Raw genomic sequence first — 60,948 nt, 5'->3', positions numbered from 1 at the left:
AATAATTTATGGAACATCATTAGTAATTTTTTCCTGATTAAGATTCATTTTAGAATTTTGATGACATGTTTTAAATAGGTTAAAATCCAATCTGCACTTTGTTAGAATATATAACAAATTGGACAAAGCTATATTTCTAACAAAGACAAATCATTATTTCTTCTAGATTTTCCAGAACAAACTTTTTAAAAGAAATTCAAAAAACTTTGAAATAAGATTTTAATTTGAGTCTAGAGATTTTCTAGATATGCCAGAATATTTTTTTGAAGTTTAATCATAGTAAGTTTGAAGAAACATTTCACAACCATTCTTCGTCGAAAAAACAGAAGCTAAAATGAAGAATTAAATTAAAATGTATTTATTTTTCTTTACAATAAAAAAAATAAATTACTTGAACATTGATTTAAATTGTCAGGAAAGAAGAGGAAGGAATTTAAAAGTTAAAAAGGTATATGTGTTTAAAAATCCTAAAAACATTTTTAAGGTTGTATTTTTTCTCTAAAATTGTCTTTCTGAAAGTTATAAGAAGCAAAGTAAAAAAATGAATGCATTTATTTAAACAAGTGAAGACCAAGTCTTTAAAATATTTTCTTGGATTTTCACATTTTATTTGAGTTTTGTCTCTCTTAGAATTAAAAATGTCGAACAAAGCGAGACCAGCTTGCAAGTAAATAAATACAATTTAAAAAATAGAGGCAGCTCACTGGTAAGTGCTGCTATTTGAGCTATTTTTAGAACAGGCCAGCGGGCGACTCATCTGGTCCTTACGGGCGACCTGGTGCCCGCGGGCACCGTGTTGGTGACCCCTGGGTTAGAGCATTTATCAGTAGCCAGAGAGAAGTATTTATTTGACGTGACGGACGTAAACAGAGGTCAAAACAACGGAGGTCAATTCCCCGAGGGGGCGTGGCTACAGGATAGAGTTGCCAAAAGTTATTTAATGCGTGATTATTGAATTTTACATTACATTTTAGATGATAATAATGTTAGTAAAATATTTGCAATGCTGCGTCTATTTATAAGATGTCTACAGGTGTTCCTAATACCGCCGCAACCGGAAGTAGGACAGGAAGTGGTAATGTTTAGCTTCATGTGTCACACTTAGCACAGCCCCGGAAAGGGCGGAACATAAAAATAAAAACAGAATCAAGATGGCAACTGGTCCAGAGAACGGACTAAAAAGAATAGTTTGGAAAAGTAAGTTCGCCGTCTCCGCCGCGGTTTATTTTCATTAAACACAACGCATTGTGTTCTTGTCGTTGAGATTCGAGTACATTTAAAAAAAAATACCAGTTGCTTCCGTTGAGACGTCGAAGAAATGACAGTTACGTCAACTTTCACTATTCTATTAAAACATCACCAAGAAGTATGGCGTTAAAGAAGCGGGAAAGTTGGCGGCGAACATATTATTTGTGTCTGTTTCCGCCCAGAACCACTGTCAGTCCGAACTGGGTCAACGATGATTTGAAGCCACACCTCGTACAAGCTGACTAATCATTTCCATGACAACTTGGTCATGTCGGACCTTTTTAAAAGTGTTTCCCACGAACTTCTACCATGAATTGATTAACGTGGACCCCGACTTAAACAAGTTGAAAAACTTATTGGGGTGTTACCATTTAGTGGTCAATTGTACGGAATATGTACTGTAGTGTGAAATCTACTAATACAAGTTTCAATCAATCAATCAAAAAAGTGGTTTACCAAGATTACCAAGAAATGAGATAGGCTTCAGCAACCCAGAAAGGGACAAGCGGTATGAAATGGACGGATGATTAACGTGGACCCCCGATTAAAGTCCTACTGAAATGAGATTTTCTTATTTAAACGGGGATAGCAGGTCCATTCTATGTGTCATACTTGATCATTGCGCGATATTGCCATATTTTGTCTGAAAGGATTTAGTAGAGAACATCGACGATAAAGTTCGCAACTTTTGGTGCTGATAAAAAAAGCCTTGCCTGTACCGGAAGTAGCAGACGATGTGCGCGTGACGTCACGGGTTTGAGGAGCTCCTCACATCTTAAAATTGTTTACAATCATGGCCATCAGCAGTGAGAGCGATTCGGACCGAAAAAGCGACGATTTCCCCATTCATTTGAGCGAAGATGAAAGATTCGTGGATGAGGAAAGTGAGAGTGAAGGACTACAAAAAAAAAAAAGACTAGAGGGCAGTGTGAGCGTTTCAGATCAATCAATCCATCAATGTTTATTTATATAGCCCCAAATCACAAATGTCTCAAAGGACTGCACAAATCATTACGACTACAACATCCTCGGAAGAATCCCACAAAAGGGCAAGGAAAACTCACACCCAGTGGGCAGGGAGAATTCACATCCAGTGGGACGCCAGTGACAATGCTGACTATGAGAAACCTTGGAGAGGACCTCAGATGTGGGCAACCCCCCCCCCCCCCTCTAGGGGACCGAAAGCAATGGATGTCGAGCGGGTCTAACATGATACTGTGAAAGTTTAATCCATAGTGGCTCCAACACAGCCGCGAGAGTCCCTTCCACAGGAAACCATCTCAAGCGGAGTCGGATCAGCAGCGTAGAGATGTCCCCAACCAACACACAGGCGAGCGGTCCATCCTGGGTCCCGACGAGCGGTCCATCCCGGGTCTCGACTCTGGACAGCCAGTATTTCATCCATGGTCATCGGACCGGACCCCTCCACAAGGGAGGGGGGGGGGGGGGGGGACATAGGAGGAAAAAGAAAAGAAGCGGCAGATCAACTGGTCTAACATGACATCTGACATGACATGGACAAAGATAAGACCTTCTTGAGGAAAGTTCTGTGGTCAGATGAAACAAAAATTGAGCTGTTTGGCCACAATACCCAGCAATATGTTTAAAAGAGAAAAGGTGGGGCTTTTAATTCCAGGAACACTATATCTGGCTTCCTGTGCACTTAAGATGTGACTTTAAGGTTTTACTACTTACGTATAAAATACTACACGGTCTAGCTCCATCCTATCTTGCCGATTGTATTGTACCATATGTCCCGGCAAGAAATCTGCGTTCAAAGGACTCCGGCTTATTACTGATTCCTAAAGCCCAAAAAAAGTCTGCGGGCTATAAAGCTTTTTCATTTCGGGCTCCAGTACTCTGGAATGCCCTCCCGGTAACAGTTCGAGATGCTACCTCAGTAGAAGCATTTAAGTCTCACCTTAAAACTCATTTGTATACTCTAGCCTTTAAATAGACTCCCTTTTTAGACCAGTTGATCTGCCGTTTCTTTTCTTTTTCTTCTATGTCCCACTCTCCTTTGTGGAGGGAGTCCGGTCCGATCCGGTGGCCATGTACTGCTCGTCTGTGTATCGGCTGGGGACATCTCTGCGCTGCTGATCCGCCTCCGCTTGGGATGGTTTCCTGCTGGCTCTGCTGTGAACGGGACTCTCGCTGCTGTGTTGGATCCGCTTCGGACTGGACTCTCGCGACTGTGTTGGATCCATTATGGATTGAACTTTCACAGTATCATGTTAGACCCGCTCGACATCCATTGCTTTCCTCCTCTCCAAGGTTCTCATAGTCATCATTGTCACCGACGTCCCACTGGGTCATTATTGTCACTGATGTCCCACTGGGTGTGAGTTTTCTTTGCCCTTATGTGGGCCTACCGAGGATGTCGTAGTGGTTTGTGCAGCCCTTTGAGACACTAGTGATTTAGGGCTATATAAGTAAACATTGATTGATTGATTGATTGATCTACTGTCAAGCATGATAAAGGAGGATTACCTCCAAATTCTTCAGGAAAACATAGTCATCAGCCCAAAGGTTGGGTCTTGGACACAGTTCCGTGTTCCAACAGGTCAATGACCCCAAACACACCTCAAAAGTAGTAAAGGAATGGCTAAATCAGGCTAGAATGAAGGTTTTAGAATGGCCTTCCCAAAGTGGACAATGCTGAAGAAACAAGTCCATGTCAGAAAATCAACAAATTTAGCTGAACTGCTCCATTTTCGTCGAAGAGTGGTCAAAAATTGTATGGCTACCAAAAGCGCCTTATTGCAGTGAAACTTGCCAAGGGACATGTAAGCAAATATTAACATTGCTGTACGTATACTTTTGACTCAGCACATTTGCTCACATTTTCAGTAGACCCATAGAAAATTCATAAAAGAACCAAACTTCATGAATGTTTTTTGTGACCAACAAGTATGTGCTCCAGTCACTCTATCACAAAAAAACAAGAGTTGTAGAAATGATTGGAAACTCAAGACAGCCATGACATGATGTTCTTTACAAGTGTATGTAAACTTTTGACCGTGACTGTTAGTTCACAACAACTGTGTGTTACCAAACCCAATCCCAATGAATTAGGGTTGTACTGTTTATTAGTATGATGAGTGTGGTGTAGGTCAGGTTTACATTTTATTTTAGAATATAACCAATGCCTTGAATTACCTGTCCAAAATTGTGCATTTTTGTCCCTGCCATGATTCCTGACCTTATAATCATCATCTTTATAGGAATTAAAGAAACAATTATTGAAGACTGCAGGAAATCTGAAGTATGGAAGGTAAGCCACATGCATGTCACAAGGTCTATTCAAGGCTGCTTTGAACCCCCATAAAGAAAGTCCCTAAGTCCAATAATAAACATAGTTTTCAGTGTTAAAAAATTAGTCCAGAAAGTGCGACAGTATCTAACTCTACACCTTGTCTCGTTCCACTGCATTAACACCCAGTGACTTCCCATTCAGTGCAAAGTAAGCTTCAAAATAAAAGCATGGTCATATTAACCTGAATTCTACTACAAGTTGCAAACGCATGTCCTAACTTCTATATTAAAGAGGAACTAGAATCATTATGTAAGACAAAGAACAGACATGTTTTTTTTAATGCATTCTAACTCGTAAAGAAACGCTAGCAAAAGTCAGCTAAGAATTTAGCCAAAAGGAGTCGCTCTACTTATCATATACAGCGCTCCAAAAGCCTCCATCATCGTTTTATATACACATAGTAAGTATACAGGTATATGTAATGTAGTAACAGGCACATACCCAGTAACATGTATTATTACCGTATTTTACTCATTTTAAGCATACAGTGGTGTATTCATTTCACAGATGCATCACAACGTTCGCTTTGCCCTTCAACAACAAACACTAAGCATCTACAGCATTATTTGTAGGTGCTAAACTAGAAACACAAATTTCGACCATAATAAAACAATTACTTACTGTACAATATCTACTCTCATTAGGATGCCGACTGATGGAATGATCATATCTTCCCATTTCGATTAAGAATTAATCATACTACTCACTAAGGGTTAAAAAGAAGTGCCGCTGACAAGCATTTTTTTCGGGGGTTTTTGGTCGCCATATCCGGGTATAAAGTGACTGTGACAGTCGCTTGCCGTCGTCGTGCGGGTTCGATGGACCACCCAGGAAGGACATGCTTTTGACCAGGTTTGACTTCTTTATTTTGCAATAAAGGTTGGTTGCAGCTCGGATCGCTTTTCAGCTCCTTCTTCCCCTGCTCGTCCCCGGTCTGCTTTTCAGCCGACGTCGTCTTCGTGCTCGTCTTGCGCTCTATGTTGCTCTCGCTTTTCATGCGCTGTGGACTCTCCTCCTTCCTTCCCGATCTCTCCTCCTTCTCCGCTCTTATACAGTGTCAGGAGAAATGTTAACCGTATCCCGATGTGTGAGCCACGCACCTGAATTCCATTGCGGCGGCGTCGCTCCCAGCACGCTCCGTCTCTCCGCCCCGCCGCATTCTCCGCCTGCTTGCCGCCATCTTGGGCAGGGCTGCAGCGTGCCCTGCCCCGCCGTCGACCCGTCTGCTGCGCCTCTGCACAGTGACTTTCAAAACTGACTAACTTCTCGGTTAATGGCCATAAACTTCTACAATCCGGGTGAGAGACATGATTTATAATCTAGAATGAACTTTCACCAGCACACAGGTGATGCAGCAGCTTACTGGATCAATACGTCAATTGAGCAGCAAAATGTTGCTAAAAATAGTTTGTGGGCTTTAGTGCGTATAATAACAATGTGCTAGTACTTGGTTGATATTAGGGCTGGGCGATACATGGAATATACTCGATATATCGCGGGTTTGTCTCGGTGCGATACAGAAAATGACTATATCGTGATATTTGAGTATACGTTCTCATGCAGTTGCGGGAATTACACTTCAGGCGTCTCTCACTATTTCTTGTCTCTCGTCACAGAGACGTATAACAATCGCACCTTCTTACACACGACACATACTGTCGCGCGTGCAACGTCACACGCTCTCGCCCAGCAGAGAGGTAGCGGCACGGGTAACAATAGCTGTGGTGCTAGCGGAGCGGTGCGAGTGGTAATACGAGAGAGAGAAGGTGCTAATGTGGTAACAAATGAAGGAAGAATAATTAATTCCTAAGAAAAAACCGCAGGGGGTCCATTGTCTGGTGGTGGTTTGACTTCAAGCGGGAAGATGTTGAACAGACAACAGTAATATGTCAAGTATGCGGCAAAAGCGCTGCTACAAAAAGTAGCTTTACTGCTAATTTGTAGCATAATTTGAAAAATCACCTGCGAAAGAATGAAGAGTACTTGAAACTCCGCATGTCAACATCTCTAACCGGTGCCACACCAACAAAATGCCCAAGCAACCATTTCTAGATCAACACCGTATGAAAAAATAGTCAACAACAGAAGAAGATAACGTCTGCAGGAACCTACCACATAGTGAAGGACATACACTATTTGATTTCCTATTATGCAGCTCACTTTTATTTGACAGTTATTGACATCATGCACAAAAGTGCACTTTATTTGTTTTAAACTATTGTAGTGGCGTTCTGTACAAAAAGTGCACTCTAATTTAGTGTTGTTTTGATATGTCATCTTAGTGACATCATGCACAAAAGTGCTCTCATAGATTGTTTTAAAATGTCTCTGACAACCTTGCACTTTCTGTTTTGGAAATGACATGAATGTTTGTACCACTGCTTAATAACTGTTCAATAAATACACTTTTTGTTGTGATTTCCCTCTGCATGAAAGTTTAAAATTAGCATATATTCATACAGTATGAAGAAGAATGTTTTAATGTAGACACATAGAATCATTATACTGCTGTGATTATATGCATTAAGTGTTCATTCAAGGTTAAGACAAAATATCCAGATATATATGGTGCATCGTGACATGGCCTAAAAATATCGCGATATTGATAAAAAGCCATATATTTTGATGTCTTATAATGCTTTACAGGCTGTGTTATTGCAGCTGCCCACAGTACAATATGACATGTTCAAATCCAAGGAAACAAAAAAGGGAAGTCAAAATCTGAAATAGGCAAAAATATGTTGGCAATGTTGTGCAATCAACATACTGTATAGCAGGGGCGCCCACACTTTTTCTGCAGGCGAGCTACTTTTCAATTGACCAAGTCGAGGGGATCTACCTCATTATATATATCATTTATATTTATTTATTTATGAAAGAGATGTTTCTGTTAACAAGTTAAATGAATTTAATGATAATACAAGTATGTGTAACACATATAGATGTCTTTCTTTCACGAAGACAAGAATATAAGTTGGTGTATTACCTGATTCTGATGACTTGCATTGATTGGAATCAGACAGTAGTGATGATAACGTCCACATTTTTGAACGGAGGACAAAAAAAGTCCTCCTTTGTGTACAATACCACATGAAAGTGGTTGGTTTTGGCATCTTATTTATCCAGCTTCCATACACTTTACAAGAAAAACATTGGCGGCAAATTCCGTAGCTTGCTCGTTTGTGCACGCCAGCTTTCCGAGACTCTTATTTTGTTAGCGCAGGCAGCATGAAGCAGCGCTTTTATTGTGAAGTTAGGAAATGTGCAGTCAGTCTTTAGAGTTTTGACGGAAGCTACGGTGCGAGAGTCTGTTGAAATAAAAAGTGTTCCTCACCTTCCAGTCGGTCATTTTTTCTTAATAATAATCTCACAGCAGCCAGAGTCATCTCACAAGACCCTCGGGTGCCGTGAATGTCAATCAAGTGACGTCTTGGTGAAGATTGATGATCGCTAATTTTTAGGTCTATTTTTTTAAAAGCCTGGCTGGCGGTCGACTGACACACTCTCCGCGGTCAACGTAATGGGCACCCCTGCTGTTTAGAGTGTTAATGAATATTTCCGCTTTTTCTCCATTCTCTACAATAGTTGATTTTAATTTGCAATTAGTTAGAACATAGTGCCTCGTCTCAAACATCCACCTTACTAAACCTAAACCTCTTTTCTGCAGGTATTGATTTTGGACACTTTCACCACAAGACTCCTTTCAGCATGCTGCAAAATGTCTGATCTGATGTCCGAGAAAATAACAAGTAGGTTATCTGCAGCCAGGTCCTGGAGTGTTGGGAGAATAACCAGGCCTGTGAAATGTCCGCAAAAACGCGGGAATCCGTGTTTCATGTCAAAATATCACTTCTGCTTTTTTCTTGAAATATTGTGGCGTGTAAGGACGGGGGTCAAAGGTGGGGTGTCAATAGATAGAGCTAATTGTTGTAATGACATTCAGACTTTGTTTTCCTATCAGCAATTAAGCAGCATCTATCTCAGCGCAACAACAATAAAAAACGCAGGGAAACACGTCCCATGAAAACTTGTTTGACCAGAACTCTTAAAGGCTTACTGAAATGCGATTTTCTTATTTAAACGGGGATAGCTGCTCCATTATATGTGTCATACTTGATCATTTCGCGATATTGCCATATTTTTGCTGAAAGGATTTAGTAGAGAACATCGACGATAAAGTTTGCAACTTTTGGTGCTGATAAAAAAGCCTTGCCTGTACCGGAAGTAGCAGACGATATGCGCGTGACGTCACGGGTTGTGGAGCTCCTCACATTGTTTACAATCATGGCCACCAGCAGCGAGCGCGATTCAGACCGAGAAAGCGACGATTTCCTCATTAATTTGAGCGAGGATGAAAGATTCGTGGATGAGGAAAGCGAGAGTGAAGGACGAGGAAAAGAAAAAGACTAGAGGGCAGTAGGATCGATTCAGACAGGGAAGATGCTGTGAGAGGCGCCATGGTAGCCGTGGGGGTGGCAGGACCACTCGGCCAGGCCCAACCGCAACAATGGATAGAGCTATACCGCTTTGAACCCGACGCTGACGGTGACGGTCAGGAGGACGCAGCTGATATTGATGCTGGAGTAGCACACAACATAGATCGCTTACAGAATGGTAAAATGTTATTAATTTTTCGAAATGATCGCTGCATAATACACTGTACTTTGTGTGAGTGTTCGCTTGACATCTCTGTTCCATTGTGAAGCTTTACTGTCATCTTTCGGGAATGTAAACAATGAAACACCGGCTGTGTTTGTGTTGCTAAAGCCGGCCGCAATACACCGCTTCCCACCTACAGCTTTCTTCTTTGATGTCTCCATTGTTCATTGAACAAATTGCAAAAGATTAACCAACACAGATGTCCAGAATACTGTGGAATTTTGCGTTGAAAATAGACGATTTAATAGCTGGGCACAATATGTCCTCTACAATCCGTGACGTCACGCGTTTTCAGCAGGATTTTCCGGCGCGAAATTTAAAATAGCACTTTATAAGTTAACCCCGCCGTATTGGCATGTGTTGCAATGTTAATATTTCATCATTGATATATAAACTATCAGACTGCGTGGTCGGTAGTAGTGGCTTTCAGAAGGCCTTTAACAATAACAAAAGCTCTGTGGGTGAATTATGTAAACCCACTACAATATCAAAGAAAATAGGAACCAAACCCAATTCCTAGAATGCTCGGCTCAGCCGCAAGCCCTCGCTGTTCCTCTTGCCTGAACGCCGCACTGAATTGCAGAACAGGGAGACCATCAGGTACGCCGAAACAAGCTCGCAAGTTTGCATAGTTAGCATCATCTAGCTATCTTACCTGCTTTCAACCATAGACTTCTTGTAAGGGTACCTAGCATGGAGCGCTACTACCTATTGGCGCTGACGAGACGCGGGCCCGCCATCTTGGAGTGGTGATCCGCTCCACTCAGTGCAATTCACTTGTCAGGAGCAATGAACTGTCAGCGCATTTAATTCATCTCACCTCACTGAATACCACAGATTTTCACACTTTATTTTTTGGTCATACATGTAACTATGATAAAGGATACATGTTTTGGAGTGTTTTATTATTCATAGTTTGCTTAACAGTAATAGAATATTCCTATATGCTGTAAGTGACCAGACGTCCGAGATCAAAACTGGGAATATAATCCCAGAGAAGCGGGAAAAAACGGTCAGCTATTTTTTAATTGAAGAAACAATATGAGTAGGTTATATATACATGCATATATCTTACATAAACAATGTATGAATACATTATATATCTATATTTCTTACAGACTGTATCTCTGTAGCTGCAGCAGTAGACAGTTTATTCTGTCTTGACACTTTGTAATGATAGTTTATATTATTCCTTTAATGTGTACAGTAATTGTTTTATATGTATTTTTAATGTATGTCGCTTTGAATTAAAGCGTCTGCCAAATACTTATACATAAACATATATAAACACCTGAAAGTCTTTATATCAGCTAAAACCAACAACCTGTTTTACTGGATTCGGAATAAAACCAAATTCTGTCTCACCCAACAATGTTAGTGTTTGAATATTGTTACTTGAAGACTTATTCCTGGTTACAATTATGCTGTTAAGAAATTATTGTCTTATACTTTGCCTAAAATGAGAATGCATCATAATCAGTACTATTGAAGATCTTTGCTCCTTCTGAACTCCATGGTAATATTCTTTTCACAAAATACAACCAATAGTACGTTAATGTTAAATATTACTTGTGAAAAGTAATCCCCCGATTCCTATTCCGCTCATTTGACCAGGAAAATGCTGAACACCAGCTCGGCATCTTTGTTTTCTACCTGTCAACTGTCAGTTTAGGCTGCTCACCGGCTCCTCATCACCACTTCAAGATGGCGGCCCAATTTCTCGCGTCACAGCAGCCAACGCTGCGTCTACTTATAAGATGTCTATGTTTTCAACGTTGACAGCTTTCTACTTTGCTGCTAATCATATTTGGAGGATTACAATCCGAACACTGTTAGTTCTGAACCAGCTGTAGTCCTAGAGCATTTATTAGTAGCCAGAGAGAAGGTATTTATTTGACGTGACGGACGTAAACAGAGGTCAAAACAACGGAAGTCAATTACCCAAGGGGGCGTGGCTACAGGATAGCGTTGCCAAAAGTTCTTTGCATGCGTGATTATAGAATTTTACATTACATTTTTGATGATAATATATTAGTAAAATATCTACCTATCTTAAAAAAACAAAAACACTCTGTGGTAATAATAATAATAGATTTTATTTGTAAAAAGCACTTTCCATTGAGCAAACAACCTCATAGTGCTACAGTGTATTAAAAAAAATATATATATATATAATAAAAATAAATACAAATACAATTTAGAACTAGCACGCATATATCAAAAAAAGGCTTTTAAAAAAGAAGGGTTAAATTGAATTTAAGCTGGAAAATAATATAGTACAAATAATATAATTATATTATTTTGCGGAAAATAAGGCAAGTTTTCTCTCATCAAAATGCCAGAAAGAAAAACATTTGGAGAACTAAAGTAACTGGTCGTTATACAATATTTTTGTAAAACCACTTAAATTAAGGCTGAAATTCTTCCCATATTTCAAAATGAAACATAGTTTTTAAAAATCACTAAAGATGTATGTCAGGGGTCTCAAATTCACTTCCCACATTTCTGCCCTGTAGTTTACAGTAATTGTGGATATTATTTAAATATATTATGGCTACTAAAATAACCCCACCCAGACTCTTATCACCAATGTACTCCAGGCAAATTGCGTTGGCCCCTGATGTACATTGTATGTATAGTGTGTAATGATTCCAAATATGTATTTCATAAATAAATCATTAAAATACCATGATTATGTTGCAGGGTTTCCCACACATTCATTTATTTGTTGCGGGCCGCCACGAAAGAATTACGGCCGCCACAAATAATATAAAAAAATTCAAATAAAAAAAATAATTTTTTATATATATATATATATATGTATATATTTTTTTCGGCTTTTGACTCGCTCGACCGCTCATAAAAGCAATGGGACTCTGCCTGTGAATGGAGCTTGTAGTTACATATTATATAAATATGTGAATATTATATAAATATGTATATAAATATGTACATAAAGTGTTGGAATTATATTCCAACTCCGCGTTCTTCTTGGTCATCGACCCCCGACCCACCACCACGCCCCCCCCCCCACCCCCCGCCCGACCACACCACGGCAAATAGATGCCTGACCTGTGGTAAACACTGTGTTGACATTCATGTCCATGATGGATGGATGTAAACTTCCAACAGCTTTATCTTGGGGGGGGGGGTTTCCTATTCATCATTTTTAAATTAGTACAATGGAGAAATTCATTGCGGTAGCCAACATTTGATAACCTTTTCCTTGTTGTCATTGTAAACCTGTCTGTATACAAGATAATTAACATAATTCATGATCATTTAAGTATATATATGTGGGCATCTGCAGCTGATGACTTAACCAAATTCTTGTTCTGTAGTTGTGGAGGACCTGTACAAAAACAGAGAACCTGTTCCAGAAATGAAGGCTGTCTACTTTATCACACCCACAACTAAGGTCTACTATTACTGCTCTTATTGTGTTATATTTACATTGCATGGCATTGTAACACTGTGTTGTTTTTTGTTTGTTTTTTAGTCCGTGGATGCCTTTATTGCCGATTTCAAGTCCAAACCAAAGTACAAATCAGCATATGTTTATTTCACTGATTGTAAGTAACTACTTCAATTTGTTCTGTTAATAACGAGAATCACAACATGCAACAAATCTGTTCCTCAGACTGCCCTGATGACCTATTCCACAATATGAAGCTGAACTGTGCAAAGTACATCCGGATATGTAAAGAAATTAACATATCCTTCATGCCTCAAGAAGCACAAGTATGTTTTTATATCTTTATATTAAGAGATGTGTGTACTTTGTGTCAGGTTCAAACACTGATGACATCCATTAAACAAGACAAGAAGCAAGGAATTAAACAGAGACAGAATTAAATCTGGTTAAATGAGGAGAAATGCATAGATATGGGCCTCTTCTTTTATTTGGACTTTCGCTGATTACATGGCAACGGCTGTTTCTAAGGGAGGGGGGTCGTAAACAGCCATCGCCTTTGGTTACAAAACAGTTAAAAGAAAAGGTCGTAAAACAGATCAAAGAAAAGGTGCGTGGAGAGAGGTCAGGCCCTGCCTCCTCTCCGCTTTGTAGATCTCGGGTAAAGACAAAATCTTCCTGTGGATTACAATACATCAAAGAAACCGACACCCTCATGTCGCTCCCCATCCTACACAGTGGAGTTTAACAAGCCTTTTACTTGGTAGGATCAAAGACAGCTTTTGTCCCCTCGCAGGGCGAGCTGAACTCCATGTAACACAAAGTTGTGTGATAACTTGGACGAAAATTATTCTGACATTTTTTTTTTTTTTTTATGACATGCACGATTTAACGCTATGTCCTATGGTAAATGAAGTGAAGTGAAGTGAATTATATTTATATAGCGCTTTTCTCTAGTGACTCAAAGCGCTTTACATAGTGAAACACAATATCTAAGTTACATTTAAACCAGTGTGGGTGGCACTGGGAGCAGGTGGGTAAAGTGTCTTGCCCAAGGACACAACGGCAGTGACTAGGATGGCGGAAGTGGGAAACGAACCTGCAACCCTCAAGTTGCTGGCACGGCCACTCTACCAACCGAGCTATACCGCCCCAAATTTTCAAATTATACATTCTGATACTTTTGGCAAGAGTGGCGCCTGGAGGGTTTTCAACTGCAATAAAGGAACACCTTTACAAGCAAACAACTTGCAGCAAAAAGGAGGTTATAAATGTAGATTAAAACCATCAAAGCTCTTCTTGTGGCAAACAACTTGCAACAAAAAGGAGGTTATAAATGTAGATTAAAACCATCACAAGTCCCCTTCAAGGCTATTCTTGTCTTTACAACATTGACATTTTTGGGAAAATAAATAAACAAACAGGACAGCCTGCTAGCACTTGGCACTCCAAAGGATGGAAGAGTATGCATTATGCAACATACTCTTCCATCAGTGAACTGGTGGGAGGAGATGGGGGAAGGACGAAAAATTAAACGGTCACCTTTTCACTGTGTAATCATATTTTCATTTTAAAAAAAGCAAGTGTAGATTACGATACATATGGGTTATACTTGCATAGCACTTTCACATTATTTCCGCAAATGACGAGAGCTGCCATGCAAGGCCCTAACCACGACCCATCAGGGCGAAGTGTCTTGCTCAAGGACACAGTGGACGTGACTAGGATGGCAGAGGCTGGGGATCAAACCAGAAACCCCCAAGTTGCTGGCACGGCCGCCCTACCAACCGAGGCACTCCATCTGTAGCTTATGTTTTATTTTGGAGAAAGATAAAATACTGTTTGTGTAATGTATGAAAGGATGAACATTTGCGAATCTCTCATACTTAATCATATAATAGAAATGAGCTATTTTCATAATAATGCCAGGTGTAAAGACAATATATCACTTTATTTTAACTAGTGATTGTGATGGTTCAGCCTGGTGTTAACCCTCATTTACACAGCAAGTTTTGAATGCTTTTCAGGTGTTCACCTGTGATAATCCGGGAGCCTTTCAGAGCATCTACAGTCCCAACAGCCAGGACAGAAAGAAGACGCTGGAGACGCTCGCAGACCAGCTCGTCACGCTCTGCGCCACGTTAGACGAATACCCGGGGGTCCGATACAAAAAGTAAGCCAGGGACAATGTCTTTTACTCTGATTACACACCTCTTGCCTGAAGGAGACACTGGGTGTCGATGGGAAAAGCTTGTTCTGTAAAAACAGGATTTGTTTATAGAGACAGAGCGCTTTAGAAGTTTGTATCAAATGTTGAAAAGTAGATCTTCACTGAAACCAATACTTGTATCAAAGACCAGGACTAATTTGATACTGATTCACCGCACCTTGTTTTTAGTGATAAAGGGGCCGTTCCCATTGCTAGTTGACAGTCATCTGCCACTAAGACCCTTACATTTTTTTGGCACGATGCGTTCAATGTCCAAGTTCATAACTAACAACACTCGTATGTCAAAGCAACCCAGCCCGTTCAAATGAAATGAAAACAATTTGTCTGGCCCTCGCAAAACACAATTTTAACATGTAACATGCCTTTTAAAAGGAAAAACAAATATTTACACAATAAATAATTGTTTGAAAAACATTACAATAGCTAATTAGGTTACTTATTCGCTGGAGTGAGTGAGTTAGGAGCGGATTTTTATAAAAGTTTGAGAAAATGTTCAAAAGAAATAAGGAACAAGTGAACATTTTACGGATCCCCGTCTGGATTCAGGATTTGTTTAAATGTTTTTTGTGTTGTTTTTTTTTTACTGTTGAGAGATAGAGGTCTGTGCTCTCTGAGTGCTTTTCTAGTTTGTCTGTCTGTCTTTTAGTTAACAACATAGCTCATAACGTTAGGTGTGAATTTTCATGAACATTTCAGAAAGGAACAAGTGATTAGATTTTGGGGGTGGCCCTGATCATCATTTTTTGAAACGGGACCTATAACGATTTACCGTATTTTTCGGAGTATAAGTCGCAGTTTTTTTCATACCTTGGCCAGGGGTGCGACTTATACTCAGGAGCGACTTATGTGTGAAATTATTAACACATTACCGTAAAATATCAAATAATATTATTTGGCTCATTCACGTAAGAGACTAGACGTATAAGATTTCATGGGATTTATGGATTAGGAGTGAGAGATTGTTTGGTAAAGGTATAGCATGTTCTATATGTTATAGTTATTTGAATGACTCTTACCATAATATGTTAGGTTAACATACCAGGCACCTTCTCAGTTGGTTATTTATCAATCAATCAATCAATCAATGTTTACTTATATAGCCCTAAATCACCAGTGTCTCAAAGGGCTTCACAAACCACTACGACATCCTCGGTAGGCCCACATAAGGGCAAGGAAAAACTCACACCCAGTGGGACGTCGGTGACAATGATGACTATGAGAACCTTGGAGAGGAGGAAAGCAATGGATGTCGAGCTGGTCTAACAAAATACTTTGAAAGTTCAATCCATAATGGATCCAACACAGTCGCGAGAGTCCAGTTCAAAGCGGATCCAACACAGCAGCAAGAGTCCCGTTCACAGCAGAGCCAGCAGGAAACCATCCCAAGCGGAGGCAGATCAGCAGCGCAGAGATGTTCCTCAGCCAATACACAGGCAAGCAGTACATGGCCACCGGATCGGACTGGACCCGCTCCACAAGGGAGAGTGGGACATAGGAGAAAAAGAAAAGAAACGGCAGATCAACTGGTCTAAAAAGGGAGTCTATTTAAAGGCTAGAGTATACAAATGAGTTTTATTTATGCCTCATATAACGTACACTTATTCAGCCTGTTGTTCACTATTCTTTATCTATTTTAAATTGCCTTTCAAATGTCTAATCTTGGTGTTGGGTTTTATCAAATACATTTCCCCCAAAAATGCGACTTATACTCCAGTGCGACTTATATATGTTTTTTCCTTCTTTATTATGCATTTTCGGCAGGTGCGACTTATACTCCGGAGCGATTTATACCACGAAAAAAACGGTAATCTACATTTAAAACACTTACTTGTGGTCTATAAAATATGTATTGGATATAGTTTGGTGTAAATGTTGTGTAAATTTGACTCCACAGTCATTTAAATTAGCATAAAAAATATATATTTTTCTTGGGGATCAATAAAGTTCATCTAAGTCTAAGTTTAAAGATATGTCCTGAAGTCCTCACTCCTATTACACAGTCGAAAATAAACTCAATAATGTCTTTTTCCACGGTTTGCCAATATACTTGAGCTGGTGTGGGCGTGGCTAGTGGCGTGTTGGGGGCAGGATTAATATGACATCATCATATATATTTGCATAATCAGCAATGATGTACAGTCGCAAACGTTTGCATACACTTGTAAAGAACATGGCTGTCTTGAGTTTCTAATCATTTCTATAATTTATTCTTTTGTGATGTAGTGATTGGAGCACATACTTGTTGGGGACAAAAAACATTCATGAAGTTTGCTTCTTTTATGAATTTGTTATGGTTTTACTGAAAATGTGAGCAAATCTGCTGGGTCAAAAGTATACGTACAGCAATGTTAATATTTGCTTACATGTCCCTTGGCAAGTTTCACTGCAATAAGTCGCTTTTGGTAGCCATCCACAAGCTTCTGCTAGAATTTTTGACCACTCCTCTTGACAAAATTGGTGCAGTTCAGCTAAATTTGTTGCTTTTCTGACATTGACTTGTTTCTTCAGCATTGTCCACATGTTTAAGTCAGGACTTTGGGAAGGCCATTCTAAAACCTTCATTCTAGCCTGATTTAGTCATTCCTTTACCACTTTTGACCTGTGTTTGGGGTCATTGTCCTGTTGGAACACCCAACTGCGCCCAAGACCCTGATGATTTTATTTTTTTCTGAATAATTTGGAGGTAGTCCTCCTTTTTCACTATCCCATTTAAAGCACCAGTTCCATTGGCAGCAAAACAGGCCCACAGTATAATACTACCACCACCATGCTTGACGGTAGGAATGGTGACCCTGGGATTAAAGGCCTCACTTTTTCTCCTCCAAACATATTGCTGGGTATTGTGGCCAAACAACTCAAGTTTTGCTTCATCTGACATCTCGTGGACAAAGATAAGACCTTCTGGAGGAAAGTTCTGTGGTCAGAGGAAACTAAAATTGAGCTGTTTGTCCATAATACCCAGCAATATGTTTGGAACTCTCTAGAAATGTCAAATCTTGGCAAATGGCAAATATTTTGCAGTCCAGTAGCTCATGTTGACTCCTATTTTGCCAACTAGAGACGCCAACATGGAAAATGCCAAGATCCTTGCAGAGTTGGTAGACAACAAACTGTCCAGACACTACACGCTGGACGACCGCACCAAGAAAAAGGTGAGACATCCGCTTTGTTGACAGAGAAAACAAAGCCTTCGCTTTGGAAATACATTTAGCGTGTGACAAAACAGAACAAAAAAATCTGCCCATGTCTCCTGTTATTTATGACCTCTCCTGTATTTACCCTCTCTACTAGGAAAAAACTCAGGCCCAGCTGTTGATAGTCGAAAGAGGGTTTGACCCGGTCAGCCCTATCCTGCATGAGCTAACCTACCAGGCCATGGCTTACGACCTTGTTGATATCCAGAATGACACATACAAGTAATTCACACTTCTAATTAGGTTTTAAGTCACCAATATTGCGCAAACATTGTTTGATATACATTTGAAAAAGAGATAGAAATTGTTTACACATACGTACAGTATTTAAATGGCTGGGACTTGGTCTTGTTGGCAGGTACAAGTCCAAAGACGGCACAGAGAAGCAGGCCCTGCTGAATGAGGACGACATGCTCTGGGTCAAGTTGAGGCACAAACACATTGCTGAGGTGTCCGAGTAAGTGTGAGACATTATGGTGGGGCAGGAGGAGGTAAAGGGGCATGTAAACAACTCCAATCATTAACATTCTCACTGTACACTTTAAATATCTTTCTAAACCAGACAAATCCCTAAGATGGTAAAGGAAATATCCGCCAGCAAAAAACAGCCGGATGGAAAGGTATGTTTTAAATCACTTGACACTCACTGTTCGCCACCAAAATACGATTGGTATTATTATTAGTTTACAAACCACGTTTCCATATCCATCCATCCATTTTCTACCACTTATTCCCTTTTGGGGTCGCGAGGGGCGCTGGCGCCTATCTCAGCTACAATCGGGCGGAAGGCGGGGTACACCCTGGACAAGTCGCCACCTCATGGCAGGGCCAACACAGATAGACAGACAACATTCACACTCACATTCACACACGAGGGACCATTTAGTGTTGCCAATCAACCTATCCCCAGGTGCATGTCTTTGGAGGTGGCTTCACGGTGGCAGAGGGGTTAGTGCGTCTGCCTCACAATAAGAAGTTCCTGCAGTCCTGGGTTCAAATCCAGGCCTCGGGATCTTTCTGTGTGGAGTTTGCATGTTCTCCCCGTGAATGCGTGGGTTCCCTCCGGGTACTCCGGCTTCCTCCCGTTTCCATATGAGTTGGGAAATTGTGTTAGATGTAAATATAAACGGAATACAATGATTCGCAAATAATTTTCAACCCATATTCAGTTGAATATGCTACAGAGACAACATATTTGATGTTGATACTGACAAATATGATTTTTGTTGCAAATAATCATTCACTTTAGAATTTGATGCCAGCAAAACGTGACAAAGATGCTACCACATAGCAATTTGATTTTCTATTATGCAGCTCATTTTTATTTGACACTTATTGAAATATATTGTGTGACATCATGCACAAAAGTGCACTTTATTAGTTTTAAACTATTGTAGTGGCGTTCTGTACAAAAAGTGCACTCTAATTTAGTGTTGTTTTGATATGTCTCCTTAGTGACATCATGCACAAAAGTGCACTCATAGCTTGTTTTAAAATGTCTCTGACAATCTTGATCTTTCTATTTTGAAAATGACATGAATGTTTGTGCCACTGCTCAATAACTGTTTAATAAATACACTTTTAGTTGTGATTTCCTTCTCTGCAGGAAAGTATAAAAGTAGCATATATTAATGCAGTATGAAGAAGAATGTTTTAATGTAGACACATAGAATCATCAAACTGCTGTGATTATATGTGTTCATTCAAGGTTAAGGCAAAATATCTAGATAAATATGGTGTATCGTGACATGGCCTAAAAATATCGAGATATTAAAAAAGGCCAGCCCTGGTTTGATCGTTCTCTATAGCCAACATTATATATTATCCTACCTGGCCTTTTTTGTAACTTGGTTAGTGAATTAAAAATACTTTTGTAGTTATTTCCATATTTCCACAACAACTTAGAAATGGTAAAACTCGAGAGCAGTACAAAACATGGAGTGATTTTTTGTCGGTAACATATTTTTTTTTATTCATTATAAAAACTTTTCTCACCACCTTATGTTGTATATTTTATAGGAGATTTCCAGTTCATTTTATCATCTATAAATACACTTAATTTGTATTTTTTTCCCTGTCAATGTCTATTTGTGTTTAACTTTCTCCTCTACTGTTACCAAATAGAATTACCTTATTTTTATTGGGGTTTAAGGATAGACTGTTTTTGTCAAACCATCCCTTCAATTTTTGAATTTTTTCTATTATTGTGTTATTAGCTTCTCTGTGTTGGAGGGTTATTAGTTTCGCAATACCATAATTTCTGTTGTTTGTCATAGTTGAGAAGTGCATTGCACCTCCTGTTTCAATGTTCAATAACAGGAACCATTTTTTTTGTTTGCAAAACATAACTGATTTATGTATTTATTTTTTTTGTGCTAATGTTTAAGTGTTTGTGTTTTTCAGATCACCATCAGCAATTTAGCCCAAATGATGAAAAAGATGCCATCTTTTCGTAAACAACTGACAGCGGTATGTTCCATTATTGAGTGAATCTTTAGGAGCCAGCAACCTTTCCCATTTTCTTAATGGAACTCTATTGTGACATTTGCTTTTTTAATCAATCAATCTATCAATCAATCAATGTATTTATTGTCATTGTCATAATAATACTTAAGTCATACATGTCAACGAGATTTTGTTTTAGCTTAGTCTAGTCCACGGGTGTCCAAACTTTTTCCACTGAGGGCCGCTCACAGATAAATTAAAGCATGCAGGGGCCATTTTGATATTTTTCATTTTCAAACCATAACAAAATATATGGATTTTTAAAATGTTTTTTACCTTTAGGGATTCCGCAGACCATAAAGGTTCTCGGTTATTAAAAAGTTATAAATAAGTCACATTTTTATTATTTTTTTTTAATTTAACGCTTACAGTAAATCTCTATATCAACTTAAAAATAAAAAATAAAGGTTTTATGGCTTTTCTGTCAAAAACATCTTAATTTTTTTAATATTAAAACTGAAATATGCAGTATTTAGTAATTAGAGCCCTTAAAGATCAATAATACAGGACACCATTGATTTTAATTCTTTATTATTTTTGAGTAATCACAGTGAAAAGATAAATAAAATACCACTAAATATATTTGAGATCCAAAGGGTGCCCCATCAGAAAGTGATACATTTTTATTAGGTTTTTTTAAAACTTTCAACACTTAAGTTATGAGATCAACTTCAGATATATCTGTCGATTTTACGTTTTAACTATTATTTTGTTTGTTTTATGCTCTTTTGTCAAAAAAACTTTGTTTTTATATGGCAACTGCACAATATGTGCAATATTTACCACATAAAAAATTTTAAAGTAAAATATTTGAACTAATTGGAGCTTTGAAAATAATTCATTATAGCATGGATCTTTTTTTTGTCATTATTTTTTGTTTTGAGCAATGGCTAAAAAATAAATAATTGATTGATTGAAACTTGTAATTATTAGATTGCACAGTACAGTACATATTCTGTACAATTGACCACTAAATGGTAACACCCCAATAAGTTTTTCAACTTGTTTAAGTCGGGTCCAGGTTAATCAATTCATGGTAAAGATGGTTTTTACATAGAAAAATAAAGACAAAAGAAAAAAAAAAACAGCCTGCATGGCAGCTTTGTGTCAACATTGCAACTTTTTCTCGATAGATTTCACATCATTTCAATATTTGTAATGTTATTTTTTATTTTTGCAATAACATTTCCAGAATGTGTGGCGGGCCGGTAAACAATTAGCTTCGGGCCGCACTTTGGACATCCCTGGTCTGGTCTCTTTATAGAGACTCGATTGAAAGCTTTTGGTACTAAATACTATTTTAGTAATTTTTTAGGCATGAATATTGTATTATTCATTGTAAACGTATCTGTTGCAAAGATGATAACATGTTGAATTAACTCCGTCTGTGATGATATATTGGTAATATATGCCAAGATGTGTGATACTTTATTGTGAGAGATTATGAAATATAAATTAATGAAGTAATCATCCTAAACTCAAGCCTAATCTTGCAACTTTCCCACCATGTGGATTATTATGTTTTATGTTGAGTATTCGCGCAGTGCATTGAATTAATTCTGCCTTTTTTTTTCTCCTCACCGAAAGAAATCTGTTCATCTTCAGTTGGCCGAAGATTGCATGAAACATTTTTCAAACAATGTGGAGAAGCTGTGCAAGGCTGAGCAGGTCTGTCTTGTATTGTTATTTTGTTAAGTTGAAATTGCATGTGACACAATTTTGAATATATGGAGTTATTTAATTTATATGGATTGCTTCATGGATGTGATTCGTCACTGTGTAGGACCTAGCTGTGGGCTTGGACGCAGACGGGGGCAAAGTGAAGGATCCTATGCGGACTCTGCTGCCAGTGCTACTGCACCCATACAGCACCTATGACAGGATCCGAGCTGTGCTGCTTTACATCTTCAGCCTCAATGGTACATTTATATTATTCTTCAGCATAAATCTCATCTTTTTAAGTCTGTTAGGGCCCTATTCTCCCGTTTGAGCTCAAGTGTTTTTTAGAGATGTCCGATAATGTCTTTTTTGCCGATATTCCGATAATGTCCAACTCTTAATTACCGATTCCTTATATCAACTGATATATACAGTCGTGGAATTAAGACATTACTCTGCCTAATTTTGTTGTGATGCCCCGCTGGATGCATAAAAAAATGTAACAAAGTTTTCCAAAATAAATCAACTCAAGTTATGGAAAAAACTGCCAACATGGCGCTGCCATATTTATTATTGAAGTCACAAAGTGCATTATTTTCTATAACATGCCTCAAAACAGAAGCTTGGAATTTGGGGCATGCTCCCCTTGAGAGAGCATGAGGAGGTTGAGGTGGCGGGGGTGTATATTGTAGCGTCCTGGAAGAATTAGTGCTGCAAGAGGTTCTGGGTATTTGTTCTGTTGTGTTAGGGTAACAGTGTTCAAGATGTTTATACGGCCACCCTCAGTGTGACCTGTATGGCTGTTGACCAAGTACGTCTTGCATTCACTAGTGTGTGTGTGAAAAGCAGTGGATATTATGTGATTGGGCCGGCACGCAAAGGCAGTGCCTGTAAGGTTTATTGGCGCTCTGTACTTCTCCCTACATCCGTGTACGACTCCGTTTTAAAAAGTCATACATTTTACTTTATGAAACCGATACTTTCCGATATATACATATTCAAATACATACACATACATACATACATACATACATATATATATATATATATACATACATACATACATACATATATATATATATATATACATACATACATACATACATACATATGTAAACATAAAAAATAAAATAAAAATATCTGAATGGGAATATATGCACATCCCAGCAGTCGGCATCCTCATGACAGCAGACATTGTGTAGTAAGTGATGTTTTATTATTTGTATTGGCTCGCATGAGGTCTGCAGTGAGTAGTAATCAGTGATGAAGGAGCATCCATCCATCCATTTCTACCGCTCGTCCCTTTCGTGGTCGCGGGGGGTCGCTGGAGCCTATCGCAGCTGCATTTATTTAATATTAAGAATGCGCATAATGATTGTGAACAATAGGCAAAATTCCTAATAAAGTGCCGTTCCACTTCTAAATCGAGGGGGTAAAATGCTGCGCACCCTTTTTACGCGCAATTGCACACCTCTTTTCACATAACCTTTTAAGGCCCAAGCTGTTTGTTTACATGATTTTTGTATTTCTCTTTGCTATTTGGGCTTATTGGACCCTAATTCGAATTAAAAACTAAGAATTCTCTTTTTATATGATGTACTTTAATCCATAAGTACACACACGTGTACTTCATGTTTAGTGATATGCAAATTTTTTTTTTTTTACACTTTTTTTTCCCAAATTGTATTGTATGTTATAATCTTCTGACACCACCAGATGGCAGTATAAGTGTCCACATAAGTGGCCATAAGACCCCAATTCAGTAGTGTACACAATTTTGGAAATACGAGCTAAAAGGTGCTGTCCACGCATGTGGCCAACTAAGCCTTACTAAGTTCATTGTAGAATAAGACCCATAAAGAAAGATAAATTTTGAACCAATTAATGTGCAAACCTGGTTTTGCTGATTCCCCCCGGCTGGCTGGTTGCAGTGTTGGTAACGCATTCTGGTGGTCAGCAGCACAACTGTACCTTCACATCTTTGTGAGAAAAATAAAAGAGAAACCATTGCAATCAGTTGTAAGTATAAACTGTACGTTTTTGTTTCACACGCATTGATAGGAACAACAGATGAGAACTTGAGCAAACTCATCCAACATGTGAAGATCGAAGCCGAGAGAGAGTTTATCCTAAACTGGAAAGAACTGGGAGTTCCCATCATCACGTCTGTAAGTGCAGAATCCTAGTTGCTGAAAATAACTGTTGCAAATGTTTCATTTGAAGTAAAAGCATTTTTTTATCATTCTAATTCATGCCTGGGCAATTATTTTGACTCGGGGGGCCAGATTTAGAGGAAAAAAATGTGTCTGGGGGGCCGGTATATCTATGTTTAGGAAAACTAATACAAAACCTCAAGATAAAGTCTGATTGAATTATAAAAATGTTATGTTAGACAGTCTTAAAAACGGAATGGAATTGTATTTTTTTTCTACAAGCGATAAAACCCTGAATATTGAGAAGGTTTGAACGTCACACCCCCTCTCAAGCCACATATTTTACAATCAAGCAAAATGCAACGGACAGCGAAATATGAACGTGAATGGTAAAAAAACAAAAAACATCTACACTCTGATATATCTGATATATCACTAAGCTTTATAACTTTGTTGTAAAAATCTCCTTCTACGTCTGTCCCTGACACTCGCATTTCAGGCTGGCCGCTCTGGAAACACTCTGTGGAAATGCTCCCTACCCACACTGCTCGGTACCTCGTCTGACTTGTTGTTACGTAGATTACCATATTAACTAGTCGGGTTGTACGGTGTACGGGTATTATTATACCCAATTTCCTTGAATTTCCGCTGGGGCGCTCATTAATTTAAAACCTCTTCTCACTCCGGCGTTTACCAAAAGCATGCGGTAAAGGCAAGCATGCGCTAATTATTTTAAAACCTCTTCTCAGTCCGGCGCTTACCAGAGGCATGCGGTAAATTTAGGCCTGCTCTTATAAATTGAGTGTGATGTAAGGATACCATCATGAAAAGCACATTTAATAAAAAAAACTTTATTATGGTCTTACCTTCACTTATAAATGTAGTCCATGCGCAGCTCCTTCTGATCAAAAGCATCGATAACTTGTTTGTAGAAGTCTTCCTTATCTTTCTTCAGTTTTAAAAGTCTCTCTGTCTCGATGGAGATCTTCCTTTTTTACCTTCTGCTTCGATTGAAAGTCCAGTTTAGAGAACTGTTTTATTTTAGATATGTAATCCTCCATGTTAAAAGTGCAAGCGAGAGGAAAAAATAAACGATGGCTGCTCACTCTTGCTGCTTGTTGTCACTTCTTCTGCAGCCGAATTGTCGCAAGAAGGATCACTAGCGCCCTCTACCAGCAGGAGGAAGGAGACATTAAAGACTCATATTTGACACACGCAGCTACGGTATATTAATCAAACATAGCTGCTTACTGTTCTTTTTAGCATATTCAATAGCTTGGACCTTAAATCCTACTGAATAGCTCTTAATCTTCTTCCCTTTACGCGATTTCAAATGATTGAAATCAACCTCCTCCATTTTGAATATGATGCAAGGTGAAGTGTCAGTCATGACGTGACGAGTTTGACCCGGTGGAAATTTTAGGCATATGCTAATTATTTGGCGAAACGAGTTTGACCCGGTGGAAATTCTAGACATGCGCTAATAAAAATAATATATTGCGAAACGAGTTTGAGCCAGCGGTAATGCTAAGCATGCGCTAATTATTTTGCGATACGAGTTTGACCCGGCAGTAATTCTAGGCAGGCGCATACTATATACTTGGCGGCAATTCAAGGAAATACAGTAGTACCATGATACTAATGAATCATATTCGGTACCATACCGCCTCTGAAAAGTACCGGTCCGCCACACTCTCTAATGTTTTTTTGTTAAAATAAAGCCAATATCGCAATTTTTTCTGGTCCTCTTCATTTAGAAAAGTACCGAAACGTATCGAAATAATATTGGTATCAGGACAACACTAGTCAGTAGAATATCATGCAAAAACGCAGATTCCAACCATTGAAATACGTTGTATGGTTCAAGACTTATAGTCATTAGAAAACATGAGTGCACATCACTTTCCATTTTAAAGTTATAAAAAAGTTATTTGGGAATGTCGGGCGGGCCAGATTGAAAAGTTTAACGGCCGCATGTGGTCCCCGGGCCTTACTTTGCCCAGGTCTGTTCTAATTGATTTGATATGCACCCTTGTTTTCAATGATATTCCGAAACCTGCTCATTGATGCTTATACTTTTGATTTCAGCCCAGTTTCTTTTCTCGCAAACCTTCCAGACGTGATCGCTCTCAGGAAGAGATGTACAACCTTTCCAGGTGGACACCTGGCATAAAGGATGTAATGGAGGTCAGTGAAATGTTTTTGTTTTTGCTGGATTCACATTTAGGCTGTTCTTTATAGAAACTCTGCCAACATGTGTCTTTTGTGAATTCATCATCGGTGGTCATTCGAACCTCTTGGTAGGGGTGTATCCCTTTATGGAGGATGCCTGTGCGTGACTTTGTTTGACGTGGGGAGACTGGTGCACAGACCGTCAGGGTCCAGGGGCGTGGAGTCCAAGACGACTGGGGACCCTTTTCTGCTGCAGCCTTCTTCCACCGTTGTGGTAGTTTCTAAATCTACCGTCTTCCACCTGCTCCGCAGTTGAGGTCTTCACCGTATCCCTGGCTAGGGGGCAGTCAGGTACTAGGTCTTTGCCAAGAGCCACCTGGGGTAACAGTAGTAAAGGGGTTAGTGCACCAAGACCCCATAGAGGAGCCTCCACTGCCGGATGCACTTTAACGTCATGCCCAGGACACATCTTACTTTGTGACACTTTAGACCAGGGGTGTCAAAGTGCGGCCTGTTGGCCATTTACGGCCCGCAGCTAATTATTTAGTGGCCAGCCAAACATTCTGGAAATGCTATTGCAAAAATAAATTAAAAAAAACACTAAAAAAAGTAGAATGAGGTGAAATCTTACGGGGAAAAGTTGCAATGTTGACACAAAGCTGCCATGCTGGCTGTTTGTTTTTCTTTTGTCTTTCTTTCTTTTGCTCTTATTGCCAATGTCAAAAAAAAGATAAAAAGTAAATAAAAAATGTATTTTTATAATGAATTATTGACCTATTTAAAGCTCCAATTACTTATATTTCACTTTATAATAAATAGATAGATAGATAGATAGATAGATAGATAGATAGATAGATAGATAGATAGTACTTTATTGATTCCTTCAGAGTTCCTTCAGGAAAATTAAAATTCCGGCAGCAGTGTACGGCGTTGAGATCAATTTAAATAAAAGTAAAAAGTAAATAATGGGGGTTTAAATGGAAACAAAATAGAGAAATATTACAATAAGAATAAAAAATAAAAAGCCACAATGGGAATAACAATATAACAGTAAAATAAGAATATAACAAGACAAAGTAGGCAGTAGTGACCATGGTATGAAAACGTATTGCACTGTTATTGTTTTGCAGTTGAAATGTTTTATGTTGAAAATATGATGTGCATATATTGTGTGGTTGCCTTAGAAAAACAGTGTTTTCTTTGACAAAAGTGCATAACACCAACAAAATAATTGTTCAGATGTAAAATCGACAGATATATCTGAAGTTGATCTCGTAACTTAAGTGTTGAAAGTAAAACAAAATAATAATAAAAATGTATCACTTTATGAGTGGAGGACCTTTTGGATCCCAAAGATATTTAGTTGGATTTTATTTATTTTTTCACTGTGATTACTCAGAAATAATAATACATTCCTTCATTATTGATCGTATTTAGGGCTCCAATTACTTCAGATTAAACATTGCTTTTGAATGTTTCGGGTAATGCGGGAAATACTGCATATTTCAGTTTTACTATAAAAAACAAAGTTGTCTTTGACTGAAGAGGCATAAAACCTTTTTTTTTTTAACTTTATATCAACCTGAAGTTGATATAAGTAGAGATTTATTGTAAGCGTTACATAAAAAATGAAAATAATAATTTGACTTATTTTCAACATGTTAATGACGGAGACCCTCTATGGTCCCTGGGAGTCCTAAGGGTAAAAAAAAAAGAATCCATATATTTTGTTATGGTTTGAAAATGAAAAATATCAAAACGGCCCCTGCATGTTTTCATTTTTCCGTGTGCGGCCCTCAGCGGAAAAAGTTTGCTTTAGACTTTTTGCTGGGTGAGTTTTGGACATGTTGGAGATCTCGGGACTCGTGGCACTCGAACCCGGGTATGATTTTTGGACATTTTGTTGACTTTTGCCGACTTTTCCAACTTTTCTCCCCTACTTCCCGTTTGACTTTGCTGGGTGCGTTTTGGACATGTTGGGCACCCAGGGACTTGCGCGGCCAGCATCGGGACTTGTGGGACTCGAACCTGGGTATTATTTTCGGACATTTTGTTGACTTTTGCCGACTTTTTCAACTTTTCTCCCCCACTTCCCGTCTGACTTTGCTGGGTGCGTTTTGGACATGTTGGAGATCCAGGGACTTGCGCGGCCGGCAGCGGGACTTGTGGGACTCGAACCTGGGTGTGATTTTTTTGACATTTAGTTGACTTTTTCGACTTTTCTCCCCAACTTCCCGTGGGACTTTGCTGGGTGTGTTTTGGACATGTTGGAGATCCCGGGACTTGCAATTAGACATGGAGACTGTTTCTAAAAGCATTTGTGAAAGAATGGGCCGCTCTGTGATATCCAGTGTACTGACACAGGATGCCACCTGTGCAACAAACCCAGTCATGAAATGTTCTCGCTCCTAAATATTCTAAAGTAAACTTTATTATAACAAATGTGAAGAATTTGGGAACAACAGCAACTCAGCCACCAAGTGGTAGGCCATGTAAACTAGCATAGAGGGGTCAGCGGATGCTGAAGCGCATAGTGCAAAGACTTTCTGCACAGTCAGTTGCTACAGAGCTCCAAACTTCATGTGACCTTCCAATTAGCCCACGTACAGTACGCAGAGAGCTTCATGGAATGGGTTTTCATGGCCAAGCAGCTGCATCTAAGCCATACACCACTTCGGATGCAGTGGTGTAAAGTACGTCGCCACTGGACTCTAGAGCAGTGGAGACGCCTTCTCAGGTGTAAAGAATCACGCATTTCCATCTGGTAAACTGATAGACTAGTCTGAGTTTGGAGGTTGCCAGAAGAAGAATACATTTCAGACTGCATTGTGCCGAGCGTGAAATTTAATGGAGGGGGAATTATGGTGCGAGGTTGTTTTTCAGGAGTTGGGCTTGACCCCTTAGTTCCAGTGAAAAGAACTTTGAATGCTCCAGGATGGCAAAATATTTTGGACAATTCCATGCTCCCAACCTTGTGGGAACAGTTTGGAGCGGGCCCCGTCCTCTTCCAACAGGACTGTGAGCCAGTGCACAAAGCAAGGTCCATATAGACATGGATGACAGAGTCTGGTGTGGATGAACTTGACTGGCCTGCACAGAGTCCTGACCTGTACCAGGCAGAACACCTTTGGGATGAATTAGAACGGAGACTGAGAGCCAGGCCTTCTCGACCAACCTCACCAATGCGCTTTTGGAAGAATGGTGGAAAATTCCTATAAAGACACTCTGCAACCTTGTGGACAGCCTTTACCAGAAGAGTTGAAGCTGTAATAGCTGCAAAAGGTGGACCCATATCATATTGAACCCTATGGGTTAGGAATGGGATGGCACTTAAAGTTCATATGTGAGTCAAAGCAGTTGGCCAAATACCTTTGGCAATATAGTGTAACATATCGTATTTCCTTGAATTGCCGCTGGGTTTATAGTATGTGCCTGCCTAGAATTACTGCCGAGTCAAAATATTATTTTTTATTAGCACGTCTAGAATTTCCGCCGGGTCAAACTCGTCACGTCACGAGTGACACTTCACCTGTCATCATTTTCAAAATGGGGGAGGCTGATTTCAATCATTTGAAATTGCATAAAGGGAAGAAGATTAAGAGCTATTTAGTAGGATTTAAGGTCCAAGCTATTGAATATGCTAAAAAGAACAGTAAGCAGCTATGTTTTATTAATATACCGTAGCTGCGTGTGTCAAATAGGAGTCATTAAATGACTCCCGCCTCCTGGTGGTAGAGGGCGCTAGTGATCCTTCTTGCGACTACTTGGCTGCAGAAGAAGTGACAACAAGCAGCAATCGTTTAATTTGTCCTCTCGCTTGCACTTTTAACATGGAGGATTACATATCTAAAATAAAACAGTTTTCTAAACTGGACTTTCAATCGAAGCAGGAGGTAATAAAGGAAGATCTCCATCGAGACAGAGAGACTTTTAAAACTGAAGAAAGATAAGGAAGACTTCTATAAACAAGTTATCCATGCTTTTGATCAGAAGGAGCTGCGCATGGACTTCATTTATAAGTAAGACGTGGCGCAGTGGAAGAGTGGCCGTGCGCAACCCGAGGGTCCCTGGTTCAATCCCCACCTAGTACCAACCTTGTCACGTCCGTTGTGTCCTGAGCAAGACACTTCACCCTTGCTCCTGATGGGTGCTGGTTAGCTCCCTCCATCAGTGTGTGAATGTGGAGGTAGTGTCAAAGCGCTTTGAGTACCTTGAAGGTAGAAAAGCGCTATACAAGTACAACCCCTTTATCATTTATTTATTTATCATTTAAAAGTATGAATGTAATAACGTTTTTTTAATTAAATGTGCTTTTCATGATGGTATCCTTACATCAAACTCAAATTTATAAGCGCAGGCCTAAATTTACCGCATGCCTTTGGTAAGTGAAGAGGTTTTAAAATAATTAGCGCCCCGGCGGCAATTCAAGGAAATCCGGTATTAAGTTGCACCTGATCAATTAGACCAGTTCTGTACAACATTCATACGTGAAGTATATTTATATAGCGCTTTTCTCTAGTGACTCAAAGCGCTTTACATAGTGAAACCCAATATCTAAGTTACATTTAAACCAGTGTGGGTGGCACTGGGAGCAGGTGGGTAAAGTGTCTTGCCCAAGGACACAACGGCAGTGACCAGGATGGTGGAAGTGGGAATCGAACCTGCAACCCTCAAGTTGCTGACACGGCCACTCTACCAACCGAGCTATGCCGCCAGTTCTCATCATGTCTTACTAAAATTCTTTATTAAGGCACCCAGGTTTTTTGCAGATGACACAACTGTGTACTTTTCAGGATGCTGTGGAGAACAAACTTGACACCCGGGAGTGGCCCCACCAGTCTGAGTGTCCAACAGCTTGGAACGGTTCTGGAGCTGTCAGGTAGGTTTGGAAGGGAGGGCAAAATAAGGCACGTAGCGTCTGGGAATGTCAAATACTCTGACATTGTCAATCAAATATATGATGTATGTGTGATCATGTACTAATATCACATGAAACCCAGTGTCGCCCTCTAGTGTTGACCATCAACCACTGAAAGGTTTTGCACATAATGACTATTGGTAGTATATTCCCACAAGCTATTCTTTGTCTTACAGTGCACGTCAGAAGCACAAGTCCAGTGCTCAGGACGAACGTCGGACGGGCTCGCGCCTCATCGTTTTTGTCATCGGAGGAATCAGCTACTCGGAGATGCGCTGTGCCTACGAGGTGACACAGGCGGTCAAGTCCTGCCAGGTCATCATAGGTGGGCTCTGATGCATACCCCTCATTTACTCTCGCCACAGTTTCATGCTTCTTTAAGATAAACGACACAAAGGGATAAATATTAGCCATTTATTCCAGATTAACATTGATTGATTGATTGATTGATTTTCATAAAAACAAGAAATATTTTTAAGTCTTCCAAAGTCTACAAACCCCATTTCCATATGAGTTGGGAACAAGTGTTATATGTAAAAAATATTTAGTTTTGTTTTGCAAATCATTAACTTTAGAATTTGATGCCAACAACATGTGACAAAGAAGTTGGGAAATACTAATAAAGTTGAGGAATGCTCATCAAACGCTTATTTGGAACATCCCACAGGTGTGCAGGCTAATTGGGAACAGGTGGGTGCCATGATTGGGTATAAAAACAGCTTCCCAAAAATTGCTCAGTCTTTCACAAGAAAGGATGGGGCGAGGTACACCCCTTTGTCCACAACTGCGTGAGCAAATAGTCAAACAGTTTAAGAACAACCTTTCTCAAAGTGCAATTGCAAGAAATTTAGGGATTTCAACATCTACGCTCCATAATATCATCAAAAGGTTCAGAGAATCTGGAGAAATCACTCCACGTAAGCGGCATGGCCGGAAACCAACATTGAATGACCGTGACCTTCGAACCTTCAGACGGCACTGTATCAAAAACCGACATCAATCTCTAAAGGATATCACCACATGGGCTCAGGAAGACTTCAGGAAACCACTGTCACTAAATACCATTTGTCGCTACATCTGTAAGTGCAAGTTAAAGCTCTACTATGCAAAGCGAAAGCCATTTATCAACAACATCCAGAAACGCCGCCGGCTTCTCTGAGCCCGAGGTCATTTAAGATGGACTGATGCAAAGTGGAAAAGTCTTCTGTGGTCTGACGAGTCCACATTTCAAGCTGTTTTTGGAAATATTCGACATTGTGTCATCCAGACCAAAGGAGAACCGAACCAGCCAGAATGTTATCGACGCAAAGTGTAAAAGCCAGCATGTGTGATGGTATGGGGGTGCATTAGTGCCCAAGGCATGGGTAACTTACACATCTGTGAAGGCACCATTAATGCTGAAAGGTACATACAGGTTTTGGAACAACATATGCTGCCATCTAAGCGCCGTCTTTTTCATGGACGCCCCTGCTTATTTCAGCAAAACAATGCCAAGCCACGTTTTACAACAGCGTGGCTTCGTAAATAAAGAGTGCGGTTACTTTCCTGGCCCTGCTGCAGTCCAGACCTGTCTCCCATTCAAAATGTGTGGCGCATTATGAAGCGTAAAATAGGACAGCGGAGACCCCGGACTGTTGAAGGACTGAAGCTCTACATAAAACAAGAATGGGAAAGAATTCCACTTTCAAAGCTTCAACAATTATTTTCCTCAGTTCCCAAACATTTATTGAGTGTTGTTAAAAGAAAAGGTGATGTAACACAGTGGTGAACATGCCCTTTCCCAACTACTTTGGCACGTGTTGCAGCCATGAAATTCTAAGTTAATTATTATTTGCAAAAAAACAACAACAAAAGTTTATGAGTTTGAACATCAAATATGTTGTCTTTGTAGCGCATTCAACTGAATATGGCTTGAAAAGGATTTGCCAATTATTGTATTCTGTTTATATTTACATCTAACACAATTTCCCAACTCATATGGAAACGGGGTTTGTATGTGTAATGTTGTACAACTATTTTATTCTGTTCCGAAAATGAAAGTATATAACAATATTCAAATCTAAATTTAAAAAAAAAGTTTATCTTATTTAGAAAATTGATATTTCTATTTTAGCATTGAAAATATAGTTTTAGGAAAATAAAATACCAATGCTATCTCAACCATACATTGGGCGGTGTGTTACTATTTAAATAGCATGTTTAATGTTTATTGTATTGTCTTTTAAAGGCTGTCACATCTTTTTTGTCGTTTGGATTCCTAGGGTCTTCCCACATTTTGACCCCCAACAGTCTGCTGGATGACATCAAGTTCCTGAGCAAAGGACCCGTGGAAATTTTCACAATAGAGGAGAAGAACAATGTCTAAAGTTCTACTATTAGACCACCAAAATAGCATCAAAATGGGCACCTGAAGGGAATTTATTTGTATTGTTTCTGATATTACAGTAGACATAAAAGCACACATTGGACTAACTTAGTCATGTCTGTTATGGATTTACTGTGCACCATTAAGAAATTGAAACGTACAGATCGATACTGTTACTGGCCTCACCCTGTCCTGGTAACATACTGATAACTTTTATCTCTAAGATATGTTCAATGAAGGGTGAGTGAAATGAGCTAATGTATATAATGTATGTAAGCACTGAACTCTGCTCGGTCATTCTGACTTACATTATCATCTCTGCGTATTAACACTTCCCGTTATTGTCAAAGTGTTTTTTAACAGTTACTTGGTGTTTTCTTAAACTGAACAACTGACTAATAAATGGATGAAGTGGTTCAATTTATGCTATTTTTATTTTTTTCAAATCCATGCTCCCAACCTTGTCCATAAAGACATGGATGACAGAGTCTGGTGCGGATGAACTTGACTGGCTTGCACAGAGTCCTGACCTGAACCCGATAGAACACCTTTGGGATTAATTAGAACGGAGACCGAGAGCCAGGCCTTCTCCACCAACATCAGTGTCGGACCTCACCAATGCGCTTTTGGAAGAATGGTGGAAAATTCCTATAAAGACACTCGGCAACCTTGTGGACAGCCTTCCCAGAAGAGTTGAAGCTGTAATAGCTGCAAAAGGTGGAGACACATCATATTGACCCCTATGGGTTAGGACTGGGATGGCACTTCAAGTTCATATGTGAGTCAAGGCAGGTGACCAAATACTTTTGGCAATATGTGTGTATATATATATATATATATGTATATGTACATATATAAATATATATATGTATATAAATATATATATATACATATGTATGTGTATATGTATAGATATGTGTGTGTGTATATGTGTATGTATATATCTATATATGTAAGTATATGTAGATATATATGTACATTATGTATTTATATATATATATGTATATATACATATATATGTATATTTATATGTATGTAGGTGTGGGAAAAATCACAAGACTACTTCATCTCTACAGAACTGTTTCATGAGGGGTTCCCTTAATGTCCTTGCGTGTTACCTTTGCTTGGTAAATGACTGATTTTTGTATATATATATATATATATATATATATATATATATATATATATATATATATATATATAGTCCAGACCTGTCTCCCATTGAAAATGTGTGGCGCGTTATGAAGCCTAAAATACCACAACGGAGACCCCGGACTGTTGAACAACTTAAGCTGTACATCAAGCAAGAATGGGAAAGAATTCCACCTGAAAAGCTTCAAAAATGTGTCTCCTCAGTTCCCAAACGTTTACAGAGTGTTATTAAAAGGAAAGGCCATGTAACACAGTGGTAAAAATGCCCCTGCGACAACTTTTTTTGCAATGTGTTTCAGCCAATACATTTTAAGATAATGATTATTTGAAACAACAACAAACAATAAGTTTCTTGGGTCAAACATTAAATATCTTGTCCGTGCATATAAGTTGAAAAGGATTTGCAAATCATTGTATTATTTTTATTTACAATTTACACAACGTTACAACTTCACTGCTTTGGGGGTTTGTATATACAGAATATATATACATTTTTAATTAACATTTTTGCTACATTATTAATGTATTTATTTTGTTCGGCTTCGTGACCTAATCGAATACTTTGTTGGACGTTTTTAATGGAAAAAACTGCCAAAACAATATCGATCCCATATCGACCCGACACTAAATACCCACGCAGGTATCGACACTATCAACATTCGGCATGTAATGAAATGGACATAATGAGTCCCTTAATGTCTTAAATATCAATTCCGTTTCATTTATCCAATAAACTTTGTTTAGAATGGAGTTGTGCGCGCTCCCACGCGCATGCGCATTGGCGTTACACCCCCGAGTGCAAGGCGCGCCAGTTGTCATGACAACCAGGAAAAGGCGAAGCCAAAAAGAAAAAGAAAAACTTTTCTGAAGCCAACACACAGTTGTTTTGAAACTAATATCAATTACAGCTGGATGATGTTTGACTTTTTATTTTAGTCGCCTGACTTCCGGACGAAAACGAAGGAGAATGTTGCCGAGCCGCCAAAGTGGATTTGATGTCGAGGAGGACGTCCTGGGCTCCAAGTATGAGGGAGACTTTGTCCATGGTCTCAAACACGGCGAGGGGAGATACACCTGGAGGAGTGGAGAGGTAAGATACACCTGGAGGAGTGGGGAGGTAAGATACACCTGGAGGAGTGGAGAGGTAAGATACACCTGGAGGAGCGGAGAGGTAAGATACACCTGGAGGAGTGGGGAGGTAAGATACACCTGGAGGAGTGGAGAGGTAAGATACACCTGGAGGAGTGGAGAGGTAAGATACACCTGGAGGAGTGGAGAGGTGAGATACACCCGGAGGAGTGGAGAGGTGAGATACACCCGGAGGAGTGGAGAGGTAAGATACACCTGGAGGAGTGGAGAGGTAAGATACACCCGGAGGAGTGGAGAGGTAAGATACACCTGGAGGAGTGGAGAGGTAAGATACACCCGGAGGAGTGGAGAGGTAAGATACACCTGGAGGAGTGGAGAGGTAAGATACACCCGGAGGAGTAGAGAGGTAAGATACACCCGGAGGAGTGGAGAGGTAAGATACACCCGGAGGAGTGGAGAGGTAAGATACACCTGGAGGAGTGGAGAGGTAAGATACACCCGGAGGAGTGGAGAGGTAAGATACACCTGGAGGAGTGGAGAGGTAAGATACACCTGGAGGGGTGGAGAGGTAAGATACACCTGGAGGAGTGGAGAGGTAAGATACACCTGGAGGAGTGGGGAGGTGAGATACACCTGGAGGAGTGGGGAGGTGAGATACACCTGGAGGAGTGGAGAGGTGAGATACACCTGGAGGAGTGGAGAGGTAAGATACACCCGGAGGGGTGGAGAGGTAAGATACACCCGGAGGAGTGGAGAGGTAAGATACACCCGGAGGAGTGGAAAGGTAAGATACACCTGGAGGAGTGGAAAGGTAAGATACACCTGGAGGAGTGGAGAGGTAAGATACACCTGGAGGAGTGGAGAGGTAAGATACACCTGGAGGAGTGGAGAGGTAATATACACCTGGAGGAGTGGAGAGGTAAGATACACCTGGAGGAGTGGGGAGGTAAGATACACCTGGAGGAGTGGAGAGGTAAGATACACCTGGAGGGGTGGAGAGGTAAGATACACCTGGAGGAGTGGGGAGGTAAGATACACCTGGAGGAGTGGAGAGGTAAGATACACCTTGAAGAGTGGAGAGGTAAGATACACCTTGAAGAGTGGGGAGGTAAAATACACCTGGAGGAGTGGGGAGGTAAGATACACCTGGAGGAGTGGGGAGGTAAGATACACCTGGAGGAGTGGAGAGGTAAGATACACCTGGAGGAGTGGAGAGGTAAGATACACCCGGAGGAGTGGAGAGGTAAGATACACCCGGAGGAGTGGAGAGGTAAGATACACCCGGAGGAGTGGGGAGGTAAGATACACCTGGAGGAATGGAGAGGTAAGATACACCTGGAGGAGTGGAGAGGTAAGATAGTAAGATACACCTGGAGGAGTGGGGAGGTAAGATAGTAAGATACACCTGGAGGAGTGGGGAGGTAAGATACACTTGGAGGAATGGAGAGGTAAGATACACCTGGAGGAGTGGAGAGGTAAGATAGTAAGATACACCTGGAGGAGTGGAGAGGTAAGATAGTAAGATACACCTGGAGGAGTGGAGAGGTAAAATACACCTGGAGGAGTGGAGAGGTAAGATACACCTGGAGGAGTGGAGAGGTAAGATACACCTGGAGGAGTGGAGAGGTAAGATACACCTGGAGGAGTGGAGAGGTAAGATAGTAAGATACACCTGGAGGAGTGGAGAGGTAAGATAGTAAGATACACCTGGAGGAGTGGAGAGGTAAGATACACCTGGAGGAGTGGAGAGGTAAGATACACCTGGAGGAGTGGAGAGGTAAGATACACCTGGAGGAGTGGAGAGGTAAGATACACCTGGAGGAGTGGAGAGGTAAGATACACCTGGAGGAGTGGGGAGGTAAGATACACCTGGAGGAGTGGAGAGGTAAGATACACCTGGAGGAGTGGAGAGGTAAGATACACCTGGAGGAGTGGAGAGGTAAGATACACCTGGAGGAGCGGAGAGCTAAGATACACCTGGAGGAGCGGAGAGCTAAGATACACCTGGAGGAGCGGAGAGGTAAGATACACCTGGAGGAGCGGAGAGGTAAGATACACCTTGAAGAGCGGGGAGGTAAGATACACCTGGAGGAGCGGGGAGGTAAGATACACCTGGAGGAGCGGGGAGGTAAGATACACCTGGAGGAGCGGAGAGGTAAGATACACCTGGAGGAGCGGAGAGGTAAGATACACCTGGAGGAGCGGAGAGGTAAGATACACCCGGAGGAGTGGAGAGGTAAGATACACCCGGAGGAGTGGAGAGGTAAGATACACCCGGAGGAGTGGAGAGGTAAGATACACCTTGAAGAGCGGGGAGGTAAGATACACCTGGAGGAGCGGGGAGGTAAGATACACCTGGAGGAGCGGAGAGGTAAGATACACCTGGAGGAGCGGAGAGGTAAGATACACCCGGAGGAGCGGAGAGGTAAGATACACCCGGAGGAGCGGAGAGGTAAGATACACCCGGAGGAGCGGAGAGGTAAGATACACCCGGAGGAGCGGAGAGGTAAGATACACCCGGAGGAGCGGAGAGGTAAGATACACCCGGAGGAGCGGAGAGGTAAGATACACCCGGAGGAGCGGAGAGGTAATATACACCCGGAGGAGCGGGGAGGTAAGATACACCCGGAGGAGCGGGGAGGTAAGATACACCTGGAGGAGTGGAGAGGTAAGATACACCTGGAGGGGTGGAGAGGTAAGATACACCTGGAGGGGTGGGGAGGTAAGATACACCTGGAGGAGTGGAGAGGTAAGATACACCTTGAAGAGTGGAGAGGTAAGATACACCTTGAAGAGTGGAGAGGTAAGATACACCTTGAAGAGTGGGGAGGTAAAATACACCTGGAGGAGTGGGGAGGTAAGATACACCTGGAGGAGTGGGGAGGTAAGATACACCTGGAGGAGTGGAGAGGTAAGATACACCCGGAGGAGTGGAGAGGTAAGATACACCCGGAGGAGTGGAGAGGTAAGATACACCCGGAGGAGTGGAGAGGTAAGATACACCCGGAGGAGTGGGGAGGTAAGATACACCTGGAGGAATGGAGAGGTAAGATACACCCGGAGGAGTGGAGAGGTAAGATACACCCGGAGGAGTGGGGAGGTAAGATACACCTGGAGGAATGGAGAGGTAAGATACACCTGGAGGAGTGGAGAGGTAAGATAGTAAGATACACCTGGAGGAGTGGGGAGGTAAGATACACTTGGAGGAATGGAGAGGTAAGATACACCTGGAGGAGTGGAGAGGTAAGATAGTAAGATACACCTGGAGGAGTGGAGAGGTAAGATAGTAAGATACACCTGGAGGAGTGGAGAGGTAAGATACACCTGGAGGAGTGGAGAGGTAAGATACACCTGGAGGAGTGGGGAGGTAAGATACACCTGGAGGAGTGGAGAGGTAAGGTACACCTGGAGGAGTGGAGAGCTAAGATACACCTGGAGGAGTGGAGAGCTAAGATACACCTGGAGGAGCGGAGAGGTAAGATACACCTGGAGGAGCGGAGAGGTAAGATACACCTTGAAGAGCGGGGAGGTAAGATACACCTGGAGGAGCGGGGAGGTAAGATACACCTGGAGGAGTGGAGAGGTAAGATACACCTGGAGGAGTGGAGAGGTAAGATACACCTGGAGGAGTGGAGAGGTGAGATACACCTGGAGGAGTGGAGAGGTGAGATACACCTGGAGGAGTGGAGAGGTGAGATACACCTGGAGGAGTGGGGAGGTAAGATACACCTGGAGGAGTGGAGAGGTAAGATACACCTGGAGGAGTGGGGAGGTAAGATACACCTGGAGGAATGGAGAGGTAAGATACACCTGGAGGAGTGGAGAGGTAAGATACACCTGGAGGAGTGGGGAGGTAAGATACACCTGGAGGAGTGGAGAGGTAAGATACACCTGGAGGAGTGGAGAGGTAAGATACACCTGGAGGAGTGGGGAGGTAAGATACACCTGGAGGAGTGGGGAGGTAAGATACACCTGGAGGAGTGGGGAGGTAAGATACACCTGGAGGAATGGAGAGGTGAGATACACCTGGAGGAGTGGAGAGGTGAGATACACCTGGAGGAGTGGAGAGGTGAGATACACCTGGAGGAGTGGAGAGGTAAGATACACCCGGAGGGGTGGAGAGGTAAGATACACCTGGAGGAGTGGAGAGGTAAGATACACCCGGAGGAGTGGAAAGGTAAGATACACCCGGAGGAGTGGAGAGGTAAGACACACCCGGAGGAGTGGAGAGGTAAGATACACCCGGAGGAGTGGAGAGGTAAGATACACCCGGAGGAGTGGAGAGGTAAGATACACCTGGAGGAGTGGGGAGGTAAGATACACCTGGAGGAGTGGAGAGGTAAGATACACCTGGAGGGGTGGAGAGGTAAGATACACCTGGAGGAGTGGGGAGGTAAGATACACCTGGAGGAGTGGAGAGGTAAGATACACCTTGAAGAGTGGAGAGGTAAGATACACCTTGAAGAGTGGAGAGGTAAGATACACCTTGAAGAGTGGGGAGGTAAAATACACCTGGAGGAGTGGGGAGGTAAGATACACCTGGAGGAGTGGAGAGGTAAGATACACCTGGAGGAGTGGAGAGGTAAGATACACCCGGAGGAGTGGAGAGGTAAGATACACCCGGAGGAGTGGAGAGGTAAGATACACCCGGAGGAGTGGGGAGGTAAGATACACCTGGAGGAATGGAGAGGTAAGATACACCTGGAGGAGTGGAGAGTTAAGATAGTAAGATACACCTGGAGGAGTGGGGAGGTAAGATACACTTGGAGGAATGGAGAGGTAAGATACACCTGGAGGAGTGGAGAGGTAAGATAGTAAGATACACCTGGAGGAGTGGAGAGGTAAGATAGTAAGATACACCTGGAGGAGTGGAGAGGTAAGATACACCTGGAGGAGTGGAGAGGTAAGATACACCTGGAGGAGTGGAGAGGTAAAATACACCTGGAGGAGTGGAGAGGTAAGATACACCTGGAGGAGTGGAGAGGTAAGATACACCTGGAGGAGTGGGGAGGTAAGATACACCTGGAGGAGTGGAGAGGTAAGATACACCTGGAGGAGTGGAGAGGTAAGATACACCTGGAGGAGTGGAGAGCTAAGATACACCTGGAGGAGCGGAGAGGTAAGATACACCTTGAAGAGCGGGGAGGTAAGATACACCTGGAGGAGCGGGGAGGTAAGATACACCTGGAGGAGTGGAGAGGTAAGATACACCTGGAGGAGTGGAGAGGTAAGATACACCTGGAGGAGTGGAGAGGTAAGATACACCTGGAGGAGTGGAGAGGTAAAATACACCTGGAGGAGTGGAGAGGTAAGATACACCTGGAGGAGTGGAGAGGTAAGATACACCTGGAGGAGTGGAGAGGTAAGATACACCTGGAGGAGTGGAGAGGTAAGATACACCTGGAGGAGTGGAGAGGTAAGATACACCTGGAGGAGTGGGGAGGTAAGATACACCTGGAGGAGTGGAGAGGTAAGATACACCTGGAGGAGTGGAGAGGTAATATACACCTGGAGGAGGGCAGAGGTAAGATAGTAAGATACACCTGGAGGAGTGGAAGTAAGATAGTAAGATACACCTGGAGGAGTGGGGAGGTAAGATACACCTGGAGGGGTGGAGAGGTAAGATACACCTGGAGGGGTGGAGAGGTAAGATACACCTGGAGGAGTGGGGAGGTAAGATACACCTGGAGGAGTGGAGAGGTAAGATACACCTGGAGGAGTGGAGAGGTAAGATACACCTGGAGGAGTGGAGAGGTAAGATACACCTGGAGGAGTGGAGAGGTAAGATATAAATAGCTGACTTGGTGGCATTATTACTGTTTATTTAATAATAATAATTATAGTAATAGATTTTATTTAAACACTTTGAGCAAACAACCTCAAAGTGCTACAGTGTATTAAAAAAAATAAAAATAAAAACTATCAATCAATCAATGTTTATTTATATAGCCCTAAATCACAAGGGTGGCTGCACAAACCACAACAACATCCTCGGTAGGGCGCACATAAGGGCAAGGAAAAACTCACCCAGTGGGACGTCGGTGACAGTGACTATGAGAAACCTTGGAGAGGACCGCATACGTGGGCAACTTTTTAAAAGATAAAAAAATCATTCACAGTCTGTGGTGCCCTCAGGTGGTTAGAGAGAGCGTTCCACAGACTGGGAGCGGCGGAGTGGAATTCCCGGTGTCCCGTTATTCGTAGCTTTGTCCTCGGGAGGTCGGAGGAGGTTAGCCTGTCCGTAGTGGAGGTGTCGTGTGGAGGATTTGGGGGGTGAGCAGTTCTTTGAGGTAGAGGGGGGGGGCATTTCCAGGGAGACTTTGGATTCAACCCTGCATGGAACAGGAAGCCGGTGAAGGGATTTGAGAACTGGTGTGATGTGGTCTTATTTTGACGGACTTCAGGCGTACAATGACGTTGTCTTTAAAACTAGCCTGCAAATTGTGGAGAATGTATATATTTTTAATAGTTCTTTCTTTATCAATAGTCATGTTTAAAGCAGATAGTATTTTTCCATGCGTACCCTTTGTGCTTTTTATGTAAACTCTGTGCTTTACCTTGAAGGCGTTGGAATGTGTATTGGGAGTATGATGTACTCCCTTTTTTTACCTTATCTGTATTGGATTAATGAGGCTGTATTCCTTTCCAGGCGGGCGGGGCGGTTTTTGTTCTAAATAAGCTAACTCTTTCCGTTTGGTTTTTAGACCGCTTCAAGATGCTGCTGTTGACGCACTGTAAGACTGGTCTCTTAAAACTTTAGAATAGAATAGAATGGAAGGTACTTTATTGATCCCTGGGGGAAATTCAGCACCACAGTTCGCTCACAATAAACAATAAACACTTAGGTATTTTTTTTACATGTGAATAATATAAATACAGTCGATTATACAGCATTATTCACATGTGAATAACAAAAATACAGTATATTATACATGTTTACATTATACTGGTTACATGTGGTCTGCAGTTGTGATGCCGGTTGGATCTACTGCCAAATTTTCTGGAACGCCTTTGGAGACGGCTTATGGTAGAGTAATTAACATTCAATGGCATTCAGATGAAGCCATCAGGACCACATCATCTGCAAAAAGCAGAGATCTAATCCTGCTGCCAGCCATCAAACCGGATCCCCTCAACCCAGACTGCGCCTAGAATATCTGTCCTTAAAGGTTATGAACATTGGACTCCGCCAAAGCAGCCTTTTGTCACCTGTAAGAGCCATAAAATAGATATTATTTATGTTTATTGTGTACGTATGCACAGGTATGTCACGTCCGGTGGTTGACACATGAACATGGTTCCGTGCATTTAAGACAGCTGGTGGAAAACGGGTCGGGGGTGGAGTAAGCGTTTATATTTTCTGTGAACATTCAAGTCACGTCAAGTTTGAATCCCTGCATTTTATTCTTGGGTTTGTTTTGCAAAATTAGAATTAAGGCAGCTATAAAGCAGACTTATTAAACGACGGAACGAGTCACAGATGCAAGCCCACTTTAGCGGCTTTTTGTTCGATAGCCGTCGCTACGCCGCCTTTTAAGTAACCATCCGTGAATTCTGTCAAAACAAATGGCGTGATTCAAAATAAAATTCAAACGAAGCAATCGTTTTTTTGCTTTTCGGTTCCCATTCGTGGAACAAAAAACTCACGGACCAAAAAAATACCCAGACCTAACTCACACAACAAGTACAATCATCCACTGTTTCTTTTGTGTAGTTCTACGAGGGCTCGTTCTACAAAGACTACAGACACGGTGATGGAGTCTACTTTTGGCCATCAGGCCACACATTCATTGGCAAATTTTACCTCAACTGGAGAGAAGGTTATGGCCAACAGTTGTTTCCAGATGGAGCCACATTCAAGGTAACCTAAATGGTAGTTTCCAGCACGGTGGTACAGTGTCTCTCAATACGAAGGGCTTGAGTTCAACCCCGGGCTCGGGATATTTCTGTATGGAGTTTGCATGTTCTCCCCGTGACTGCGTGGGTTCCCTTAAGCCACCTCCAAAGACATGCACCTGGGAATAGGCCCCTCCCACCTCTTTTTCTGTCTTGCCTCTGGTGAGGGCGGTTGCATTTTTTTCCCGCTCCTTCTTCTCCCAGCTTGCACCTTTTTGTTTTTGTCTTGTCTGAACTTTTTTGAAGCCTCTTTCTTTGCGCTGTCCTCAATCTAAACATCAGGCTCGACTCCCTCGGACGGCCTTGACGCCGTGGAAACAGGACCAGGCTGTTCTGAGGACACCTCAATGATAGACGCTTTTGACCTCCCTCCCTCCTCAACGACACCTGGAGTCGAACTTTTGCAGATCGGCCTCAGTCTAAAAAAAACATTACATCATATCAAACCCAAGACAATTGGGCATACACGCCCCCCCCCCCCCCCCCCCCCCGCCACGCCTACACCACCGCTTTTCCCCTCGGGGTGATGGTCGGATGGTAGCTCTTCAAAGCAGCAGTCGTCTTCCAGGGCCCCAACTCCCCGCCCCTCTGTTGCGAGTTTGTCGTGATTAAATGTAACATTTTTATGTGAGCATGGCACGGAGGTTTTTTTACCCACTCCAGTCCAAGCCCCCCTTAGGAACCCGGTCTAGATTTTATTTTTTTTACTCATCTTCTCCCCCACAGCGTTTTACCTTTTCCCATCGTTCCTGTTCTGTACCCCTGTACTCTGTTTGTTTATCTAATCTTGAACGGGTTTGTGCTGTAAACAAAAATTTTGTTGTACTTGTTGCAATGACGGGCTTCACGGTGGCAGAGGGGTTAGTGCGTCTGCCTCACAATATGGAGGTCCTGAGTAGTCAGGGTTCAATCCCGGGCTCGGGATCTTTCTGTGTGGAGTTTGCATGTCCTCCCCGTGAATGCGTGGGTTCCCTCCGGGTACTCCGGCTTCCTCCCACCTCCATAGACATGCACCTGGGGATAGGCCCCTCCCACTTCCAAAGACATGCACCTGGGGATAGGCCCCTCCCACTTCCAAAGACATGCACCTGGGGATAGGCCCCTCCCACTTCCAAAGACATGCACCTGGGGATAGGCCCCTCCCACCTCCAAAGACATGCACCTGGGGATAGGCCCCTCCCACCTCCAAAGACATGCACCTGGGGATAGGTTGATTGGCAACACTAAATGGTCCCTAGTGTGTGAATGTTGTCTGTCTATCTGTGTTGGCCCTGCGATGAGGTGGCGACTTGTCCAGAGCGTACCCCGCCTTCCGCCCGAAAGCAGCTGGGATAGGCTCCAGCACCCCCGCGAACCCCAAACGGGACAAGCGATAGAAAATGGATGGAAAAATAGGAGTGCCAACTACCTCCTCCTCTTCTTGTCAGGGTTTGTACCAAGCTGACCAGAGGTTCGGTCCAGGTGTGTTCAGCGAGTCTTCAGGACGTCAGGATGTGGGTCTTTGGTATGGGAAACATCTGATACAACTCTGCCAGTCGGCTCAAGACAGCTTCAGCCTGAAATCAATGACTGGATATGCTGAGTACTTGGCACAGACCTCTGCGTCATGTTATCAGAGTCAGGTAAGTAAAAGACCCGGTCTAATCATGCAGTAGACCCACAGGAGTCTAGATTGTCATTGAAGGATTCACAGTAAAGGAGGTTGTTATTGGACTTTGGACTGACACCAATTGCTGTTTCTTGAAGAAGAATATAAACTAGGACTGTCTTTAACTTGGCATTTTCATAGTCCAATCTGAATCGTTAAATTTTACTACATATCGACGATCAGTCGAATTTATGGTGGAGAAGAAAACAGATGATTTGTAGTACTAGTGAATACTGACTGGTCACTACAGATCTGGAACTTCAGATGGATGTGTTGTAGCACTTGCACGTGGATATTCCAAAGTTCCTAAAAGGTAGCTTTAGAAAAATGCAGTCTAATACTAAAGTGAACAAAACAATGGTCAATCAATCAATCAATGTTTACTTATATAGCCCTAAATCACGAGTGTCTCAAAGGGCTGCACAAACCACAATGACATCCTTGGCTCAGATCCCACATCAAAGCAAGGAAAAACTCAACCAATTGGGATACAATGAGAAACCTTGGAAGGGGACCGCAGATCTGGGGACCCCCGCCCCTGGGCGACCGGTGCAATGGACGTGGAGTGGATCTAGTTAATAGTGTGAGAGTCCAGTCCATAGTGGATCTAACATAATATTGTGAGAGTCCAGTCCATAGTGGATCTAACATAATAGTGAGAGTCCAGTCCATAGTGGATCTAACATAATACTGAGAGTCCAGTCCGTAGTGGATCTAACATAATAGTGAGAGCCCAGTCCATAGTGGATCTAACATAAAAGTGAGAATCCAGTCCATAGTGGATCTAACATAATAGTGAGAGTCCAGTCCATAGTGGATCTAACATAATACTGAGAGTCCAGTCCGTAGTGGATCTAACATAATAGTGAGAGCCCAGTCCATAGTGGATCTAACATAAAAGTGAGAATCCAGTCCATAGTGGTCTAACATAATAGTGAGAGTCCAGTCCATAGTGGATCTAACATAATAGTGAGAGTCCAGTCCATAGTGGATCTAACATAATAGTGAGAGTCCAGTCCATAGTGGATCTAACATGATAGTGTGAGAGTCCAGTCCATAGTGGATCTAACATAATAGTGTGAGAGTCCAGTCCATAGTGGATCTAACATAATAGTGAGAGTCCAGTCCATAGTGGATCTAACATAATAGTGTGAGAGTCCAGTCCATAGTGGATCTAACATAATAGTGTGAGAGTCCAGTCCATAGTGGATCTAACATAATAGTGAGAGCCCAGTCCATAGTGGTCTAACATAATAGTGAGAGTCCAGTCCATAGTGGATCTAACATAATAGTGTGAGAGTCCAGTCCATAGTGGATCTAACATAATAGTGTGAGAGTCCAGTCCATAGTGGATCTAACATAATAGTGAGAGTCCAGTCCATAGTGGATCTAACATAATAGTATGAGAGTCCAGTCCATAGTGGATCTAACATAAAAGTGAGAGTCCAGTCCATAGTGGATCTAACATAATAGTGAGAGTCCAGTCCATAGTGGATCTAACATAAAAGTGAGAGTCCAGTCCATAGTGGATCTAACATAACAGTGAGAGTCCAGTCCATAGTGGATCCAACATAATAGTATGAGAGTCCATAGTGGATCTAACATAATAGTGAGAGTCCAGTCCATAGTGGATCTAACATAATAGTGAGAGTCCAGTCCATAGTGGATCTAACATAATAGTGAGAGTCCAGTCCATAGTGGATCTAACATAATAGTGTGAGAGTCCAGTCCAGAGTGGATCTAACATAATAGTGTGAGAGTCCAGTCCATAGTGGATCTAACATAATAGTAAAAGTCCAGTCCATAGTTGATCTAACATAATAGTGAGAGTCCAGTCCATAGTGGATCTAACATAATAGTGAGAGTCCAGTCCATAGTGGATCTAACATAATACTGAGAGTCCAGTCCGTAGTGGATCTAACATAATAGTGAGAGCCCAGTCCATAGTGGATCTAACATAATAGTGAGAGTCCAGTCCATAGTGGATCTAACATAAAAGTGAGAATCCAGTCCATAGTGGATCTAACATAATAGTGAGAGTCCAGTCCATAGTGGATCTAACATAATACTGAGAGTCCAGTCCGTAGTGGATCTAACATAATAGTGAGAGCCCAGTCCATAGTGGATCTAACATAAAAGTGAGAATCCAGTCCATAGTGGTCTAACATAATAGTGAGAGTCCAGTCCATAGTGGATCTAACATAATAGTGAGAGTCCAGTCCATAGTGGATCTAACATAATAGTGAGAGTCCAGTCCATAGTGGATCTAACATAATAGTGTGAGAGTCCAGTCCATAGTGGATCTAACATAATAGTGTGAGAGTCCAGTCCATAGTGGATCTAACATAATAGTGAGAGTCCAGTCCATAGTGGATCTAACATAATAGTGAGAGCCCAGTCCATAGTGGATCTAACATAATAGTGAGAGTCCAGTCCATAGTGGATCTAACATAATAGTGAGAGCCCAGTCCATAGTGGTCTAACATAATAGTGTGAGAGTCCAGTCCATAGTGGATCTAACATAATAGTGTGAGAGTCCAGTCCATAGTGGATCTAACATAATAGTGTGAGAGTCCAGTCCATAGTGGATCTAACATAATAGTGAGAGTCCAGTCCATAGTGGATCTAACATAATAGTGAGAGCCCAGTCCATAGTGGATCTAACATAATAGTGAGAGTCCAGTCCATAGTGGATCTAACATAATAGTGAGGGCCCAGTCCATAGTGGTCTAACATAATAGTGTGAGAGTCCAGTCCATAGTGGATCTAACATAATAGTGAGAGCCCAGTCCATAGTGGATCTAACATACTGGTGAGAGCCCAGTCCATAGTGGATCTAACATAAAAGTGAGAGTCCAGTCCATAGTGGATCTAACATAATAGTGAGAGCCCAGTCCATAGTGGTCTAACATAATAGTGAGAGTCCAGTCCATAGTGGATCTAACATAATAGTGTGAGAGTCCAGTCCATAGTGGATCTAACATAATAGTGAGAGTCCAGTCCATAGTGGATCTAACATAATAGTATGAGAGTCCAGTCCATAGTGGATCTAACATAAAAGTGAGAGTCCAGTCCATAGTGGATCTAACATAATAGTGAGAGTCCAGTCCATAGTGGATCTAACATAAAAGTGAGAGTCCAGTCCATAGTGGATCTAACATAATAGTGAGAGTCCAGTCCATAGTGGATCTAACATAACAGTGAGAGTCCAGTCCATAGTGGATCCAACATAATAGTATGAGAGTCCATAGTGGATCTAACATAATAGTGAGAGTCCAGTCCATAGTGGATCTAACATAATAGTGAAAGTCCAGTCCATAGTGGATCTAACATAATAGTGAGAGTCCAGTCCATAGTGGATCTAACATAATAGTGTGAGAGTCCAGTCCAGAGTGGATCTAACATAATAGTGAGAGTCCAGTCCATAGTGGATCTAACATAAAAGTGAGAGTCCAGTCCATAGTGGATCTAACATAATAGTGAGAGTCCAGTCCATAGTGGATCTAACATAACAGTGAGAGTCCAGTCCATAGTGGATCCAACATAATAGTATGAGAGTCCATAGTGGATCTAACATAATAGTGAGAGTCCAGTCCATAGTGGATCTAACATAATAGTGAGAGTCCAGTCCATAGTGGATCTAACATAATAGTGAGAGTCCAGTCCATAGTGGATCTAACATAATAGTGTGAGAGTCCAGTCCAGAGTGGATCTAACATAATAGTGAGAGTCCAGTCCATAGTGGATCTAACATAAAAGTGAGAGTCCAGTCCATAGTGGATCTAACATAATAGTGAGAGTCCAGTCCATAGTGGATCTAACATAACAGTGAGAGTCCAGTCCATAGTGGATCCAACATAATAGTATGAGAGTCCATAGTGGATCTAACATAATAGTGAGAGTCCAGTCCATAGTGGATCTAACATAATAGTGAGAGTCCAGTCCATAGTGGATCTAACATAATAGTGAGAGTCCAGTCCATAGTGGATCTAACATAATAGTGTGAGAGTCCAGTCCAGAGTGGATCTAACATAATAGTGAGAGTCCAGTCCATAGCAGGGCCAGCAGGAGATCATCTTGAGTGGAGACAGGTCAGCAGTGCAGAAACGTCATCAACTGATGCACAGATGAGTGGTCCACCCCGGGTCCCGACTTTGAACAGCTAGCGTTTCATCTCTGGTCACCTAATAAACTCTACACGCAGGAGAGGAGGGCAGAGGAGAAAAGAAAAGAAACGGCAGATCAATTGGTCTAAAAAGGAGGTCTATTTAAAGGCTAGAGTATATAAATGAGTTTTAAGATGGGACTTAAATGCTTCTACTGAGGTAGCATCTCTAACTGTTACCGGGAGGGCATTCCAGAGTACTGGAGCCCCAATAGAAAACACTCTTTAGCCCGCAGACTTTTTTTGGGGCTCCGGGAATCACTAATAAGCTGTAGTTCTTTGAAAGTTCTCATTTCTGACATTCTATATTTCATCTGACCTCCAAACTTTCCTTCAGAAGGTTTAATGTGGTGTTAGATTAAACAAAATAGCCACAAAAACCAGCAATATTTTTGGAGGAGAAAAGGCGAGGCCTTTAATCCCAGGAACACTACGCCTACCGTCAAGCATGGTGGTGGTAGTATCATGGTCTGGGCCTGTTTTGCTGCCAATGGAACTGGTGCTTCACAGAGAGTAAATGGGACAATGAAAAAGGAGGATTACCTCCAAATTCTTCAGGACAAACTAAAACCATCAGCCCGGAAGTTGGGTCTTGGGCGCTTTTGGGTAATCCAACAGGACAATGACCCCAAACACATGTCAAAAGTGGTAAAGGAATGGCTAAATCAGGCTAGAATGAAGGTTTTAGAATGGCAAGACCTGACTTAAATGTCTGGACAATGCTGAAGAAACAAGTCCATGTCAGAAAACCAAGAAATTTAGCTGAACTGCACCAATTTGGTCAAAAGGAGTGGTCATACATTGAAGCAGAAGTTTGTGGATGGCTACCAAAAGTGTCTTATTGCAGTGAAACTTGCCAAGGGACATGTAAGCAAATATTAACATTGCTCACAGACTTGCTGACATTTTCAGTAGAGTCATAATAAATTCATAAAAGAAAGTATTGGGAACTCATGTTCTTTACAAGTGTATGTCCACTTTTGACCACGACTGTATGTTAGCAGGGACATTCACCATTAAAGAACTAAATTGTATCCATCACTTTGTTTTCCACTCCCTCAGCCAAACAAAGCTGCGCTGTTATATGATGACGATACAGTCCTACCCTCTGGGATTGAGTATTATTCTACAGATGGTGACCACCTACCATTCCCCCCGGAAAAGAGAAGAGAGTTTGACCAACGTTTTTACGGCCAGCTATGGGAGCCGCCTGACGACCCGTACCAAGGCTACAGAAGAGACCCGCTCTCCTCTCTGCCCATGAAAACCCGGATGCTGGCTCACATCCACCAACACAGGTCAGACGCAAACACATGAAACAACATGTTCAACACAGAAAGACGAACACGCCTTCAAGAGTGAAACGTCACGTTTTCGCACAGACGGCTGGCTGGAAATTTGGACTGGGACATTGCCGCAGTTCTTTCGTTGAAAAGGGACAATTTTGGTCCGAATGGACTTTTGGAGGTCACTTCAGAGCGGTTGATCCGGCAGGCGGCTAAGGGAGAACGGCAATCTGTTTTGAATCTTCTCCTGGATGGCCTTGTTCACCCGGATGTTGCAGATTCTCAAGGACACACTGCACTAATTGGCGCCACGGTAAATTTTTAGCCCGTTTTTCATCGCTTTGTTTATCTTTGCCAAGTACCTGCTGATCATTGGCGAGTACCGGATTTCCTTGAATTACCGCCGGGGCGCTTATTAATTTAAACCGGCGTTTACCAAAGGCATACGGTAAAGGCAAGCATGCGCTAATTATTTTAAAACCTCTTCTCACTCCGGCGCTTACCAAAGGCATGCGGTAAATTTAGGCCTGCGCTTATAAATTTGAGTGTGATGTAAGGATACCATCAGGAAAAGCACATTTAATCAAAAAAAACGTTATTATGGTCTTACCTTTACTTATAAATGAAGTCCATGTGCAGCTCCGTCTGATCAAAAGCTTCGATAACTTGTTTATAGAAGTCTTCCTTATCTTTCTTCAGTTTTAAAAGTCTCTTTGTCTCGATGGAGATCTTCCTTTATTACCTCCTGCTTCGACTGAAAGTCCAGTTTAGAAAACTGCTTTATTTTAGATATGTAATCCTCCATGTTAAAAGTGCAAGCGAGAAGAAAAAAATAAAAAATTGCTGCTTGTTGTCACTTCTGTCGCAAGAAGGATCACTAGCGCCCTCTACCACCAGGAGGCGGGAGTCATTTAATGACTCATATTTGACACACGCAGCTACGGTATATTAATAAAACATAGCTGCTTACTGTTCTTTTTAGCATATTCAATAGCTTGGACCTTAAATCCTACTGAATAGCTCTTAATCTTCTTCCCTTTATGAGATTTCAAATGATTGAAATCAGCCTCCTCCATTTTGAAAATGATGACAGGTGAAGTGTCACTCGTGACGTGACGAGTTTGACCCGGTGGAAATTCTAGGCATATGCTATTTTTTGGGCGAAACGAGTTTAACCCGGCGGAAATTCTAGACATGCGCTAATAAAAATTATATTTTGCTAAACGAGTTTGACCCGGCGTTAATCCTGAGCCGACGCTAATGCTAAGCATGCGCTAATTATTTTGCAAAACAAGTTTGACCCGGCAGTAATTCTAGGCAGGTGCATACTATATACCCGGCGGCTATTCAAGGAAATACGTTAATTGTCTTGTTTTGGTTTGTTTTACAGGTAAACTGCCGTGATGAGGTGATAGACTTGTTGTTAGACATGGGTGCTGATATTGACAAGCTCAATGATGAGGGCATGTCAGCCTTGTCTGTGTGCCATGTTCTTTACTATCCCTTTGAGTCTTTACACACGTTTAGTGGACTTCCAGCCAAAGCACAAGTAAGAGTTTTACCTCATGTACACTATGATTGCCAAACGTATTTTTGGCTACCTGCCTTGACTCACATATGAACTTGAAGTGCCATGCCATTCCTAACCCACCCATCCATCGTCTTCCGCTTATAAGAGGCCAGACTTCCCTCTCCCCAGCCACTTCATCCAGCTCCTCCCGGGGGATTCCGAAGCGTTCCCAGGCCAGCCGGGAGACATAGTCTTCCTAACTTGTCCTGGGTTTTCCCCGTGGCCTCCTACCGGTCGGACTTTCCCCAAACACCTCCCTAGGGAGGCGTTCGAGTGGCATCCTGACCAGATGCCCGAACCAACTCATCTGGTTTCTCTCCATGTGGAGGAGCAGCGGCTTTACTTTGAGTTCCTCCCGGATGGCAGAGCTTCTCACCCTATCTCTAAGGGAGAGACCCGCCACACGGCGGAGGAAACTCATTTCGTCCGCTTGTACCCGTGATCTTATCCTTTCGGTCATGACCCAAAGCTCATGACCATAGGTGAGGATGGGAACGTAGATCGACCGGTAAATTGAGAGCTTTGCCTTCCGGCTCAGCTCCTTCTTCACCACAACGGATCGGTACAACGTCCGCATTACTGAAGACGCCGCACCGATCCGCCTGTCGATCTCACGATCCACTCTTCCCTCACTCGTGAACAAGACTCCTAGGTATTTGAACTCCTCCACTTGGGGCAGGGTCTCCTCCCCAACCCGGAGATGGCATTCCACCCTTTTCCGGGCGAGAACCATGGACTCGGACTTGGAGGTGCTGATTCTCATTCCAGTCGCTTCACACTCGGCTGCGAACCGATCCAGCGAGAGCTGAAGATCCCGGTCAGATGAAGCCATCAGGACCACATCATCTGCAAAAAGCAGAGACCTAATCCTGCGGTTACCAAACCGGAACCCCTCAACGCCTTGACTGTGCCTAGAAATTCTGTCCATAAAAGTTATGAACAGAATTGGTGACAAAGGACAGCCTTGGCGGAGTCCAACCCTCACTGGAAACGTGTCCGACTTACTGCCGGCAATGCGGACCAAGCTCTGCCACTGATCGTACAGGGAACGGACCGCCACAATAAGACAGTCCGATACCCCATACTCTCTGAGCACTCCCCACAGGACTTCCCGGGGGACACGGTCGAATGCCTTCTCCAAGTCCACAAAGCACATGTAGACTGGTTGGGCAAACTCCCATGCACCCTCAAGAACCCTGCCGAGAGTATAGAGCTGGTCCACAGTTCCACGACCAGGACGAAAACATTCCTAACCCAAAGGGTTCAATATGATGTCGGTCCACTTTTTTGCAGCTACTACAGCGTTTTACACTTCTCGAAAGTCTGTCCGCAAGGTTTGTTTATCGTAATTTTCCACCATTCTTCCAAAAGCGCATTGGTGAGGTCACACACTGATGTTGGTGGAGAAGAACTGGCTCTCAGTCTCCGGTCTAATTCATCCCGAAGGTGTTCTATCGGGTTCAGGCCGGTTAAGTTCACCCACACCAGACTCTGTCATCCAAGTCTTTATGGACCTTGCTTTGTGCACTGGTGCACAGTCATGTTGGAAGAGAAACTGTTCCCACAAGGTTGGGAGCATGGAATTATCCAAAATGTTTTGGTATCCTGGAGCATTCAAAGTTCCTTTCACTAGAACTAAGGGGCCGAGCCCAACTCCTGAAAAACAACCCCACACCATAATTCCTCCCCCACCAAATTTCACACTGGGCACAATGCAGTCCGAAATGTAGCGTTCTCCTGGCAACCTCCAAAGCCAGAACCGTCCATCAGATGGCAAGATGGAAAAGCGTTTGTTTTACAGGTGGAATTCTATGACAGTTCCACGCTAGAAATCATTGAGAGCGGCCCATTCTTTCACAAATGTTTGTAGAAACAGTTTCCATGCCTAACTGCTTGATTTGATACACCGGGCCAAGTGATTAGGAAACTTGATTCTGATCATTTGGATGGGTGGTGACGGAGATAGATACCTGTATATATCCATATTTAAGAGTTATTTCTTTATATTCATAGTCATATTTGAAAACAGCTAGTGTTTTTCTATTTGCTCTCTTTTTGGTTGTCCGCTAGTAAACTGTCTGTGTTAACCTTGAAGCTTTAGGAATGTAAGGAGTAGCTATACGCCCTTCTTATCTTTTCCTGTCCCAAGCTAAGCAGAACAATAGATATGTGTATTTGTTATGGTGGGTGGGGGCGAGAGAGAGATATTGAAGAAGACAGCGCTTCCGTAAGGTTTTCAGATCAACAGGGCGGCGTGATTTAAATGTGTTGTTTTTAGGTTGGTCTCTCCAAAGCTTTGGAATAAATTGAAAAATACCTATTCTGTTCTGGGTTATCATAATCAGCTTATGTGTCATCAAAAGAACTTGGGATTGTGGGATTGACTAGCAACTTAAATTCCCTCGGAGGAACATCTGGTCCAAACGCAACAATGGCCAAATACTTTTGGCAATATAGTGTAGTTTTCAATGCTAAAATCTATTTCTATAACTGATGTTTGTTTATTCGCATGTGTACTGTACCAGGGTTTGATTCTTTCACAAATGTTTGTAGAAACAGTCTCCATGCCTAACTGCTTGATTTGATACACCGGGCCAAGTGATTAGGAAACTTGATTCTGATCATTTGGATGGGTGGTGACGGAGATAGATACCTACATATATCCATATTTAAGAGTTATTTCTTTATATTCATAGTCATATTTGAAAACAGCTAGTGTTTTTCTATTTGTTCTCTTTTTGGTTGTCCGTTAGTAAACTGTGTGTGTTAACCTTGAAGCTTTAGGAATGTAAGGAGTAGCTATACGCCCTTTTTATCTTTTCCTGTCCCAAGCTAAGCAGAACAATAGATATGTGTATTCGTTCCGGTGGGTGGGGGCGAGAGAGAGATATTAAAGAAGACAGCGCTTCCGTAAGGTTTTCAGATCAACAGGGCGGCGTGATTTAAATGTGTTGTTTTTAGGTTGGTCTCTCCAAAGCTTTGGAATAAATTGCAAAATACCTATTCTGTTCTGGGTTATCATTTATAATCATTTTATGTGTCATCAAAAGAATTTGGGATTGTGGGATTGACTAGCAACTTAAATTCCCTCGGAGGAACATCTGGTCCAAACTCAACAGTGGCCAAATACTTTTGGCAATATAGTGTAGTTTTCAATGCTAAAATCTATTTCTATAACTGATGTTTGTTTATTCACATGTGTACTGTACCAGGGTTTGATTCTTTCACAAATGTTTGTAGAAACAGTCTCCATGCCTAACTGCTTGATTTGATACACCGGGCCAAGTGATTAGGAAACTTGATTTTGATCATTTGGATGGGTGGTGACGGAGATCGATATCTACATATATCCATAATTAAGAGTTATTTCTTTATATTCATAGTCATATTTGAAAACAGCTAGTGTTTTTCCATTTGTTCTCTTTTTGGTTGTCCGCTAGTAAACTGTGTGTGTTAACCTTGAAGCTTTAGGGATGTAAGGAGTAGCTATACGCCCTTTTTATCTTTTCCTGTCCCAAGCTAAGCAGAACAATAGATATGTGTATTCGTTCCGGTGGGTGTGGGCGAGAGAGAGATATTGAAGAAGACAGCGCTTCCGTAAGGTTTTCAGATCAACAGGGCGGCGTGATTTAAATGTGTCGTTTTTATGTTGGTCCCTCCAAAGCTTTGGAATAAATTGCAAAATACCTATTCTGTTCTGGGTTATCATTTAAAATCAGCTTATGTGTCATCAAAAGAACTTGGGATTGACCAGCAACTTAAATTCCCTCGGAGGAACAGCTGGTCCAAACGCAACAGTGGCAATATTGTGTAGTTTTCAATACTACAATCTATTTCTATAACTGATGTTTGTTTATTCACATGTGTACCGTACCAGGGTTTGATGTCATTGTGCGAGAAAAATCCTCAGATCGGCCCCCTCGACTTCACTACTGACTTGTACGGCTCAGACAACAGACCTCGGACTGGTGACTCAATCCAGCTCCACCAGAATCACCTCTCCGACCAGAGAAAGGACGGAGAAACTGGACAGGGGAGAAACCGAAGCGCTGCATTTAACGTGGCAAACTATACAGAGGGGGAAGTAAAAACAAGAAGTGAAGATGCCGAATTGGGTGAAGGTGGAAATATGATAATGCCAAACTTGAATGGGGCTGAAGAATTGGAAGAAGACGAGGAGAACCAGGAGAAGAAGGCGCTGCTTTCCGAACGCTGCATTCAAGGGTCAGATGGCCACATTTTACTGGGCAGTGTGGAGTGGCAAGAATATTCGTCAGACAAGGTGCACAGCAGACATTCAGCTTATTAACAATCCCGCTATTCTTGCCAACTTTAAGCCCGACTAACCTTTTCTTCTGTGATTTGCAGCAGAACACCAACCAAGACCTGATTGGACCACAGTCCTTTGCGTCTTCTTGCTCCATGAACAGCTACACCATAGAGGTCACGGAGGAAGTTCTGCAGGGCGCAGCAGAAGCTTTGAGTCGCACTGGATGTTCTCAGAACTCCGATACTCCGGAGACTGTTCGCAGAATGGCCGCTGTGAAGTTTGAGTATGTTTACTTTCTACGAACCCCGTTTCCATATGAGTTGGAAAATTGTGTTTGCTGTAAATATAAACAGAATACAATGATTTATGAATCCTTTTCAACCCATATTCAGTTGAATATGCTACAAAGACAACATATTTGATGGTCCAACTCAAACTTAATTTTTTTTTCAAATAATAATTAACTTAGAATTTCATGGCTGCAACACGTGCCAAAGTAGTTGGGAAAGGGCATGTTCACCACTGTGTTACATCACCTTTTCTTTTAACAACACTCAAAAAACATTTGGGAACTGAGGAAACTAATTGTTGAAGCTTTGAAAGTGGAATTCTTTCCCATTCTTGTTTTATGTAGAGCTTCAGTCCTTCAACAGTCCGGGGTCTCCGCTGTCGTATTTTACGCTTCATAATGTGCCACACATTTTCCATGGGAGACAGGTCTGGACTGCAGGCGGGCCAGGAAAGTACCCGCACTCTTTTTTTTACGAAGCCACGCTGTTGTAACACCTGCTGAATTTGGCTTGGCATTGTCTTGCTGAAATAAGCAGGGGCGTCCATGAAAAAGACGGCGCTTAGATGGCAGTATATGTTGGTTCAAAACATGTATGTACCTTTCAGCATTAATGGTGCCTTCACAGATGTGTAAGTTACCCATGCCTTGGGCACTAATGCACCCCCATACCATCACACATGCTGGCTTTGCGTCGATAACAGTCTGGATGGTTCGCTTCCCCTTTGGTCCGGATGACACGATGTCGAATATTTCCAAAAGCAATTAGAAATGTGGACTCGTCAGACCACAGAACACTTTTCCACTTTGCATCAGTCCATCTTAGATGTGAAGTGAAGTGAATTATATTTATATAGCGCTTTTCTCAAGTGACTCAAAGCGCTTTACATAGTGAAACCCAATATCTAAGTTACATTTAAACCAGTGTGGGTGGCACTGGGAGCAGGTGGGTAAAGTTTCTTGCCCAAGGACACAACGGCAGTAACTAGGATGGCACAAGCGGGAATCGAACCTGCAACCCTCAAGTTGCTGACATGGCCACTCTACCAACCGAGCTAGATGATCCCGGGCCCAGAGAAGCCGGCGGCGTTTTTGGATGTTGTTGATAAATGGCTTTCGCTTTAAATAGAAGCATTTAAGTCTCACCTTAAAACTCATCTGTATACTCTAGCCTTTAAATAGACCTCCTTTTTAGACCAGTTGATTTGCCGCTTCTTTTCTTTCTCCTATGTCCCCCCCTCCCTTGTGGAGGGGGTCCGGTCCGATGACCATGGATGAAGTACTGGCTGTCCAGAGTCGAGACCCAGGATGGACCGCTCGTCGGGACCCAGGATGGACCGCTCGCCTGTATCGGTTGGGGACATCTCTACGCTGCTGATCCGCTTGAGATGGTTTCCTATGGAAACCATCTCAAGCCACTATGGATTGAACTTTCACAGTATCATGTTAGACCCGCTCGACATCCATTGCTTTCGGTCCCCTAGAGGGGGGGGGGTTGCCCACATCTGAGGTCCTCTCCAAGGTTTCTCATAGTCAGCATTGTCACTGGCGTCCCACTGGATGTGAATTCTCCCTGCCCACTGGGTGTGAGTTTTCCTTGCCCTTTTGTGGGTTCTTCCGAGGATGTTGTAGTCGTAATGATTTGTGCAGTCCTTTGAGACATTTGTGATTTGGGGCTATATAAATAAACATTGATTGATTGATTGATTAAATAGTAGAGCTTTAACTTGCACTTACAGATGTTAAGACAAACTGTATTTAGTGACAGTGGTTTTCTGAAGTGTTCCTGAGCCCATGTGGTGATATCCTTTAAAGATAAATGTCAGTTTTTGAGGTTTTCGAAGGTCACGGTCATTCCCCCATCCTTTCTTGTGAAAGACCGAGCATTTCTTGGGAAACTGGTTTTCTACCCAATCATGGCACCCACCTGTTCCCAATTAGCCTGCACACCTGTGGGATGTCCCAAATAAGTGTTTGATAAGCATTCCTCAACTTTATCAGTATTTATTACCACCTTTCCCAACTTCTTTGTCAAATGTTGCTGGCATCAAATTCTAAAGTTAATGATTATTTGCAACAACAAAAAAATGTTTATCAGTTAGAACATCAAATATGTTGTCTTTGTAGCATATTCAACTGAATATGGGTTGAAAATGATTTGCAAATCATTGTATTCTGTTTATATTTACATCTAACACAATTTCTCAACTCTTATGGAAACAGGGTTTGTATTTTGTGTCTGTATTTATTGTTAATGTGTTTGTGTGAGCAGGCGCCGTGCACGTTTGAGCACACTGAATCTGCTGTTGGACCGGGGAGCTGACCCCAACACTTCCAGCGCCCCTTTACCCGTGCTATTTTTGGCCATTATGGCAGGAGACACTCAGACCGTCAAGAAACTTCTTCTGTGTAACGCTCGGACAGATATCGCTCTCCCACCTGAGGTAGCGTACAAATGTATTCCTCTATATCAGTGTTTTTCAACCACTGGGGTTGAAAAATGGTGGAAAGTTTGCGGTAAATTTCCGGAAACTTTCTGGAATTTTACCACGGAAAGTTAAGCTTGGGAAGTTTGGAAATATCGACCATTTTTTGACTATTCAAATTTGGACACCGTCCATGGGAATTAATGGGGAATTAGAAAAATTATTTATATCCATCCAGCCATCCATCCATCCATCGTTTCCGGCTTATCTGAGGTTGGGTCACGGGGGCAGCAGCCTAAGCAGAGAAGCCCAACTTCCCTCTCCCCAGCCACTTCGTCCAGCTCTTTCCGGGGTATCCTGAGGCGTTCCCAGGCCAGCCGGGAGACATAGTCTTCCCAACGTGTCCTGGGTCTTGCCCGTGGCCTCCTGCCGGTCGGACATGCCCTAAACACCTCCTCCTGACCAGGAGGCAAACCTGACACCGCTCCAAGCCCCTTTTTCTTTGAACCGTTTATGACCCAGTGCAGCTGCTGTTTATGACCCCCTGCCCCTTAGAAACTCACTCGTGAACAAGAAGACTCCCAGGTACTTGAACTCTTCCACTTGGGGCAAGATCTCCTCCCCAACTTGGAGATGGCACTCCGCCCTTGTCCAGGCGAGAACCATGGACTCGGGACTTGGAGGTGCAGATTCTCAGCCCAGTCGCTGCCACAGGAAGACACCGACAAAATAGGACGAGCCACCAAAATAACAGCGCAAGACAGGAGGCAAACCTGACACCGCTCCAAGCACCTTTTTCTTTGAACCGTTTATGACCCAGTGCAGCTGCTGTTTATGACCCCCTCCCCTTCGAAACTCACTCGTGAACAAGAAGACTCCCAGGTACTTGAACTCTTCCACTTGGGGCAAGATCTCCTCTCCAACTTGGAGATGGCACTCCACCCCTTTTCCAGGCGAGAACCATGGACTCGGGACTTGGAGGTGCAGATTCTCAGCCCAGTCGCTGCCACAGGAAGACACCAACAAAACAGGAAGAGCCACCAAAATAACAGCGCACGACAGGAGGCAAACCTGACACCGCTCCAAGCACCTTTTTCTTTGAACCGTTTATGACCCAGTGCAGCTGCTGTTTATGACCCCCCTCCCCTTAGAAACTCACTCGTAAACAAGAAGACTCCCAGGTACTTGAACTCTTCCACTTGGGGCAAGATGTCCTCCCCAACTTGGAGATGGCACTCTACCCCTTTTCCAGGCGAGAACCATGGACTAGGGACTTGGAGGTGCAGATTCTCATCCCAGTCGCTGCCACAGGAAGACACCAACAAA

The 60,948-nt window shown here is 42.1% G+C and overlaps 1 protein-coding gene across 2 annotated transcripts; it reads left to right on the top strand.

The window, feature by feature from the left end:
• Positions 1–1,090: 1,090 nt before the first annotated feature.
• stxbp3 (syntaxin binding protein 3) lies at positions 1,091–34,255 on the top strand. 2 transcript variants are annotated; one of them, XM_061883878.1, is made up of 19 exons: positions 1,091–1,197; positions 4,473–4,522; positions 8,232–8,313; positions 12,565–12,641; positions 12,723–12,795; positions 12,864–12,964; positions 14,663–14,808; positions 17,924–18,017; positions 18,157–18,281; positions 18,418–18,516; positions 18,622–18,679; positions 20,463–20,528; positions 22,152–22,232; positions 22,348–22,483; positions 24,285–24,391; positions 26,465–26,563; positions 31,342–31,427; positions 31,643–31,791; positions 33,728–34,255. In XM_061883878.1, the coding sequence occupies exons 1-19, from the start codon at positions 1,152–1,154 to the stop codon at positions 33,829–33,831; spliced, it is 1,779 nt and encodes a 592-aa protein (XP_061739862.1). In that variant the 5' UTR covers positions 1,091–1,151; the 3' UTR covers positions 33,832–34,255. The 2 variants fall into 2 exon arrangements, with proteins under 2 accessions (XP_061739862.1, XP_061739863.1); XM_061883879.1 differs by lacking the exons at positions 1,091–1,197; positions 8,232–8,313.
• The last annotated feature ends 26,693 nt before the right edge of the window (positions 34,256–60,948 follow it).

This window comes from Nerophis ophidion, linkage group LG22, assembly GCF_033978795.1.
Source record: "Nerophis ophidion isolate RoL-2023_Sa linkage group LG22, RoL_Noph_v1.0, whole genome shotgun sequence".
Lineage (NCBI taxonomy): Eukaryota > Metazoa > Chordata > Actinopteri > Syngnathiformes > Syngnathidae > Nerophis > Nerophis ophidion.
The sequence above is the reverse complement of the archived record's forward strand: the minus strand, read 5'-3'. Positions and strand labels throughout refer to the sequence as shown.

Coding starts and splice junctions, on each gene's coding strand:
- stxbp3 (XM_061883878.1), top strand. CDS start 1,152: ATGGCAACTGGTCCAGAGAACGGACTAAAAAGAATAGTTTGGAAAA. Junction 1,198..4,472: donor AAAAAGAATAGTTTGGAAAA/GTAAGTTCGCCG, acceptor TCATCTTTATAG/GAATTAAAGAAACAATTATT. Junction 18,680..20,462: donor AAAAACAGCCGGATGGAAAG/GTATGTTTTAAA, acceptor TGTGTTTTTCAG/ATCACCATCAGCAATTTAGC.